Below are 58,830 nucleotides of genomic sequence, written 5' to 3'. Positions count from 1 at the left end.
TTTTTTTGGCGGGGGGTGGGGTGGGGTTGTGGGGGTTGTTTCCAACTAGAGAACCTAAATATATTGATCTCCAATAAAGAGACATGTTGTATCATGTCACTTATATTAACTAGGTCAACAAGATTTCTGGTCAACTAGTGAGTTTTGATGAGAATGGTATCTATTTTAGTTATAATTCCATTTCTAACTTAGAGGAGCCAAACTGCCTCTAGTGGGGTTGAAGGAAATCAAATCTGGCTCCCTTTATTTAGGTACCCCCTTGTTTAGTTCCTGTTCTGAAAGCTTGTTTAAAGGGTTAAAAGTCAATTGGCAAGCTGGAAATTCCCTTTTCTTCCTACTTAGGTAGATCTATTCTTGTAAGTCTGATCAACTCTATACCGACATATATGGTGTCTTGCTTTTTATTTCCTGTGAAACTTTGTTATGTGTTACTCAATTATTGCAAAATTTTAGAGAGGATAATCACAGGATCATAGGAAGATATTTCTTGGACGAGGTTCCGTCTCCGCAAGACTCAAGCGCAGGTAGGATTTTTTTTTTCCTTTTGATAGGGAAAAGAAAAAATTAGATTAATTAATAGCTTAATATCATCAATGTTCGATTGCGGAGATGTTGATGTTAAATAAATTGTTCGTAGCCTTAAGGTCTAGACAAAGAGCAGTGTGGATTTCGTTTGAGTTCTATCCATCTTCAGCCTGGCTCAAAAAGCTTGGTTGGAGTGTTCTTAATAACCCAACGGCTCTTTAAGAATTTGGGCTGTAGGATTGTTTGGGCTACACTCTGAACAACTCCGAACGGAGAAACAGAGTCCTAAAATGATGTAGAAAAAGAATGGAAAAAACAAAAACAAATAATGTGCACAGATATATGAGGTCCAATAAGATTGCCTACATTCTCGGCAAGATGCGATTTAACTTCATTATCAATGGAGAATAGGGTGACAATGCTTGTCCTCACATCTCTCTCAGATTTCTTAAAAAGAAAGGAAACCTATATAACGTATCCTCAACACGAACTTCTTCACTTTATGATTTGGTTCTCTATCCTTGATAAGTGCACAATTTGTGAACAGGAAATAAGGTTTCTCATTTCAATTTAACTTTATAACAATTTACTTTATTTGGAATGCTCGCAACCACTGTGTTTCTAATCGTTCCCCCCAAATCCTATGTTATTTTATGTAATATCAATTTATGGATTTATGTCTTGAATCTTTATACCTGAGATCCTCAACCTTCTTATTAAGTAAAAAAAAATCCTCAACCGTCTGATCCAATTTCCTTATGTCCTATACTATCCTGTGAGGACTACCTTGAGCTCACTCAATTTGCTAATCCCATCAAAATTTGTGATGTGAGCTTTGCCAAGGAATCCAATGAGGCTGGATGGGCTTCTATGGTATTAATTGATAAGAAATTTGTATTTGCATCCATGGATTCTGGCCATGGTGGATGTGCACAAGAAGCTAAAACATAGGGACTTTACCAAGGACTTCAAGGAACAAAGTCATTGAGAGGCACAACCGTAGATGTCTGAACTGACTTTTAAATAGAATAGAGAATGGGTTTTTATGGACCACATATTAGTCAAGCGAAAAGGTTGGGTACAACGCCAAGGTGCTTAGCATGTGTCATTCTCTATCTTCTCCCTTTGAAAAAGTCTCTTTTTGCCCTCCTATGTCCAATCATGCCACTAACTTACCAGAAGCTGGCGACATGCCCAACAACCATCTCCCATTAGCTAATAAGGTTAGAATTTGAATGATGTTCTTTTTATTTAAATATTATTTTTTTAGGTGAAAGATGGGCATACCACCGGCTTGTGAATACTCGTTGCGTGCTCCAATGGGGAATGCGGGACAAGAAGGTAGGGTCTTTTTCAAGGGGATGGGGAGACCACTGGTGTGCCTTGCCTTTTCCCTATCTTTTGTTTCAATAAAAAAAAAAAATCAACTATTGTAGCTGTGGATCAGGCTTCTCTCCAATGACAAGATCGCCCAATGAATGCTGCATTTACAACACCTGGCACACTCCCTTGTACTGGTACTGATTTCTATCAAATGGGAATCGGATAGGATTCCTCTCTCCATAGAGCTCATGGACCATGGAGTGATCTCACAGCTATGATGACCTTGAGACGTGTGCCCGGGTCTTCCCAGCACTAGGATCACTCTATGGTCCATGGGCTTTATGGAGAGGATTGGAACAACTGGAACCACAACCCCTTTTCCCCGACCACCATTAATATTACCTAAACTCAAACAAACGCACCTATCTGACCTTTGGCTCACATTTGTGTCACTTTTTCAACTATTGAATCCTTTCAAAGTGTGATGCAAAGCAGCAGAGATAAATATTTCTCGGTTGTGAAATATTCTTCCCCTTGTTTCGACAAAAATATAATCATTGTAAAGGCAAGATAGAGCTACCTTGTTCGCATAGGTACCCATAGGCCCAATGTGAGACAGCACAATCTTTTTGAAACTGCTGTGCCGAGGCGTAGACACATGCAAGCAAGTAGCATTCTTTTTTCCTTATTGTAACTTTAAATTTTGCGAAAAAGTATAATAATGTTCCCTTAGGTCTCTTTCTCTTCTCCCCAATGTAAAAAGACATTCCTGCCCAAGACAACCACAAAGAACCCTGGTGTAGGCCACATTCCCAGACCAAAAAGATTTCCTAGATAAATTATGAGGGGGGGTATTAGTGAAGGGCAGCGATGCCCCTATACCAGAATAAGGGTCAATGGAAACACGTGGAAACATCAATAGAGGTGGGATTCTGGCCTTTCATGAGGGAGAATCATTTCACTCCCCTTTGTCTTTTGGCATAGGAGCCACATAGCCTTTTCAGCTTCAATTCCATAAATTTTATTGTGTTTCTACGTTCATGTTCTTTCCTAATTGTACGTGAAAAAAAAACATATCTGCGCAAGTCTTCTCTTAAAAAAAATTATGAAAATATGAAAGAAAATTAGGTCATAAATGACCCATACATTATAAGATGTAGCTTTCAATCCAAACATTAATGGATTTTCTTGACAAAGTATTGATATGGGAAAGAGCTTCCTGTTCTAGAGCATAGCCCCTTCACCAGCGCAAAAGCCAATAGGAGTGCACATGGAACTATGGAAGCATCAATGGACATGATATTTCCAGCTTTCATGGGGGCAAGTCAGTCATTTCAGCCCATCCTGTGTCTAGCACAGGCGCCAGACTCCCCAACAGAATCTATAACGGGAAAAGGATGATACGATGGTTGTTTCAGATGGAAATGCTAATGAACTTAATATTTTGTTTCACACAGCCATTTATTTGCTTGAAACACAAAACCTTCACATGCTAAGCATGAGGCCTTGTTTGAAGTGTCCATTGTAGATTTGTAGGTGCAAGAATGGAAAACGGTTTTACTTGTTTTACCACTAAATGACGATATCCCTAGCACCTGTGTTGTATCCATCAAGTTTCTAATAGGATACAGATATATCATTCACCTGTATGGCTTTCCACTTCATTAGTTGCATTTAGGTCCAACACCCTAATCAAGCAAAAGCAACTTTGTAGAGCATGTGCAGCAGAGGAATGAACAGTTCTAGCATCTGCTAACATCCATATGGTGCAAAACAATAAGAAAATAGGAAATGGAGAAATATACATGCAAGTTTCACTGTATCTACTTGAATGGGTTAAATGTTCTGCAAGCTATTAGTTACACTACTGAAAACTAGAATGTGAAAAGGATCTGCACCATGATTTCTCTTCCTTCTATGAAACTGGTCCATGACCGATAAAAATTCATCCATCACTTGTGAAATAAACATTTAAATGCAAAAGAAAGCAAAGGATACAAGGTGGGATACAAAAGGCTGAAAATTTTCTACTAGAGGCAACCGATCACCTATGTGTGCCAACCCTCTCTACAGGCTCAAGCACAGTAAATATCTATGAAATAATTAAAACAAACCGGAGATGCTGGCTACCGGTAAAGAGTTAAAAAGTATCTAATGCCAAGGATTTCTCTTTCTCCTCCCACTTCGTTTCAAGCTAGTTGGTGTGCTTCCTTTTGAACTCTGCCACAATCCAATAAAAGAGAAGCATAATGAGTTTTTGAGTTTCCAGCTGGCACAGACTATTTTAGAGCGAATGAATGCAAATTCCAAAATTTCCCCCAAATTACCGATTTTGATTTCTTTGCCTTTCCTCTGATCCTATTCTTTGGAGGTTTTAATTTGTAGATCCTCACCATCCAATGATGTGTTGTGAATACCTGAAATGATCAGATGTAAGAATAAGCTAGATTAGTGTACACTTCATACACATTCGATACATTCATCCAACTACAGTTTAGAAAGACTTCAAATAACAGAATATGTCATAGATGACAGGTTTGTCCTAGTTGTAAGACAATTCTCAACATGCGCAGCCAGAAACTCATGTGTGCCTGAAGATTGTCTGCTTGAGACATCTGTTGTTAACAGACGCAGGCTGTTGCCTTATCATTGAGAGAACAAGGATGGGTTGGTAAGGAAGCTATGCTTAGAGGAAGGACGAATCAAGAAAAATGCCAAATTTGCTACATCAACAAAAACATTGCTCCGCATGGTATTCATATTTTAACCATTTATGGTAGTAGCTCCCTAATCAATTATGCATCTCCCAATGATTAAATTACATTACTCATTAAGCATTAAATGCCAAAAATATGATGCTCATATTGTTACCTCCTCAAAATGTGTAAGTTTGAAATGCTTCTTTCCAATTTCAGTCCTCCTTACCCTGTCAAACCCTTTGCCATCTGTCTCCACAAATCTAAATAACTGACAGAATGAGAACACATACATCATAAACAAGAAATAAGTTACAAAATAAAGTATAGGATGTGCACACCTATAATACGCGAGTTTGTACATGAGACAATTTAACATGGTTGGAGTGGCCTGAGAATCGATCCGGTACTGACCATCTCTCTATTACATAGCAGTCAAAAGGAAATAGTAATATTTCAATTATCAGTTTATCACACAAAAAAAGAAAAAGTTGAAGCTAGGCTACAAATATTTCTAAAGTTTCTTTGTGAAACTTGTGTGTTGGAACAAAGACATTAGCTAGCATGACAGCAAAATAATCCTCAAAATAAAAATCATACGCATGCACATACACCTGGAATCCAGGAGGGCATCCTTTGTTGGTCATGTGCACACACATAACATCCTACGTGATTTGACAAGTAGATACTTCATGTATTTTTACTTCAAAATTAAAAAAGAAGAGTGTGCTCACAGAAAGGAACATAATTATTTTTATTAGCATGAAAAGGAAACGTAAGTATAGCAATACCTGTAAACTGTAAACATAATCATACCAAGGAGAGACCAGCTTCTTTAAACTATTAAACCCACCCTCCCAAAAAAAAAAGGGGGCAGTTTTGGTATTACATAATTAATCAAGGGTTATTTTGGGAGTATATGTAGAAAGAGTCCACTGGCTCCTCAATGTTTTATTGTTCATTTTTATTTTATTTTATTTTTTTTTTGGAATCTCGATGTTCCATCGAATACACAAATAAGCAGTGTGAAGGTCCCAAATTGTTTCCTATTGCACCCTTTTTCAAAATAAAAAATCACTTTTACAATGTCCCAAGCTCCCAAAAAAAAATGTTATTGAGCTGCAATAAGAAATTAATACGCAATGACAAACAACTCTAAGACAATCTACCAGTATCAGTAATTAAGCTGCAGCTAGATTTAATTACATTCACCACAAATATCTGATTGTAAGAAGAAATAAACATTTGAAATCCAATGGCATCCAAAATGCCAACTTACCAGATAATCGGGTTCCTTTATGTGGGGGAAAACACCACCTCCAATACGAACCATCCACAAAAACTTATTGATATCATCACTGGGGTAGCCTACAAGACCTGAGCATCAGAATAAATGTTCATAACAATCAGTTTCTGTATGTTAACAGGTGTCTTCTAACAGTTAGGGAAGCCAATGCCGAAAGTAAACAAAGTATGACAGAACATAGAACAATAACTCTTTTAATGAATCCCACCTCCAAAGACAACAAGAACATATTTTACATCCAAAGAGTTAAAAATCTCCCAGGCAGCCTTCTCTGGAGAAGACATGGCAGTACCAACTGTTGCAATATGTGTGTTGTTCCAGGTATTGTTATCAACAATGACCGTACGATTAGCCATAGCAGTTGTTTGGTAACCATAGTCCCACCAAGATGCAACCTGCAAGATGTCCTTGTTAAGCATCCAGTTTATTCTATTTCATTCAGCTACCCAAACCATTTTAACTTGAAAGTAACTCTCAAAGCCATAATTTTACAAGTCTCAAACATCTTGGTCATGTGCTAAAACAAAGATATTACAAAGACCATTAAAATTCAACCTGTCTTTTAATATGAAGCAGAAGAATGAAAGAAGCACATAAGCCTGGATAGAAAAGAATCCTTTCAATCATTTTTTTAATAGTTAGAAGCTTTCAATCATTAATATAGCCTTTCCAATTATTCTGGAACCATCAATGATTTATAAACATTTACGAGAAGCCAAGCCTCAAATTTCTGCTGTAGATCTTGCACAAGAAATAATGCCAAGATAGCAATAAGCACAAATGTCATGGAACTAGCTATGGTTCACGGAAGAATGAAAATACTGGTAAGACCTATTTCTAAGAGGTAAATAGTTTTGGCAACTATTCTTTTACAATGTTGGGTTGCAACCATTTATACAGAGGTCTGAGTAAATTATTCAACCTCGCACATGCACACTAGCCTGCAGGCTCTTCATCAAAACCAATCTCAATTCATTCTTTCATCTACAATTCCAAGGGTATTTTCAAGTCTCACTAAGAAGTTAAAGACAAGGGCGGAGGGGGGTGGGGGAGCAAACTAGGTGATGGAGGGCTGGTAGGGGTAGGGAAGAACCTTTGAGATGAACTCAGAGTTGCAGAGGGAGAGAGGATTCGCACAAAGAAAGGGGGGGGGGTGAGAACAGAATCACACATGCACACTAGCCTACAGGCTCTTCACCAAAACCAATCTCAATTCATTCTTTCAATCTCTGATTTGTCCATTGGTTACAACTATTATATAGGGAAAATAAAGACATAAAAAGAAACTCAAACTGAAAGAGGAAACTACCCTAACAAAGCAAACCAACACTCTAATACTCTCTAAATCCTACGTGAACCTAACTTGCTAAAATAAAATGAATAAAAATAAAATCAAAGACAATCTTCCTAAATAAAATAAATTCCTAGAATCCTACAAGACCCAAAACCAATATGGATCTGGTTCATCTTTGTCTGGAAATCCAGATGGGTATGGATCAATCCACAAGTGCGTATCCGCATCACTAGGCTAAAGGTTTCATTATGGTTTTGTCATTATTGTCCTTATCTGAGTCTCACCCAGCAGCTCTCCATCATTCCATCTGATCCAGGGCCACATCCTCCAGCAAAATATGCATTGAACTAGGTGATGATGATGACAATCAATCCCGTGCTTTTAATTTCCACCGATTCTTTAATGGCAAACTACCATTAAATCTAAACGATAAGCAACATAATAGCATAATAACATGTTCAATCTCTAATAATATAATTACATTGACCCAAAACAATCTTCAATCTTAGTGGCATAAAATGAAAAATGTTTCAGTATGCAAGCTGACGTAATCTACCACATTTTACTGCAAAAGGGCAAAAGACAAAGTCACCTTATCATCCACTTCGGTATTGTGGCTTAACCATGCATAAGCCTCACGAAAATCATCAAAAACATGAAGACCATCATGCGAGTAAGATGTCAGAACAATTGAAGGAGCTGAATAAGCTTCCGCCGCTGCCCATACACAGTGAATCTACACAGAGAAATCTCTTTCGATAATTGAAGGCCTTTAGATGAAACATAACAGGCAAAAATCATCTAAATTAATGCAAACTATAATAACAAAGAAGCCATGGGAACCACCAAAAATTCATTGTACTGCGTACGTGTGCGCATGAAATGGATAATTGGCAGGGGGAAATCAACAACCCACAATTAATTCATGTCATACATTGACAAGAAGGTAAAAATTAGCTGTTAAACACAGCATCAATGTCACTTTGACATAATAGAAATAACAAGTTCAACCAGAATAAAAAGATGTGCAATGGGAAAATTAAAAATATCTTTGTTATGATATTCTTCTGCATTCTTGAATATGAATCTTTATTAATTTAAAATTCAAAAACAAAAAAGACAACAATCAAAATAAAACTTTTGGATGTTATCTAAACTTAATTTCCAGTGCATTTCATTCAATTCATTTTTCCATTTCAAGTAACTCTTTGTGATGTATGCTGGGCATTTTGGTTTCATTTCCCCCTCTGATGAATATGAAATTTTATGAAACCCAGAAAGCATATGTAGTGGTTTTAATGATTAAATCAATTATGGATGTTGAATTAGGGACTGGTGTTTAATGCGGCTATGTGGGGGTAAAGAAATCAGAATTCTAGCATGAAGTTGCAGATTGAAGTCCGTGGCTGACCACTTCATACAAAAATTGCCGTAGTTCAGAGCTGACTCTATTCCACCTGTGAGTGGGACTTGTACCAGGTTTTACAAGCCTCATTTATAGATGTTGATTCCACTGATGCAGGATAGCCAATTAAAGAAAACAGCAGAAGTTTTGAGGATGGGGAAAAAACTGTGAGAGGAAGAAATGAATTGCACCGGTGCAGTTTACAAATTCTAGATGTACCTCGCTTCTTTCCTTGTTTTCTTTTTCTTATATCTTTTCTCTTGGGGTGGAGGGGGAGAGGGGGAAACTGTGGGCCTATGTAGGCTGTAACTAGGCTTTGCAGGTCACAAAGCTTGGAAGTGCTCACGTTTAAGTGTTTAGGGCGACTGCTTTGAGTATTATTTAGGTTCTATATGGTTTCTTTTAAGCCATAGTATTTCAAAAGTTAAATAAGATTTTAAATCTTATTATTTAATTCCATCAATATTTGTTAAGCTAATGTCTCAGTAAATTGAAAAAAAAAAAAAAGGCGATGAAGCGAAAATTTAGCCTGAATGGAAAATTGAATGGAAAAGTGTGAATATATCTATAAAGATGATTAAAATATTCACCAGGATATCAATTAAGGGCCAGAATTGAAATTTATACCAACTTAGGAGGATCTGTTGATCATTTAAAAGAAATAGATTTTTTCATTCTAGTTTTTAAATTAATAGAGAGACATGAAACCTTATTCAAGGTTGTAATATTTAAAATTGTGTTCTTATCTGCAAAAGATCTTAGCAACTCCGTGTGGGTGGTAACTTTGTGAGAACCATAGTTGTCACGGTGCCAAGGCAGTGGAGCACTGTCTAAACGCTTAGGCGACCAAGGTGCCCAAGTGTTATTTTTTATCTCCCCTCTTTATTAACACTGTTTAGTATCCTACATATTCCTAATAATTCATATCATAAAAAATAAATAAAATTAAAATTAAAATTAAGCCACATCTGTCCTTTTCAAATGTTGGCTTGCCCAGAGAACCCCCCCAACCCCCTTCAGAGAGAGTGTGTTTGGATAGATATGACTTTTTCTGGTTCTTCCATATGCGACACTACTGGGAAACTAGCTTTTGGGGCTGCTATGACCACATTTGGATGGAGCGTAACCTTCGGAAATGGACCTCCAACTCTAGATCTTTTGATTCGATTTGGAAGGCCATCACCTACTTTGGCGTCTCCTCCAAACTTGGTTCCCTCCCCCTTAGACCGGTTATTGACTCCCCAAAGAACAGGCTTACTGTTGTTTCCTGGGGGCTTCCGTTGTCAATTTTGGCTCCCCATCCCCCAACCCTTTAGGGTTGTAATTCCCCCCGCCTTTGGGTTTGTATATCCCTCCCATCCCCCCCCCTTTTTTCCCTTGTATTTATTTTATTTACTCATCCAAAAAAAAACAAGTCATCAAAATCAACAATTATTAAGTCATCAAAAATCAACATTAAGCCACATCAAGTCATCAAAAATCAATATTAAGCCACATCAAGTCATCAAAAATCAACATCTAGAGAAACGTGCTCATTCTCTAATAAATTTGACTGGTCAAAAGATTTTAGTTCCACATGCGACCACCAGCTTTCCAACAAGTCTAAAATTACTTAAATCTGAATTGTAATGACAAAGTTATGTGACTTTTTGTATTAGGTAGATCAAAACATCAGCTTTCCAACAAATCTAAGATTACTTGAATCTGAACAGTAATGACAAAGTTATGTTCCGGTCAAACTTATTTTAAAGTATGCGAATACTGTTAAAATCGCCTGAATGAAAATAATTTTATGGATATCAAAATAAAAGATTATTTTATTGCACTTCTAGATTTAGCAATATTTCATCATGATAAGATTTATGAAATTTTCAGAATTGAGAAAAGCCGCAACATATGAAAGTTGAAAGTGCCCCTACAACCAAAAATCATGTTTTTGTTCTTGGACTAGGGGTTTGACTTTTTATCCTTTTGGAATTTGATATTGAAACTATTTTTATTGGATCAAATAGGGGGTATTTGCCTATTTATGAATAATATCTTAAGTAAATGAAATCACTTAAAATATATTTAGCATAAATAAGTGCCAAACCAGAAGGCAACATGCAGACCAGTAAGGCAACAGTCGCCTAGGCCCTAGGTAAACCACCTGGATGCCAAGATGCCAACTTAGGGGACGCCTTGACAACTATGGCGAGAACCAACTTAGCTACAACATAAATCGCCTACAGAACTCAACCAAGAATCATTCCAAGTCCTGAACACTTGAAATATAAATCTCTAACAAGGAAAATGAAGAATGAGAAATAACCACAAAACAGACACGTGCCCCTAGTTAATAGAGGGACCTAAAGAAAACCATTTTTTAACTAACATTAATCAGGTATAGTGAATATCAGTGCAAAGATATCAAATTGTACAGAGAAACAATGCAAGACGAGATTGGCATACCACATGAATGGTGCCCAATAAAACAAGAGGGCACCTTTTCAATAGAGGGTGCCTAAATCATTTTTAACTAACATATATAAGATATGGAAAATATCAGTGCAAATATATCAAATTGTACAGAGACAATGCAAGATGAGACATTGGCATACCACATAAACGGCGCCCAGTATAACAAGTAAGAGAATGCCAAAAAAAGATGACTCAAACGGTAAAACCAAAAGCCTCTTTTGGATTTGAGACTTCACAGAAGCTTTCTCCACATGTTCCTTTTCCTTCTTCTTCTTCCTTTTTGAGGTTCTTTCCTTTATAGTGTCGTCAGTGCTATCGGTGGGTGGTTGTTTTTCAGTCTTTGCCACATCACTTTGAGTAACATCAGTTCTAGAACTGGTATCCCCTGCCTTAAAGGTCAAGACCATAACTGAGATATTAATTCATAAACTAGATTACAAGTCGTTTGAATGGTTTGAAAATATGTACAAGTCAACAAGCAAAAAGAGTAAACCATAAAGAAGCCTTACACCAAATTGCGAGTTTCCAGATTCTCCAGGCAACTGAAACTTGATTGATCGTGTCAAAACATCAAAAGCTTCAGAAAGAGCAATTCCAGACATCATACATGCCGCTGGAGCCAGAACAAGCATGAGACGCACCTAGAACATATGATAGAGATATTACGGATGTTAGATATCATCAGTAAAGAATCATGAGAAAAAGCAGATGAGGTTAGCTGTTTCAAAGATCCACTTACCATGACTCCAGAAAAATATACTGAAGTAACAATATAAAGAACCATAAAGGAGCTCGCATCAGACAAGGGTAAGAAGCATGCCTGTAACAAATGAGGAACAAGCTAAACATACACAAAGTTTTACAAACACATAGAAGAACACCACATTCAGTGGCACAAGATGCAATGAACAGGGGTACGCTTACAATGATGCCAGCTGGAACCAAGAAAGCCAAAACATTGATGTCCATAAAATATGATGGCCAGGTTGGCGGTTGATGTTCGCTTACACTAGCAATAATGGGTATGTACTTGCTTGCATAAGTTCTGTTCCAATTCCACAGACAGTAGCATTAGAAATCCAAAAGAGAGGGCTCATTTACCTAGCTTTAGCTTTAACCCCCCCTTTTCCCCTTGTATATTCTTTCCCCCACTCTTAATGCATTATTTGTTCATCCAAAAAAAAAAAAGGTGTGGGGGGGGGGGGGGGGAGATACCTGAATAGCCGAAAAAAAGGGGGTTGGGGGAGGGGGGGATAAGAATACAAAAAAGACAATATCACTACATGCTGATTAAGGGACTCCGCATCTGAGACTGCATTCCACATCTACGACTCATCTTGTCATCAAACATTTAATTGCAGGAACATTCCATTCATTGTATTGCTTATACCTATGACAGTTACAACCCTGTGGCTGGGATTTCAATTCAATAATAAGTCAATCAAGTCTCTGTAAATACTAGGGCTTTTAACCATGATCAACTTCAAAACCCTTCAGCTTTAGCTGGGCATGATACTTGAGCAAGAAATTTGGTTACCCGTCTGTTAGAATAGCTAACAAACCATACAATAGTGATGACATGCAAGAATAGAAGCTTACGGATCAAGAAGACTCAAACTACGCCCACTCCATCCCATTGTTGGGCTGGATGCTACCAGTGCTACAAGAACTGCTACCACAGCACAACATACTACCCTGAAAAAGGGCAAACATTACTTCAGTGTTCTTGTTATAATGCAAAAGCACATAATTCTATTATCTTATAGTTTACAGTCCAATCCAGATAATTACAAAGGTAAAACATCATTTTATCCACCAAGAATGGTACTTGACAACTCTCCAACCAATCTCTAGACAGCATAAATCTGTAATCTAAAGAATAATGGCATCACAGAGATGCCAATGCACCCTGTATTTGTAAAGCTCATTTCTTCACACCTTTTTACCAGTGCCATTCAGCATCTTATATACTCAGAAGAATGCCAAGGAGCCTTACATGCCAACAGACAGGACAAGAGCAACAGCCACTTTAAACATTTTTTGGGAGAGAAGCCCTTTAATGTAATATACAAAAGCAACCACATGAATAATGATGAATACCTGCAATGATAAAACAATAAAAAAAAAAAGGTAAGAAACGTTTAATAAAGGGAGAATAATAGAGAATACTTAGAAATATCAAACAAAATAAATTTCATTTCTTGCAAAGAAAAAGAAAAATACAACTGAGAGGACATAGATCCTGACCGACTTCTTTCAACATCATCAATAGTTTTTTCTTTACTGATCAATATATAGTTGTCATGGCACCAACCAAGGCACCCAACCATAGATCCTGACTGAGTTCATTCAGCATCATCAATAATTCTTTCTTTACTAATCAATGTATAGTTGTCATGGCACCAACCAAGGCACCCAAGGCGAGCAATATGTTATAGATAAAGGTGCCATATTCCACAAGTAGCTTTTTTTTTCTTGTGTGTGTGTGTGCGTAGGCAGGGGATTCTCAAAATAGCTTTTCATCATTTGACATTGGAAAACTTATATTCCTTTGGTAAGACATAATATCAAAAGTGTTAATCCAGAAACCTAGATTGATTCAACAGCATCAATATACGAAGACAAAGGAAGTATGTAGAATATTTGAGTTGTACACTTGAACTACCATAACCCATGGGAAGATGAAAATCTCATCCTCCCTGCCCCTAAAGCAACACATGCCCCAGAGATTTTCTCAAACTTATTCTCTAATCTTAGTCATCCTTTTATACATGGGAGGTCATAGAATATTTTCTGCTTCCATTTTTACCCTCTGTCATTCATGTAAAGCTGCAGTCATTTGCTGGACCCCTGCGCCTCAAGTGGCTACAAAACTTCAATCAAGAACTACGTTTGCCTGATCCAGGCAGGAGGATCACTAGGAGAATTTTTAACACTATAGAGCTTATTAAAGCATAGTGAATTAGTGATCACTTGAGCCAATTATCTGTTTTTTTTCATCACTGGGAGCATTCTAAGCTTTCATCTACAGAGGGAAGAAGATGCTGAAATAATGCTTGCTTTAACTATCTGGAATGGTGTGCAAGATATCTTGATAGCATTAGTGCCTCTTCTGCAACTTTTGAGGATAATAGATGGTGATGAGAAGCCTGCTTTAGCTGAAGTATATATTGCAATGGAAGAGACAAAGAAAAATATTAAAAAAAAAAAATTGGGGGACAAAGAAAGTTATACGGATTATTGATTAGGCGTTGGGCGAATTAGATGGATCGACCGCTATTTTCTACTGCGTTTTTCCTCAATCCAACAAGCACTTCAAGGCTATTGAGATGGATCCAGATTACTCCATCAGTCATAAAATAAGTGATACCTTTAATGATATTATTGCAAGGTTGGTGCCCGATGCAACCTTGGAACACAAGATCAATGTTCAAGCTACATCTTATATTGGAGCTTCTGGAAGTTTTTCGAAGGAAATGGCAATTGTACAAAGAGACATATTGAATCCTAGTAAGTCTTTTATTAATTTTTTTTTTATCGTGTAGTTATTTGTATGTTGATTTTTATTTTATCTATATTTTTTCATATATATATATATATATATATAGTCATTTGGTGGCAGACATGGAAGTTCTACCCCCGATCTTACAAAGATTGCAATACGCTTACTTGGTCTTTGTTGTTCATGTTCTGGTTTTGAGCACAATTGGAGCACATTTGAGTTTTTGAGTACTTCAGTCTAAGTACATCAATTTTCTAGATGTAATATTCTTCTTTTTTTTTGTTGTTTGTATAATTTTATGGAAGAATGGATTAAAGAGTGATTACTTTATATTGTTAATTGCTCGTCATACTCAAACCAAGAAGAGGAACAGGTTAGAGCATCAACATTTAAATGATCTTGTCTAAATTTAGTATAATCGTCATCTTCAAGTAAGGTTCCAAGAAAGAAAGGAACAATGAAGAAATTATAATCCACTGGTGCTTGATGAGCTAGATTGGAGTAGTGAATGACGATTGACAAATCAGATAATGAATTAGTTCATCCTGAGGATGATCTCACATAGAGAACTGTTGATAGAGTAGCTAAGGCATCTTCATCACTTCAAGGCCACCAATAGACCAAGGAGGGTTAAAGCATCACGCAGTGGAGCCAATATCTGCTATACACAGCATGGTAGGGAGAGGGCTGAGGAAGACTTGGATGAAGAAGAACTGGAGGTGGATGATGAGAGTATATGTGTGATGATGAAAATGTTGAGGATGATTTTGTTTTGGTTCCATCTGATTCTGAAGGCCAGCCATAGGAGCAAGAAGAAGGAACAATTTGTATTTGGATGGGTTTTTTTTTTTCATACTTTTCTTCACCCTAAGTATTTGCCTGTTAAGCTTCAAAGATTACTTACACTTGGCATTTCAATTTATTTTTCATTGAATTTTTTTGGAATGATTCAGATCTCCACAAGTTACTTCTTTTCCATTAACTTTGGCATCTTGGTTCTTACTTTAGGTACTTTTTAATTCATAGTTCTTACTCCTTAAACTTTATTTATGTATTAATTGATAAGAGTAGAAATATAGTGGACAACCTTAGGCACTCATTTTGGCTTCTCCACAGGTTACTTCTTTTCCATTAACTTTGGTATCTTGGTTCTTACTTTAGATACTTTTTAATTCATAGTTCTTACTCCTTAAACTTTATTTATGTATTAATTGATAGCAGTAGAAATATAGTGGATAACCTTAGGCACTCATTTTGGCTTCTTAGAGGTAGGTATAATAAATACTTACATATTTTAACAGCCCTTTTTTCACTATAATTTTGTATCATAATTATATGTCATAATGAAATTAGTTTATTGACTTGTTTTTCTGATAAATATTGCAATATTTTACATAATTATATGCTATGATGAACTTAGTTTATTGATTTATCTTTCTAACAGATATCTTGCATTTTTATGATACATAACAAAAAGAACACTAGAACGTCTTGCGGCCGTCTTATCGCCTAAGCGCTTAGGAAGGCCCTCAAATGTTTGGGTCGCCTTAACAACTACGCCTCCAACAGTTCTCACACTAGTCACCACGTCCTCACACATAACTTTAATTAGATCCGCACACTTACTTGACAGCTCTCTATTCTCAAGTACATGTCAGATTAACTCTCTAGGGACGCTATCATAGAAGTTAGTCAGACTACAATTGATAATGAAATGGTGAAGACTAGAGAAAGAGAGGTAACACAAAGTGACCATTTTAGGCATCTAGAGTCAATTATAAATAAAGAAGATGATATAAATGGTGATGTTTCTCAGAGGATTAAGGTGGAATGGATGAAGTGGAGAGATACGTCCGAGTGTTGTGTGACCAACATATTCCTTTAAAGCACAAAGGAAAGTTCTATAGGACAATTGTTTGACCGGCTATGATGTACGGTGCGGAATGTTTAGCTATTAATAAGCGTCATATTGATAAGCTTCATGTAGCAGAGATGAGAGGTTGAGATGGAGTGGCAACCAAGGTTCTAATATCAGGTCGAAACCGAAAATTCAGTTGGAACCTGCGAAATTTCAAAAACCAGGAACTTTTTCCTAGCTTGATGGAAACCATAGTTTCTACCCCCAAATAGATTTTTTTTTTTTTTTTTTTTTTTTTTTTGTGTACATCCTATTTTCGACATTTCAAACCTAATCCATGAACTAATTCCATTGAAAAAAAAATGATACTTGTAGTGTTGACCCAAGTTTGCTAGTAGTGTACTTAGAGTACACTAGCCTAAGTCAAGATATAACTTGTATACTGGAAATGGAAATAAGCTATTAAAACAAGCAAATAATACTTTAAATTTGCAAAACAATCCACAAGTTGTGTACAAGGCGAAGTTTATGGGATTTAGATGCCATAGCCACTCCTCTGAATGCAACACATATGAAACCCATGACATATTTTGGGCACAATTGTTTTGGTAGTCCATCATTGCCCATCTATAAGACTCATCATCAACATCTTCCAAGTATCCCAACCTAGGGAATGGCTCACTCAGACTGAACGAATGTGGAGGTGGCACACATGGTTGGGCTGGAAACCCGAAGATGTTGTCGACAAAAGATGATCCACCAGTTGAAAACCCAAGAAAAGGGTTTACCTTTGTTGAGTTTCAGGGGTATTTTAGTGTAGCCGAGGGTGTTTAGTGTACTGCGCAGGGTACAAGGGCATTCCTGTCCTGTGCTGCTTTTCTTATTTTTTACTGATCAATATATAGAGAGAGGAAGAGACCTGCAGCAGGTTATTCTGACCTGAGCCACAGGTTGTCTGTTGTCTTCCCACACCTTTGGGGACTACTGTGGCTCTCGCCTTCTCTCCTCTTCTCTCTTCTTCTTGCCTTGGGTTGATTACAAGATTCTGGAATCGTAACAACCTTTAAGCTCCAAGTGCTCTTCTATAGGTAGATCTCCCTTGCCAATGCAAGATATGTGAGTAGAATGAAGGATTGTCACAAAAAACCGATTTTTTTTGGGCTTTAAAGAGGTGTTTCCTTGTCGAAACCCATGAAACAGTGGAGAGTATTGATGTAGATCGAGCTACCAAACAGGAGGTGCAAAGCTGGTCCAATACTGGGCCAATTCTGTCCCATCAAACCACCCTTTAGCAGCCCCGTTTCCCCCAATCAAGCAGCATCATTTGGTTTCCATTCTTGGTCCTTCAGTCCAGCACATTAGAGCATTATTCCCTCCATTGAGCAGCAGTGTTTTGGTCTCCAGTTTTGCCCTCCAGCTGTCCCTTAATATTGAACAAAGAAGCTCCAAGGAGTCCAGCCGCAGCCATCAATTTCAGCCATATATAGTCTAGATTTAGGTTCCTTCTTTATTGTCAAAGTTTCCTTTTTGATGTCTTAGGTTAGTTTCCTTTTTTTCATTAGTTATTAGTTTCTAATTTATTCTTTCTTGGTTAGCAAGTTAGAAGCCAAATTAGAAGGTTTGTTTCAGCTTTAGTTTCCTAATTTAGAAATTAGTTATGTAAGCCCATAAGAGGCACCCATCGATTTTAAGGTCAAGTTTTGATTAATGAAATTTGAGGACAGAATTATTCTTTAACCCGATAGTAAGAGGACAAGTCAATGCAACCGCTGCCAACATAATCCAAATTGATAATAAGAATGACACAGGAACTCTACGCAATTAGCAATATGGTATTGGCTACCATTTCAAGAAAAAATTGTGACCCAATGTATCAAACTACCTAAGGGACAAAAAATATATTATGCAAAAAAGGGACAAGAACCAAATAAGATCCCCAATCATTGATCAATTGCAACTCACCAGAAAGGATGCAAAATGTTCAGATGTCATGACCGCATTAAAACCAACAACAGGAACCAATGCGGCTAACAATGTACCTAGGACAACCTGACAAAACGAAGAGAATTTGTCATTCACGATCTTAAAAGAAAAAGGCTTGTAAAACTTTTAACCAGATTCCAAGAATGGATTGCATACAGCTCTTTCGATGACCAAGATTACTCTGTTAGATCAATATCGTTTCTTGTATATTATTTAAACTATAGTTTATACTGAATCAAACCATGGAAAATACATGGTGCTGGCCCCCCCCCTCCCCCCCAAAAAAAATAATAATACATGCACCATTCATTTTGCCATCATGATTCCAGTTTCCTGAATGCAGAAGACACTTACAAGAGGTGCATAGGCAATGTACAGCCTAGGAGAGTAGCGGCCAGTCACAATGCACAGAAGCACGTGCATGGGAATAAGATTGATGATGAAGGTATAACCACCCCATGAGCATACCTAAGCCATCCACCAGGAAACATAAATACAATATAAAAAGGAAAAGAAGAACATGGGTAACGTCATAATGCAACACTTACCATGTAAAAGTATGATAAAGCATTTAAAGTGGCATAGAAGAGAGATCCCGTGTTCAAAGTCTGCACATAATTTAGCAGGCCACAGTTACCATATAGAACAATATAAGTTTCATGTCAATCGAAACTTAAGACTAAAAAAATGCTGGGTGAGTATAAACAGATCAAATCATTTCCACATTTTAAAGGAAAAACTGCAACATTTTCATGAGGCAACCTTCTTTTAGCACTAAAAGTCTAAAACTAACAACATGAAGGGGAAACGGCATGAAACTTCTAGTAAAGTCCAACCTTCACATAAAGATAGAAAGTGAAGATCAAAGCAAATATAGCAACAGCTTCATTATCGTAGCTGCCAGCCACAGATCGAGATATATAGGATGGAACCTACAAAGAAAACATATTGGAGAAGAGTTAGTTATTTTTAAGTCATATCAAAGTTGGCACAAGGGATAAAGATTGAACCATATATGAAGAAAAAAAAAATGCACAAAGAAAGACGGAACTATATATTCCCTAAAAAATGAGAAAAGGAAAATATAGAAAAAGGAAATAAGAGACTAAAAAAGGGGAAAACCCAGTGCACAAGGTTCCCGCCACTGTAGGGTCCGGGGAGGGTCAAGAGGTTGTTTCCTGACTTGAACCCATGACCACTAAGTCACAATGGAGCAATCTTACCGTTGCGCCAAGGTCCGCAACAGAAAATATTTTATTTACTTCCTAATTTGAGCAACAAGAGTTTTGAAAAAACCACTTGCTGTCACCAAAGGATAATACTGTACTTAAACATATCCAACTTATCTTATGATGGATCCTACAACTCTCCTACTAGTCCTCAAACAAAGCTAGCCCAAAACAAATCTATTTCACACTTTTCCCATGAGAGAACACGACATGGTCATGGAATAAGGGTGAAACAATCCTGGCAAGAAAAGATGTCAGAGATGCAATGGATGACTGAGCAGGATGTGCACCACATTCAAAACCTTCAATGTACATGAGGAAGCCCTAACGAAGGAACCAGAAGACAACCTAAACAAGAATCCTCAAATTTTCCAACAGGAGGAAGTCGGATTTTGAGCCTCAAGTATGCAGGATCTGAAGAAGCCCTAATTACCCATGCAATCCAATTATCCAAAGCAGTGTTCTTAATAGAAGGCACATGTAAGCCTAAGAAAACAAAAACAGTGTCTTAACAACAATGGAGAATTACTAAACTCATGGCTCCATTTCAGCCCAAAAGAATTTTTCTTTGTAGAGAAAAAAAAATTGTTATAAAAAAGTAGTTGAAAAGTCAAATATAATACAATATGGTCTCACAGCCTAGAATAAAAATAGGGGCAAGAGGAAACGAGGGAGGGAAGAACAATGATTGTATTATTTCAGGCTTTTCAGCGATACACTGTTCTTCCCATACAGTCTAAAACCTTTGCTAAGAACCCCATTTGAATTTTAAAATGTTGCTTTAGAAGTTACCATAGCCAAAAGAGCTGCAGCTGTTAATCCTGCACCAGTACCCTTAACTTCCTGTTAAAATGACAATAAAGAGATCAATAATTAACGTGGCCAAGTCCTACAGTCCAACAATGAATGAATGCCACAAAAAAGCAAACCTTTGTCAAAAGGTAGGTTGCCCAAGCGGCATTGGCTGAAAATATGGGAGCAGTAAACACACAGACAGTTTCTACTGACAGAGGAATGTTCAACGAATTCAACAACCTGCAATGACAAAAGTAAACACTTAAAATTAAAAGAAAAGAGAAATTTATAGTTGCATCCCTGAAGACTGAAAATTTCCAATTCAAAAATTTAGAAACAAAGGGAACTGAGCAACACAAGAGAATATTTGCCGAGACAAAATAAGCACATCAATCAAAGGAAACCTACCGCCAGATGGAACCTGCTGTCAAAGTCAATCCAGGATAAACAGTTCCACCAATCACACGACCCAGAGGATACCTTATCATAAATAAAATGAGAGATGTTTTTAGAACCATTGTGTATTTTACAAAGCAACATTAGGTGAAAAAAAAAAATAGATGTCCTCAAGCACAATAATTATAAAAATTACCAGGTCCGATCATCAAACCAATTCCAGAATTCATATATTCCCATCTTTGTAAGATACTGAAACAAATATATAGGAGTCAGCAGCCATAAAATCAAGAAATAAAATAAAAGCAATGGACCAATTGAATTATGCAGAATACTTCACAAATAAGTGCATAACCAGATGATCCATCACAAGAAATTGAAGAGGAAAAGGTTCAAATTTCTGAATTTTACAGAGTTCAGACCACCCAAAACAATTATGAGCAGTTTAACTTCAAAAACACATCCCCACTGCCAGACTACGGCCGAAATCCTGATCCAATTTTTATCATTGAAGCCAATTAAAAACAACCACTATACTCAAGAACTCAACCAGGAAAGAAAACTAATAATGCAGGCCTAGATTAAATTTGGGCCAGAATTTAATATAGGTTTGGGTTGGGCCTTAATTTTGGGGTTTATTGATGTAATTGGTCACTTTTATAAGCCCATATTTAAGGTTTTAATTCTGAACACGGAATTAGTATTTTAATTACTAGTTAGTATTAGCAGTGGAGTCCATTAGCTATTAGTTAGGAAGTTATCTTGCTTTACAATTATATTAGATATTAGATAAAGGTCTATCAGTTGTGGGGCTCACCCTAGTCGGGGGATCTCTTTAGAAAATATTTTAAGTTGTTTAAGTTATTTGGGGAACTTTATTACAAGTTTAGGAAATTTAGACTGAATAGAATTCCAGTTGCCATTTTATTTAAAGCTTGTAAACCTCCCCCCCCCCCCAAAAAAATCGATTGATTTATGAATAGAATAATGTTTGGAAAAGGTGGTGTGTGAGCACTCCCCAACCCCCTCCTCTCCATCTCTTATCTGTCCCTCTTCCCCCCACTGTTCTTTTTTCTTTTCTACTTTTCTCTCAACTGAGATCTCTCTCTTCTCACACCTATAGCACTATCGCTGGCAGGCTTCTCCTTCTCTTCTTCCTTTTATTTTTCCTTCTATCCCCCCACCCTCGATCTCTCCTTATCTCTCTTCTAATCTCCCCTGCGATATTCTGGTTTTTAACTTTCGGACTGCTGTAAGTACTAGAGCAAAGGTTCTGTTGCCAAGAACCTTTGGTACTATTGCAACTGTTTCTGGTTTGTTTCTGAACAGAGTAATCTACTATGCTTAAAAAAAAAATAAAAACCCCAGTGCACGAGGCTCCCGCTACTGCGAGGTCTAGGAGGGTCAAGTTGTATGCAGCCTTACCCCTGCTTCGCAAAAGAGGTTGTTTCCAGGTTTTGAACCTATGACCAACATGTTGCAATAGTGCAACGTAACCATTGTGCCACAGGCTCGCCCACTTCCTGATTTTTTTTATTTACTTTTGGTAAGGATACTTCCTGATTTCAGATCTGAAATTTTAGTTCATCCTACATTCTGTTATCAAAATCAGATGTCTTCTCTGTTATGACTCATAATTCTTCTTATTCTAGTTGCTTGCTGTTCTGATTCCCTTCAATTGTTGCAAATCGGGATCCTGGTTTTATCTTCCAGTGTACTCTATCAAATCCCTGCTATTCATTGTTGACATCTATTTTCTGTTATTAAGCTCTGAGATTATATATCAGTCCCAAGTTTCTCAAGTAATTGCTCTTAGTCCTGGGCCTGTCAGCAGGCTAATTGACCTTAAGTCCTAACTTGGGAATTAAGATTTGACTGCATCAAATAAAATTTAGAATGAGTCAAGAGAAGAAAATTTACTTCTGTTTTTGAGATTGACAGCTATAAACCAAAGTCCAGCTTCCTCCCTTTTTTTTTTTTTTCCTTTTTTATTCATTGTTGCAGCACATGAAGCTTTATTGCTACTGTTCATATATGATTACATTCCTGCAAATTCTGGGTTGTTCTTTCCTCCTTCCCATCCATTTCCAGGCTCTCTTTTCAAGTTAGTTTAAAAAATGAATAATCCATCTTGTTTTCATCATCATGATATAGGAATCAAGAGCCAACTGTTTGTTTGAGATTACTTAGTTCAGTTCTTGATTGATTCTCTAATTTCAACAACCAGTGACCATCATTTAATAGTTCGGATCAGTCTCTCATGAGATTCAGACATGACTTCTTGTTCTAGTTGTGTTCTTGATTACAGAACCTGTCAGATTCTTGAAATTGTAAAAGAGAAATGTTTGTTGCTAAAACCTTTTGATCTTTTCATCCAATGTCAATCAACAATTTGCTAATTTCAAACTAAGAGGGGTTACATCCCAACTGACAGTTGTTTCCTAAGGAATTGGGCATTTTTTAGGGGAAAAAACAAAGAACGATAGCAATTCTTCTTTAAATTGATAAGGAAAAGTTGGATTCTCTCAAGCATTTCACTTGTTTAGCACTTCTATTACAACCCACAAAGTTCCATCTGATTTGTGGATTTGTTTCTACGTAGTTTAATCCCCAACTCTGCCTTTTATATTTGATTTTATTTCCATCCCTCCAAATCTTTGAATTACACCATATAGTAATCTAGTGACCATAATTTTAGTAGATTTTTGTATATCTGAACCCTGTAATATGCAAGAATGGGTTTTTGCTAACCTTTATGTATCACAAACCTCTTGTAAGGTGGACAGATATCCATAGACCACCCCTAGCGTTTTAATAGTTGTGGAAGAACATCCCAATCTTCAATAATGGTGTTCCTTCTTCCAAGAGCATATTCAACTCAAGGGAGGTTATGCTGTGTGGATTTGCAAATTAACAATTCTTCCATATTTTAAGTGATGAGTTATCATATAGAGAATTCTGTCAATTTCCTCAAGTCTATTTTCAAGAGGACAAAAGCTGATTAATGATCATTGGGAAACTTTCAAGATATATTGAGATAGTTATGATTAATTTATTGAGAGGTTGTTATATCTGCTGATGCTTCTATTTGAGGAAGTTTACAACAACAACTCAGCCTTATCCCAATTAAATGGGGTTGGCTAGATAGATCCTTACCCTCCAATCGGCTCTATTCAACGTAGTACTTGATACAAAGTGTAAGCTATGCATGTCTTTCCTCACCACTTGTCCTGGGGTCATTTTAACTCTGGCCCTAGTTCTTTTAGATCCTTCAATCTGAACTGACCCGAGTAGCATGGGGCATGTGGAATCCCGTGTGAATCAACAAGGACCACCTTGCAAGGCTAAATACTCTTAGGTGACTAATAACGAAGTAGTACCGTGAGGGAAGAGTTAAAAGAACCCCTATCAGGGAGTGAAACAGAAGATGAAACCGTAAGCTCCCAAGCAGTGGGAGGAGACTAGGGCTCTAACCATATCTATCGGAATAGAATAGCCCATTTTATACATAATGGTAAAGGGAGTCTTGAGGACGTAGTTGGGCCATCTTGGACTTGGACCACAACCTCTCTTATGAATAAATCATTGCACCTATGATCTAACCAATTGGGAGAGAATCAAATTAATCAATCAATTCTTTTTTAGAGCGATCATCCTTCCCGAGCGTGGCATACAACTCTCCATTTTTCAAGCTTCTAATCCTTACCTTTTCTTAGTCTAAATATCTAAATAACAAGAAATTCACTCTTGACAGTAATATATGTAGTACACCTAACTTTATGAAAATTCTAGATGTGAAAATATGCGGAATTCACCTATGAAAGGTATAAGATATAAGAACCCCCGAGTACTTGACCTCATAGTCAAGGAACTTCTTGCTCAAACAATAAATTGTCTGCTCAAACTTTCCATTTAAACAATGTTGAGCTAGCATAGATCCCATGGAAGTCTATTTTATTGACAAATATAGAAGTAGAGGTTTTCCTAGAATTGGAGGTGCTAGCACAAGCGGATCGGCTAAGCATTCTCTAATTTTGTAAAAAAACCATTGGCATTGTCCATGCCACACCTTGGGTTTCACTCCTCTGTACTGGAGTCTAGAGCATCCAAAGGCCTCCATTAAACATGGCCATGCCACCTCATACGACTTTCTCATAGCTTATCATGTATTGAAGCTCCTCCCAAACCAGCTCTAATATGATCACTCCTTACTTTATCCTTCCTGATTTTACTACTCATCCATCCTAACATTCTCATCTCCGCTACATTGAGTTTATCTACACGATACTTCTTAACTACCCAACCTTCTACATCATACATCATAGCTGGTCATATGACTGTCTTATAAAATTTTCCTTAAAGTTTTAAAAGAATACATCGATCACACAACAATCCAGACGCACCTCTCCACCTCATCCATCCTATTCCTCTATATCACCTTCTTTATTTGTGAAACATTTCTATTTTGGGAAGTTTATCTAATAAAAATTTTGATTTGGAGTATCTTGTAAAGTTGTAATAGTCATTCACATGAAAATGGATTAAAACACTCATGAGAGTCTCCAAAAATGTTATTGTTGGAGGCTTGGACTTGTTTTTCTTATCCTTATGGAAGTACAAATTAAAGTGTCCATATATACACCTCCGGAAGATGATTATAAGTTTATAACTGAACTTTATGGCTGTTGAATATAGAAAAAGTGTGGTTCCGGAGGCATCTCTTTTGTTAATTGCTCATCTGATGGTTGTTTCTGCTACTTTGATGGGGTGGCACGCTGCCTTCTCCATAGGCACGGATGTAGTAAAGTGCACGAAAACATGCCTTTTGATTGCTCTGCTTGCTGGTCAATTCAAAGGTGATTAATTATGGTTTTGGCAAACAAAAAGATTCTAATATTATGACTTATTTTAATTTTCTGATATTCACATCCAAGGTGTGAAAACATGTTTTCAAGATCCATGTGTTTAGCCTGGCCATAGGGCTAAGTACCAAACAATTTTTTATTCTTTTGGGCTGTAATTTGATGGTGTCTCCCTAATTCTGCCTTTATGCCTAAAGTTTTGCAAGTTAACTTATGGCCCCCCTGAAACAGGATTATCAGAAATAATTTGTTGGAACTTACTAGCCTACTTAACATGCTCCATTTTTTACTGAATAATGACTTATTTCACTTTATGGTGACCTAATTTCACCGTAAAATCTTTCGAAAATTTTGGAGGGCCTTAGATAATTTTAGAAGTAGCTTGAGTGGTTTCTGGTCAGTTCTAACCAACCAGGTTGTATTTGTGCTATATAGGAACATTTTGACATGACTCTTAAAATATGTTCTATGGCTTTACAGAACTCTCCCAATGACTTATGAAATGAGTTTTAAATTTCCAACAACTTTAAGGTTTCTCATTCCAAATAAATCAAGAGACAAAATCTTAGATCCTACAAATATATTTTAACATTCTGTCGCTCTTAATTGTGTAATCAATGGTACCCATTAAATTTGAGTGAAAATTCTGATACCATGCCTTGAAGGTGACCCAGAGGATACCTAGAAGGCGGCAATTGAAACTCCATAAGTAGGCGTATCAGGGTATGGAAAAGTACTGTTACTACCACCAAGTAACATTTCCTGGCAGTTATTGCTTCCACAATATACAACTAAATCTATGAAATTACAAGGTAAAAAATGTATGATTCCAAGACATGTATTTCATGTCACTACCTCCATAAGGCAACAGAATTCATCATGCAGCAACTAACGTGTCAGATTTTGAAAATGAATCCAAGCAAAGTTTTAAACCAAGATTATCATACTGATAAAATGTTTGGATAAATTTATACTGTAATAAGCAAAATCTAAACACGAAAGTCAACATCCATTACAGATTCATGCAGATTTCATTTTATTTCAAAACCGAAATGCATACCTGAGTAACTCTGTAATTGAAGTAAGGATCGAACTCGTGTATAACACTCTCGTACTTGATGACCTGTAAATCAATCAGGAAAGTAATGAGTCCGCAAAGTGCAACAAGATACATACCAATACAAGAGATCCGAACCAAACGCGTTGCAGATCTAAGAAATTAGTGATGCATAGTAGACTTCAAAGAAAGACATCTTACAGAGAAAAGGCGGATCGAGAAGGCGAGAATTCCAATTAGGAGTAGGATGAAGAAGCAGAAAACGTTTCCGAAGGCATGTCTGAGACTCCCATTTTTCCCATTCTCCGGTACCTCCATTGATGGTAAAAATGGAGCAAAGTGGTGCGAAAAGAGACTGACCCAGAGAAGGGTTTTTCTTAGGTCCTGAAACGACGAGAGACGACTGACTTTGTAGTTTGTATTCGAAATAAGATCGGTATCGGTCGGACCGGACCGGGCCGATAGACCTGGAGAAAAGTCCCACTCTTTGGTTTCGAACGAGTTATCGGCCGCAAAATCGGCCTAAAATTTAGAAAATTACAACAACAAAAAAAAAATTGTAAGAATAAAAATGAGAGGACAAAAATTGAATTTTTTTTTTTTGGGTGAAATATTGTATATAATATGATCAAAATTACAATAAATGTGTAAACATATAAATTTTTTGTAAGAATCTAGAAAAATATATTTATCAAAAAATAGAAAAAATCATATAATGCGATTTTTATAATAATATATCATAGTAAATGGAACTATATTACAAAAATTGTGAAATTATTGCATACGATACAATTAAAATTACAATAAATATGTTAAAAAATACAAAATGTGTAAGAATCTAGAAAAATATATTGATTAAAAGAACATTAAAAAAATATAAAATATGATTTTTATAATATAATACTATAGTTAATGAAATCATAAAGGTAAATAAGTGTGTACAAAGATTTAAAAAAAAAATGGATAGAATTTATGTGGGATGTAAATTTGACACTGTTACCTACTCACATTCAATGAGTAATTTAGTAAGTGTGTTCAATACATTTAACTAATATTTTTATCAATTCATATACATTCCATCACTTGCATCTCACTTGCACCTCATTGGAAAGATCCTTCAAAAGTATATTTATGCGATAGAGAGTGCATGGGATCACCACCACCACCACCACCACTATCACCACTGCCACCGTCACCACTACATATGCTCATGCCTCCTTGTGTCTCTCCCATCCCTCCTATTGAATGACATAGTTGCCCCCTATTGTAGGAAAAGAGAGAGAGAGAGCGAGAGAGACATAGGAAGGTGCTAGTTCATGTTAGGTTGTTGGGTGGGGTCCTCAATCCCATATTTTTTTATCTTTTGACTTTTGTCTTCAAAACAAAATGTTTATTTTTCGTTACCACTTAGAATGAGATGAGAATATCCTACAGCCCCGTAATGTGCATGACATGATGATAATTTGTTATACATTTTTTTCTTTTAAATCAAGTAGAACAAAAAATTGGTAGAATCTTTTTTTTTTTTTTTGGTACGAAAATTGGTAGAATCAAGTCAAACTAGTTGGTTGATTATTATGTGAAATGATATCATCTTAGATTCATAAAGAATAAACAATTTATAATGTAGCCTATAGAACAAAGTCTATTTTTGAGTGAGTTTTCCTTCACAAAAGATGAATGGAGAATATTTTAATCAATGCATGTGTTCTTGTGGTTCGATGATATTCTTGCAATAGTATCAAGTGCATTTCAAATTAATACAATAACAGGGCAGATACTCCTTTTTGGCTTAGGCCTGCCATTGAAGTGGTACTCCTTTTGACATGTTTCGCACATAAGTCTATGAACAATCTCTCTAGCCTTATATTTTTATCCAAAACATTGTCTTACAATTCCTAGGCTAATATATTATGGTTACATCCTTGATCAATAAATAAATAAAGACATGGGTACAATGATGACACCTTAGTGATTAGATTTTCTTCACCCATGATAAAAATAAAATAAAAATTTCATCATGAAGATATAAACTAAGTTTTTTATTCTTATATTAGTGATGGATGACTACAAAAATCAATTTATTAAACTTGTGTTTTGGGTGATTAGTTTTGTAAAAAAGAAACCTGAAAGTGAGTATTCACACAATTTTCCCAATAAATAATGAAACAAAATTGATCAACCCAATAGCTATCAATTGTGATTTGACTTTTGTTGACAGAATATTTATCAATCCATATATATATATATATATATATATATTTAGGTAGAACAGTTTTTATATGCTCTGATAGATATGAAAAAATAAAACAAAAAATAACCAAAATCACATCTAACTGACTGTTTGACACCCCTTACCATAGTATTCCGTCAAAAGATTTTATATGGAAGTTGTGAAGAAACTTGTATTAAGTGGTAATCTCGTAAGTTATAATTTATAAGTTTTTATAATAATAATCTTGTGGGAAAAAGATTGCTACGCTGCTATTGTGCAATTCTTTTATCACATATATAACACCCATTGATGTGACGTGTAGATTACTCTCTGCATAGACAACGTGGAAAACACTCTCTCCTTGTGTACGTTACACGCAATAAATGGAAAGAACATCTGGATTTAGACGATACATGCATATATGTATGTACGTTACATGGCCTTTGCGGACAATATTTTTATATTTGGTAAATCTTATCTTTTTCAATCAAGATAAATGCATTTGGCCTAGAAGAGTTTTGCAAAAATTCCAGTCAAGTTACCGATGTTTCCAAATCAAAAGTATATAATAGCTCGAATGTAACTTTTAGTTTTTTGCACCATGTTTTGAGTCGACGTGATCTTTGATCTTCCGCGTCTCTTGATTTCTACTTGAGTATTCCCCTCATCAATGGTAGACTTTCGAGAGATCATTGTCAATATATTCTTTCAAGGGTAAAGGCTAAGCTTTGTGGTTGGAAGTCTAAGTTACCTAATCTGGTACAAAAGCACATTTTAATACAATCCACTTTGACATCTATGCCTCAATATTACATGTCTTGTTATCTTCTTCCCCAAGCACTCCTGAATCCTCCCTTTGGGGTAGATTAATGAAACAAAATTATTTCCCTATGTGATCCACTTCTTAAAGGTCTCTATAAGGTTTGATCGGTCACTCTATCCGTGACTGATCCACAGATACCTAGAGGTACCCCTTTTGTACCCTCTCTTCCTTTTGTGGTGGATGCTACTAGGTTTGTGCCAGATTTAATTGATCCTATTTTCAGATGTTGAAATATTGAATTGATTTATTTTTGGGAGCCTCATGAGACAAGATTAAAGGTATGTTTTATTCAATTATTTATTCATCACTTTGAGAATCACTTTGTTTAGGTTCCTACTGCTTTGGGTACCTTTTTAGGCACCAGTATCTCTTCAAAGCGCATCGATAGCTGGTTAGACTTGAGAATGTGTGACTAAGTCCTCTCAGCCATTCGGTACACACCAGAGTGTTGACTTGTTGGATAGGATCCAGACTACATTTTTAGTTTCATCACCAAATCATCTTGCCATTTCAAGTAGTTTTGAATATATCATCTTGCTATTTTTAGTTTCATCACCATATCATCTTGAGATTTACATATTGCTAAAGAAATTAGGCTTTTTATATAGAAGATTATGCTTGATTGTGTTCCCGGTTCTTTTCTTCTTCAAAGTAGGGGTTTAAGATCTTTGTCCTCCATGCAATGAAGGAGGGCAAAGGGTTACTTCAAATCATATCTTCCTTGTCTATGCTTTTGCTCATGATTTATGGTATTATGTGTGGATTTCTTTTAATTCTTCTTTTATTGTGCCGTTCAGTATTGGATTTATTCATATAATTGATTTATCTATTTCATATTAAAAAAAAAAAAAAAGAAACCTTCATTCTTAGACACAAATGACCTATTTCCACGGGGCATAGGCATCTTTTTCTAACCCTAATGTCTAGGTGTAGAGAACGCAACAGGATGTTTAACGTGCATTCAATGCCCAGAAACTTCTTGGACTGTTTGCGAACACTTTGGATTCCATACTGAGTGTTTATGCCCGTTGAATGCACATCAAACGCCCTGTTGCGCCACATAGGAATTCAATTAGGACTTCAACTAGCCGATGCTGCTACCAACATGCGAAGCATTGGAACCATAGGTAGACAGGTAGTGTTCTTTTTTGTTTTTTTTTTTCCTGAGACAGGAGGGGTATCCGACTTTAGGCCGACTAAATCTCCCTCGGGGCTCATACATGACCCCCGTGCCACGTACAAATTGTGAGTTTCTAGGCCCTAGTGAACCTCAGGCGGGTGACCCCAAGGAATTATGTAGCGATGAAGTAGTTTTCATTTTCCATTGCAATAAAAACCCAGAAGAGATCATCATCAAGGGGTATTTTGACAAATGTCCATACAATATCTACACGTGTCATAGGCACATGAAAGATTGACTTTTCAACCCTCCATTTGGTGATGAACATCTTTATTGCCTACTCCATAATCTACAAGATTAGTTCCCATAACAACACCATCACCCCTGGCATGTGGAACTGTGGATAATTCGAGAAAAAGGATAGGACCCACCAGTGGTCTGGTTGTGGAAACCCAACGGTCACCTAAACGGAAAACAGGCGATAAGCACGTGCAGCACCTGCATCAGACATAAAGGAGAAAATAAAACCCGCGCATCATCCCCGTTCGTACAGAACCTCCCCAACGGTTATATTTGACTGGGATATGCCAACGGTCATGTTGACCGCCATTGTCTCTCGTCCGATCTACATCCGACGGCCATGGAACAAAAATCTAAAGACTTTCCCGCCGACCCTTTTACTCTCTCACACCATTCTTTTCCTTCTTTCAAGCCGTGGGAGGATCAAATCAATCAAAGAAACCAGGAAAATCTGACCAGCAATGGTCCTGGAGGAAGAAGAGAGAAAGAACAACAATGGTTCACTATAATAAACTAGTTAATGATCGTCTTATCTTCTTTTGGGTGAATTATAGTATCTACTAGGCAATCAGTTGGAGTTGGCTTGAATGTGTGAAGATAAAGAGCGTTTGTAGCTGCGGAATTTTGGGATTTGCTTTAGAAACAGATCCAGCTATCATGGAAATTTTACAAGTTTCATGTGCTGATATGGGTCTGAAAGCTGTCCAAAATTTCAGTTACAAATTCAAGCAAGTATCTCGTTGGATTTCCATGCATGGTGTCAGTCCTCTTGGGGATAAGAACGATAGCTTTCTTCAATGATTTTCTGGGCGAAATTTGGAATCCGATGATGTTTTTCTGGTAGGTTAATAGGAAGCCTTATATATTCTTTCATTCTTTTGGGGGTTTTGCAGCCTCTTATTTCATCATCTTTCCCTTTACATAGAAATCCAACACCAGATTTGTGAAAGGTTTAGAAGTTTCTTATTCAGATTTCTTACAGTTCAGTTTCCATCGGATTCCATTTTTTGTGGGTTTTTTTTAATTTTTAATTTGATTTGAATAGTTCATATACACATAGATTTACAGGGGAAAAAAAAAGAGAGAGGTTTACAGAGTCTGGGGAGAAAACCCAGAAACAGGGGAGGGATAAGAAAAACAGAAAAGACTAGTTGAATTGATTTTGAAAAGAAGAAAAAATAGAGGGGGGAGGGGGAGTGAGGCAAAAGAAAGAAATTTGGAAGACTATAGAGGATGTTGGCTGGGTTTTCTACGTTGCTGTCACCAAGGCATAGATTGAGGAGTGAAGCATCTGCGCCGTTTCAAGCTTGCCATTTTCAGTGTCCTTCAATGAGTACACAGAGATTGGATTTGCCATGTAGTTTCCCCCGGAATGATGCCCAACGTTCCCAGCCCATTCGACCTGTTGGCCTCTCCGTGGAGAAGCAGACCGATGCTAAAGGGAGTTGTTCTCTTAAGCAGAAAATCCGGCTCCCGCCTTCCATCACCACCTCTCAGACTGCACTTTGGGAAGGAGGGAGAGAGATTGAAGAAGGGTTTTGGAAGAAAGAGAGGAGCTTGAAGAGGTTTTCCGAGCAGACTTCATCTGATGAATCGTGCGCAAACAGGGTCAAGAGGAAGAGAAGTAGCGGAACAACAAAGCCTGATGCTTCTTCAGAAGGAGAAAGAATGACTCTAACCCAAGTGGGTAGAGATAACCTTTGGTTTCAGCAGATGCCACAGTCACTGCTTGGAATCACAGGCCTAGATCCCCCTCCACAAGTTCATTTTCCTGTGTCTTCGGGAGAGGAAGAGAAAATCTTTTTTGTTCCTGGTGATGGGGTCGTACCACCTCTGGCATTGCCCAACAATCCTTTGATGGAGTCTGTAGTCACTGAGATTACAGATAAAGGTGAGAAGGACGTTGATACCACCAGCCAAGAGCCTAGAAGGGAAATTTCAGGATCCACCTCATCTGAAGGCGATAGTTTGATTCCAAGACGAATTGAGATTTCCTCAGGGAATGGAACGGGTAATGGGTCTCAGCGCCCTTACCCATCTGAGGGAACCAAAGTAGCAGCTGGCAGTGAGGATGTCCATACAGAGCATCAGGGATTTGAGCTTGTAAGCTTACTGGTGGCCTGTGTGGAATCAATCAGCTCGAATAACATCCCGGCTATCAACCATTTTATAGCTACTCTTGGAGAGCTTGCTTCACCAGAAGGAACTTCCATTAGTCGTGTCATTGCTTACTTTACAGAAGCTTTGGCAGTAAGAGTTGCAAGGCTCTGGCCTCGCGTATTTCATATTGCGACCCCTCGGGAGCTTGATCGGATCGATGAGGACATGGGTTCTGCAGTTCGGCTTCTAAACCATGTCAGCCCAATTCCAAAGTTCCTTCATTTCACATCCAATGAGATTCTGCTGAGAGCATTTGAAGGAAAAGATACGGTACACATAATAGATTTCGATATTAAACAGGGGCTTCAATGGCCTGGTCTATTTCAGAGTCTAGCCACTAGGCCCAATCCCCCAAGCCATGTAAGAATCACAGGAATAGGAGAGTCCAAACAAGAACTTCAAGAAACGGGCAATAGATTGGCGAGATTTGCAGAAACCTTGAATCTGCCGTTTGAATTCCATGCAGTTGTGGACAGGTTGGAGGACGTGAGGTTGTGGATGCTTCATGTTAAGGAAAAGGAAAGTGTGGCGATTAATTGTGTTCTTCAACTACACAAGATGCTTTATGATGAGACTGGTGTAGCACTAAGGAATCTGTTGGGTTTGATAAGTAGTACTAACCCAATAGTGGTTCTCATGGCAGAGCAAGAAGCTATGCACAATGATTCCAATTTGGAGGGAAGGGTTTCTAATTCATTCAAATACTACTCTGCAATATTTGACTCCATTCATTCTACCCTGCCATTAGATAGCTTGGTTAGAATCAAAATAGAGGAGATGTTTGCTCGGGAAATCAGAAATATAATTGCCTGTGAAGGAAGTGACCGATTGGAAAGGCATGTGAGTTTTTCAAAGTGGAGGAAGATGATGGAGCATGGAGGATTTAGAAGCATTGAAATCGGAGAGAGGGAGATTCTTCAGAGCCGAATGCTGTTGAAGATGTACTCTTGTGAGAACTACAGTATCGAGAAGCAAGGCGAAGAAGGAGCAGCAGGGCTTACTGTCAGTTGGCTAGAGCAACCTTTGTACACAGTTTCAGCATGGGCGCCTGTTGATGTTGCTGCCAGTTCCTCCTCTTTATCTCAGCCAAGTTGATGGTGATGGTTTTCGTCATCGCTACCGTGCAGAAAGGGTAACAAAAATTCTTTGTAGAGGTAGAGAATTCTTTCATTCTTTGATTGCATTATCTGATAACTCAAAAACCATATCCAAGAATAGAGGGAGCTATTCATTTGAGTTCTAAGATCAGATTATCTAGATTTTATTTGGAATGTGAAGTCTTTTTTTATAGTTATTCTTTGATGTATTCTTTAAAGCAGTGTCATAGTCAGGTATTCTTTCTTTCGCATTGTGAGTCTGGGACTCTTTGAGTATGTTTGAATCCTTTCTTACCATTGTAAAAGTCAGGTATTCTTTATTAGAATTGTTTCTTAGCAGTGTCATTTTCTCTTTTTTATATGAAACAGTTGATAGTTGTTCAAACGATGTGTGTAATTGGAACTTGGATCATTATATGAAGTGAAATACTTTCTTTTCCATGCTGTGTAATTTTCTGTCTTATATGATTGATATCCCACATATTTTTCTTGGCCAGTTTAGAGTTACTCGTCACCGATGCTAATTTTTTGAAGTGTCTTAACGAGGAATTGTGCTGTACTACATTGTGGTTGTGCTTCTATGGGAATCACCAGTGGTTGCTTCCTCATCTGCAGTGTGATGTACAAGCCTTTCATCCAATTCAGCTTCTTAGTTTTGCAATCCAAGTTGCATAACAGAGACTTGTTTAAAGAAAGAATTGCGTATCAAGAAGTGAAAAGTAGCTGACAACTTGAGTAGCAAGGGAGACAGTATAGCTGTAACAGCTCTTTCCATTAGTAGAAGGCAAAACCAAACAAGATTATTTCAGTGATCTGCTTAATTTTGATAGTCAACCATCTCCCAAATGGGTTTTTTGATCCTGTTGGATCAAATCTTTCTACAATGTGAAGAATGTAGCACCTAGCCATTCAATGAAGTAAGTTTTTTTTTATTGGGGACCTGTTCATATATATGCCCCTTTGCAAAATATAACACAAGCCCCTTTTGTCTAAACTATTGGATCAAATATGCAAACACATCCTAAAGGCAAGGATGAATGGAAGCCTTACTAGTATCATTTTCTGTTAGGGTTAAGGAATAAAGATTTTTTTTTACTTTTTGGATTGGTGGGTTGCAGCAGATATGTGAGAGAATTTTATTGATCAAGTGCCTTGTATTATGGATAGACCTAGCCAAATTACCTTTCCTGCAAAAGCTATGAATTCAAATGTGTGCATTTGAAACACATCTGAGTTCAGGAACTATTCTGGTCTGAAGATTAATTAGCCATGCCAAGCCATGGGACTCTCCTTCCATTGTCCACACATAAAAATAGAGGCGCGGTTTTGTTGGATGCACCCAGTTCATTCATGTGCAGTTCAGATGGGGCTTAAATTTGTTGGATCGATAAAATCTTAGTTTTATTGGAATTCTACAAGTGGCAAAACAAAGCATTCGATTTTTTTTTTTGGTAACAAGCATTTAAAAGTTCAGGACTACTAAAAGGATGTAAGGGATGAGGAGGGGGTGGAGTGCATGGACATTCATTGAAGAGTTTGACATTGGATGGGAGCATGAACAATTGAATTTGAGGATGAAAATTGCCAAAGATTTTCTTGTTGGGTTCCCACTTCCCCAAATCTTTTACTATTACAATATTTAAAAAAAGGGTCAAGTTTTGTTTTACTATGGTTGGTTACATTCAACTTATTTGAATATAGGGAGGCATAAATAGTAGTGCAAAAGTTTTTTGAACAGGGCATTTTGGATATGAACGTTAGGAGGCTAACATGTCACTTAGGTTGGAACTTGGGGATATATAAAGATCTCAAGGTCATACGCGGCAAGGAGAATTTGGAAGCTCGAAATGTCGGGTTGTAATAATTACTATCCAGCAGGGTGAGCACCCATGATTGCTTGTGTGATAATTGGAAATTCAAATGACATTATTGTGCGATATACAATTTTCTCAAAAAGGTAAGATTCAAATTTCTAAGACTAAAAGGTATGCCTCTGTGCCCAGCCAGAGAGGGGGCGCCCCCCCTCATGAAGGTGGAAATCCCTTTCGATGCCTCTGCGTGCACTCGTATTGGCCTCCAGTGGCTAGAGGGCCACTCAGCCTTTCAGGGAACCCCATGGAACTTGCACATAACAGAAACTTGAGACAAGATCTGTAAGTGCTTATAGTAAAAGGCTAGAGTGTCAGAATAAATATACAAGACAACAACAATGGTTTTAGTCATAATTAATAAGTACCAATTCTCATCAAACAAATAAATTAATAACTAAGTACCAACTCTGATACATCAATATAGCAAAAGCAAATTCGACTGTGGTGTCTTGCAGTCCAAACCTGAGATTTCAACTTCCAGAACCCAGATAATAATTAAGAAAGATAAGATTATAAAATCATAAAACAATGAAGGTTTGTGGTATTATTTTGGACAAGGAAGGAGGGTTATGGATGAACACAAGCCATTGACACAAGTGTGATGGCAAGATTCAAAACAATGGGAATCAATGTAACAGTAAAGATAGAGACTGCAGAGGATTGATTTGGTGGTGGTGAAGGAGACTCTGCCATGTAAGTTAATGGTGGATTAGCAATAGATGGAGGAGGGGACTGTGGAGTTGGAGGATGTAAAGCCAGCACATTGATAACCATTCTTTGGCCATTGTTGCAGTGATTTGGAGCCCCACTAATGAAGTAGAAAGGCCCAGGAGTATCTAACTTGATCACAGTCTTCCCATCATTGAAAGCAGAGATGGGTTTGCTTGTATTGCAGTGATAGTAACCCCATTTATCCACCATAAGAACAGAGTCCTCCTTGTATTCAAAATCTGCAGAAAAAACAGTAATGTAATAAATTCTCACAGGTGCAGAACAGAGGAAAATTTTGACTTTGGAGAGAACTTACTGAGGGAATCTCCAACTTGAAATCTGTTATGGGCAGCCCAGAGATTGTAAATCTGGGTATCATTGGCACCAGGCTCTCGCCAACCCTGATTATCACCAACTTTGAATTCACTTGAAGCATCAGCAACTTGTGGGTTTATAGACAATGTGGCTGCAATTAGGACTGTGAAGAAGAAACCCAAGAGAGAGGCCATGCTTTTGTTGTTGAGGAACTACTTCTCTCGTGAGTGGTGATTGATGAAGGCTATTCTTCTAAGAGATGGATTTGGATTTGGAAGGAAATGAATAGAAGCAGTTTTAAAAGAGGAGAGATTAAGCGGTTACGATGGAGTAGTTAACAGTTACATGAAGAGGTGGATGGACGTGGGTTTGTGAACGTTGGAAATTTGAATAGTTGTTAGTGGGAATTCAAAATGAGAAGTTGAGAATAACATGGTAAGTTGGTAACTTGCATGTAGGAGTAGGACTATAGAGACCTGAACATTTGGTTTACACACGCGGAAGGCTACAGGGATTCATGTTCATACACCATAGAATGGTACGAACTATAGGGTAGGCCTGATCGAATTGGAATTGGTCTGGCCCAACTTTGCACCCGTAGGAGATAGGAAAATGGTATTTGTTTTGTAAAATTAGTTTTTTTACCCTTATACACCAAGTTCAGAAATCAAGGAATAACATATAGGCCTGTCGTTGTAGACGAGACCAATCAGGGTAGGGAAGGGAACGGACAAAGCCAATAACCCTAAAAAAAAACTGAAAGCGTAGCTAACAGAGCACACCATTGTGGGCATGGAATTGACCGGCTTGACGGAAAAGAGTAGTGCATCAGCTTTATATAGATGATAAAGTCCATTTTCTATGATGTATGTATATCAAACTTCCTTGATAACTCAATACTCATACCTATACTGGACAAATAGCTAGCACAATGATAGAAAGCCAGAGAGTGTCATAGTTTGCATGGCAAACATGTAAGAGCCATTTTAAAAGAAGCTACACAATATAGTACGCCACGTCCCATGAGCGAGCACAGGTTACAAGGCAATGGATTATATGAAACATTTCTTGGGGAGAATAACAAAGAGAAAAAGGGAGCACAAAAATAAGTCTTGTGGAGAATAAAGAAGAGAAAAAGGGGGCATGGCATTCAAAATCCCAAGTAGAGTGATGGGAGACATATCACATAGGGGTTAAGTTTGGCCTGGTGAGCTCAAGTCTGGCAACGTGGCCTAAGCCTGATAGGGCATTGGCTAGGCTATGGTTGAGATTTTCTAGGCTTGTTAGGCTGAGCGCAGCCTAGTGTTGAGCATTTTTTATATACAAATTAATCCAATTATTTATATTATTTAATTCCCACAACAGGGCTACTTTAAGTATTTTCTCTTGTTTTCAGAATTCAGGCCAAAAGTGGACCAAGTGGAATACAAGTGTCAAATACGGCCTAAGGAGCCAAACTCTAGCCATTCTAGAAGATTCTCTCTAGGCAAAATCTGCAGAATAAAATCCAAGGATTTCCTATGAAGTAGACAATTTCTACAATGAAGATTTAGCAATTTTCATTTTTTGTAATCCCCATACAAATTACTGGAAGTAAGGCAAATTTGAAAATTATTTTACAAGTTGGAATTTTTTTTCTTCTCAAGCCTCTGCGTGTCTCCATTCAAGAAAGTTCTTTATTTCTTTTATTTAATTTCAATTGCTATGTCTTTTATTTTTTAAATTAGTATAGTCAATTTTCTTGATATTTGCACTTTGCCTAATTTGGAAGTGTGTTAATTAAGGACTCAACCTCTCTGAGTTCGACCCATAGCTACAACTTACATTGTGCGCTTGCGATTAGTATAATTAGTTTAGCTTACATTTGAGCATAACAAGTTTTTGGCACGGTCGCCAGGGAAGCGAAGTGCTTATTTTACATTTTCAATTGATTCAGAGTGCTTTGTTTTAATTTTAAATATTCTTTTTGTTTTACTGAGAAGATTTGTGGGATCCGTGCTGGGATGCCAGTTACTAGACCCATAATCTAATCAGATTTTTATTAACAAAAGAGTGAAACTCCGGATCCCTGCCGGTAATCACTGACCACCCATCAAGCAGAAGACTACCTGCAAATTGGTAGATCGCATCTGGACAACCAAATTCAGAAGGGAGTAGTGATTAGCCCTTGCAAGGCAAGATCGGTCTCTCCTGCTAGTACCCACACACACTTTAGCTTAAGTAATTTCTCTCTTGACTTCTTGTGGATATTGTGTATTTCTCTCTTTGCGCCTCCAATCCGTTTTTTTGGGAAAGTACAATCAAGGTTTTTCATTGATCCTGATTCAAAATAAATCCAACAATTCGAGTCGAATTAGAAGAAAATGAGAGGAATTCTTTCTTCTTTGAATACTTGTTGATATTCTATTTTGTGCTTCTGTGATATTGTGTGGGCTTTGTTTAGGAAAAAAAAAAAAATCGTGAGCAAGGGGAGACTTTTGGGATGTTGGATTTTGTATGCTCAGGTGGACTCAAAATTCTAAAAATCGTCTTGAAAGAGTGAATCCGACCACCATGGGAGAGGAACACCTAGCTTAACATATATAAACATGCATAATATATAACTGAGCAATAGAATGCTATCATGTAGGCACAGGTGCATGCCACTACACTAGCCAATCGAAGGGCATGCAGGAGCATCTTCAGAATGGGGCAGTGTGGTCTTTCAATACCCACTGTGTCAAGATATAGACACACACTAGTGGGTAGCGTTCTTTCTTCCCACATAATTATGAAAAATAACGTTGTCTGGTCACGTAAGCCCTGCACCCAAACACATGAGCATACAAAATTATCACCCTAATCCTTGGGAACTAAAAAAATCTCATCAATGTATATGCCCCTATGCGCACTCTCATTGGCCCCCATGCTGATGTAGAGGCTAAGTGACCAGGCATCGATCTCTTTCCCCATACATACATAATAATATGATACATACAATAAAAAAAAAAATGCTAGCCCAACGTTGCCTAACCTTGATGTGACAAAAATAGAATTATCAAGGCCAGATTGGCTGTTTGAGCCTAATAGGGTTAGGCTTTGGCTATGATATCCCAGCCCGATCTCAATCTATAGGTTTGGGCTGAACTAAGGGGATTTAGGTTGCACCCTTAATCCTAAACTTATTCTTTCAATGAAGGTAAATTATTTTTCACATGTGCACTGTTAAACGTGCAAGACAATACCAATGATATAATGATATATTATTTTTACCTTTAATTTAAAGAACTTTTTATCATTAAGGTTTACAACTGCTCAATTCACCACTTTTATTACTACAATACACCCTTCCCCTTACTTTGATAATGTGTGCATCTTGTTGTCACCAAGGTGGTGAAGTAAGTTGTAGTCTTCTTTTAATTGCCATTTGTCTTATTCTCAAAAATTATTTTTAAAATAATTTGAATAGTAATTTATTATTATATCATATTCAAGAGCTGTCAATATCCTTGTGAAATGATGGAATTGACCCTCATCTAAAAAAGAAGTGTGTTTTATCCTATACAATAGGGGGTATTTTGGGTAATGAAAAAGTTACATTCATCAATAGGAATGACAACTTACATAGAGATTTACTCTATACTAAAAAGGCAAAAAAGTAAGATTATAACTTTTTTTTCATTAGTAAATGTGTTAAATGTTTCAGTCCGGTGCAAGATTGTTTAAGTAAAATCAAAACAGAATCATTTAATAAACGATTTCAAATATTAAAACCAAAACCATTTATAAACCACGGCCCATTGACACCGTACAATAAGAGGGAGATATATGGGGAGAGAGGGGTCACATCAAGACCCTACCTTCACCATAAAGTTATCCTTGAATTTTTTATTGAAATTGATGCACATCTTAACATTGAATTAAATTATTTACTGTTATATGTTTTCTTGGTAGTTCTTTTATGTAAAGTTTTTTTTTTTTGTTGAAATGTATTTAAATTCAACATTGAATTAATTGATTTAACGATTTAATTTAAACTATTTAACTAATAAACGGTCATAATTTTTAAACCAAAATCGATTTTGATGTAAATGACATGATTCGATTTCAATAAATGGTTTCGAAACCCTTAGATTACAATCTACAACAAAAATTTCTCCCCTAGATAATTTCCATGTATAAATTAATAAAACGAACCCACCATAAAACCAATTGGAGGTTGCATGGTTGGTCGCAGACGCAAACGCCCTAAGTACACATCACTAGACTTTCAAGGACCTCTCCTCGAATATACACACTGACACAAAGGTATAATTGTCCTTTTGTAATCCACAAAATTTCCCAACTTAAAAAAAATATAATATAATATAATAATAATAATAAGCGTGGTGGGCTGGTTGCACATACGAAGCCTGTTTAAAGTTTAGGAGCTCACATTGTAATATGATATTGTAAGAAAAACTAAAAGCATCAGGTTGTTTCCAATTGGTTGGTGTGTGTTGACAGATCTAGTTGAGAACATTGCTAATGAACCCAGGACTCCATGATGTACCAAATCAAAATAAAGACCATTTCATTATTTGCAGCCTGCCTAGTTGTAGTAGCCAGAGTTCTAAATTTCATGTTTTAGTGAATATCTGTCTCTAACCTTGACACAACCTAACTGTTCCTCATGTTGGATAGGGTTAGAGCCTTCTATTGGATGTTTCATGTCAGCTGCTTATTAATCCTAGTTGAACCCCAGCAGGCCCTCTCCCTGACCCAACAAGTCTAGTTGCATTGTTCTTATAACTTAGCCTTTTCCAAACTAGATGGGGCCGGCTACATGGAACCATGATAAAAAATAAAAATAAAAAAATAAAAAAGAGTAGTACCACAGGAACATCTCACCTACAATCATGGTTTTAAGTATCGACGCGTATCGTCCGATACGTATCCATATCGGTAGGCATCGGCACGATACATACCGATACGATACATGAAAATTTTAAAACCCTTATATCGATATGTATCCTACGATACGCACCGATACACCACCGATACGAACCGATACTCTATGAAAAATTCAAAATTGAGGTGAAATGTACGTTTCGGTATGTATCGATACGTATCGGTGCGTATCGATATGTATCGACCGATACACACCGATACGTACCGATACGATCATAAAATGGCCAAAATGGGTAATTTTTTAGAAAAACACAATTTTTTGAGGTGTTTTTGTTCCAAAATTGCTACCAACCATTTTTCTCTCTAACTAAAGTGGAAATCAAGGTTGGGAGGATTTTACATTTATGGGACAATTACAAACCTTGGATTCTTAGTGCGATACTCTCAATTTACTGTTTATGCATAATACATGTTATATATAACTTTTTTTAACTATTTTTTTATGCAAAAGTGTATAAAAAAGTGTTTTTTATCTTAATTTTGGTAGACCGATACGACGATCGATACCGATACTTTAATCCTTGCCCGTATCGTTTCAAGGGTAGAATAGTAAGAAAATGTATTTTTTTAGAAAAAACAAAGATAAAAGTAATCAATATGCATCGATTTGAATCGGTAACAATATCTATACCTAAATCCATGGTCCTACTCAAATTTATTCTTCAGGGTTAGATGATGCTGAAGTTTTGTGAAAATTAAAGCATGTTAAGTTTCAACTTAAATAAAGTCTATCCAGTGACAAATCTAAGCATTAAAAAATAAGTAGAGATTTATTACTTTTTTGGAGTAGTAGTGGGTGTTTATGGAGTGTCCATGGAATGGTTTGGTGTGCATGTCAATAAACAAGGGGTGTATGATTGACCATTTTGCCAAAACTTTCCATGTGCTCAATCATATCATTTTGTAAATATTCGATGGTCAAATTTTCTATATCCAAAGTCGTGGAACATAGGAGGATTACGTAGGCCCTTGTATCGTTACTTGTTATGGATAAATAATTTAAGATAATTACTCCGAAATCACAGAACAGAGAAGGATTAAGTAGCCTCATATACCATTACTTGTTATTGATAAATAATTTAAGGTAATTACTCTGAAATCGCATAATAGAGCATAACTTAGGTTCATGTATCATACTTGTTATTGATAAATAATTTAAGCAAATTATTTAGAAACACAAAACACGAGAAGATTAAGTAGGCTTATGTATCAAACTTGTATGGGCATGCTTCCAACCTTCCACAACAGGCGTGCAAGAACCTAATCATTTACCTAAAACTTCTTTTTCTTTTTTTTTTTACAATAAAAAAGATGGGAAAAGTTTCCGCACATTGTCTGTGTGTGAACAAATTGCACTCGAAGACACATGTGTGGTCTCCTTCAATCTCTTTCTCTCTCCTAAACTCTTTTGTTGTATCATTCGTAATGGAGCTTCCTCTTTTGCCCAAAGTACAAATTAGTACTTAGAGGCATCGGAGAAAACCCTTGCCCAAAAATTGATATACTATATTTTGGAAGAAAGCTCTCTACTTGGAGGTCCCCCACAAGAATCTCGAACTTTTTTTTTTTTTTTTTTTTCTTATATAGAGTTGATATAGAAAATCGGATGGTTTGGCATCAAATTAAATAAATAGTGAAAGTCTAATCATCAAATCAGGAGTTGGGATCATTTGGCCTACATTGGACTTAATCAATTCATCCTTCGACCCCATCTAGGAGAGCATGGCAATTATGTTTCAATTTAATTATTGAAATATGGCAAGATAGGATTAGACTATTAATTGACAAATGACTTAGATGATGAAATAGATAAAATATACATTCAATTTTGAGTTTTAATATTTTTATTCATTGGTAGAATATTTAACTTGTGATAGACAGTAACAACTAACAAACATGGGGGAAGTGACAAAAAGTGACAAAACTAATTCAAAAGTTAATTAAGTATACTATTTATCAGATAAAATAAACTGTAACCATATAGCCTCTAGGGTATTAATGGATAATTGAGGATCGATTTCGTCAATGTCTCTATTTATATCTAAGAATATCTTCTCTTTTTCTATCAAAAAAAAAAAATCTTCTCTTTATACCTAACATTTCGCTCAATAATTGTATGTGAATCCATTTATATTATAATATATTTACTCCATTAATGCATGTTATCATTAAAATTATATAGAATTAATGTTAACTATACTTGCTCTATATTTAGATGGGAAAAGTCTCCCTGAAAATAAGGTGTAGGAAATGCTTCTTAACATAGGATTTTTTTTCCTCTAAAAAAATAAATAAATAAGTTTTTGTGTAGACATTTTCTATATTTCATGTTCACAGAATCCTTCCCAATTTATACATTTAATAAAAAAGACATCAATAATATTTAAGTAGACTCCGAGTCCCTCTACCCACATGTTAAATTTCTGTTTAAATATAATTTGTCATATGGAAAAAGATAGCATTGAAGAGTTAGGATTTAAGAGAAGAGACAATCAGAGGAGGCTATTTGGTTAAATTAGACTTTAAAATTCGATACGTAACTAATCTAGACCATTTCATAGATATCCAATGGTCAAAGTTATTGTATCATCTTTTCATAAATTACAAAAAGTTGTATTGATAACATAAAAAATGTAAGTGTCTACGGATTTTTTTTCTTTCATAATTTAACTTTTTTATCACCAAAAAAAAAAAAAAAAAACAATATTTTGGACACCACTTTTAGGCTTAATTTGGATGTTGAGAGACCAAACAATTGGGAATTTCCTTGACATTTCATGGGATTTACATTCATCCTTCAGAACATCTATCATAGGATTGTTTGATTTTTATCACATACACGGTTTAGTTTTCTACGGTCAAAACCAGACCGATAACTATTTTCTATCTAAATTTCAAATCGGAACCAATTACTATCAGGTCAATTTCGGTGCTTCGTTGATTTCTCTAATTAGTAGTTATTTATTAGATTTTTTTGGTCCTGGTCCATTTGATTGGTGTTATCAATCCAATTGAATCAGATCGAAATCAAATTGAACAGCAAGTTTTTCTAATAAAAATTGAAATCAAGACCAAACCGATAAGCAGTTTGATCCAGTCGATTTTGGTTTTTTCATTTTGATCCGACTGGTCTTTTCAATTCGGCCTCAATTTTAACACCCCTATAATCATTAGGGTTGGGAGGAGAGGATATTTATCAAATGGGGTGAAATTGGAAATGATTTACAAACCTAAAAATCTGGGACTGAAGGTTGATGTGTGTATCTTGTGCAAGATATTAAGCAGTTAGTCCTATCTTTTGGATCCGCTCTTTCCTTCATATTCGTGAGGAGATTAACAGCGTGGCTTACTTTCTAGCTAGAAAGACCAATGTCTTGTGCATGTTAAATACCGTGATCGCTCTCCACTCCTTGATTATATGAGTCTTATAATTTGAATGTCTTGCGTTAGACACGTATCAATAATAAGACATGTATGAATAAATGAGTCTATTCTTACCCAAGAAAAAAAAGTTGGGAATCAGAAGGGTGTGTCCTCTAAAATGATCCATGATTAAAGAAGTGGTTGCGGAGGTTTGAAAAACAGAGACCAGTACTTTGTGGAGATTTTTATTGGTGGAGAGCTTTGGGTGGGATATGAGAAGAAAGTTCATTTATCTCAACGTGACTGGGGTCACCCCAGTGGGGTGTGGAAAGGAATTATAGGTTAAGGAAGAATTCTTAAAAGGGTGAGAAGTGGGTGGTTTGCTGGAGGGAAACAAATATATGAGAGAGAGAGAGAGAGAGAGAGAGAGAGAGAGAGAGAGAGAGAGAGAGAGAGCTCTCAAGTCTTAGGTGTTTTGGTCAACCACAACTCAGCTGAAGGATTTTCCTGTGATAGCTCCTTATGTTTGACTCTATAACATGATCTCAGATTGAGGTTCTTCAGTTTTAAAATGCTGGCCGGTTGGCCCAAGGTTTTAAAGAATGGATTTGGGTCGGCCTTGGCTGATTTTGATTCGATTTCAATTTGAATCTATTCGAATTGGTCAAGTATTGGCCAAATTCTGTTGTAACCCTAGAATTGCAATATGGATCAACTGATTCCACTAATCTGATTCCAAGTTTTAAAACCTTGTAGTTGGCCCCAAGATTGAAAGAGTTCAATTCATGAATATTGTCTTGGACTAGCATTCAGTTTCTGTGAAATTAGGATGTAGTCAGATCATTATCTTTTTCTTTTCTTTTATTTTTTATTTTTGAATTTTTTATGTACAAGTTGTGTACAGATTATAAGTACAACACAAAGTAGGTAAGGTCTCCAAAATAAGGTTTTGTCTTTTTTTAACGTAATTGCGGATTTATTTTTTTTTAGAATGTTGTGTGATAGTTTGAGAGAGATTGGAGAGTTTAATGGTACTAATGTTTTCACAAAACCTTCCTTATAAATAGGATTGTAAATTAATACCATGGTAACTATAAATAGGATAATGTGTATCTTTTTAAGTGTAGGGTGGGGATTGTATTTTTTTTTTTTTATAGAAGGTGGCGTGCGAATCTTAGAGAAAGTAGAGAGTGTTAGAATTAAATAAAGAAAAGAAATATTTTTTGAAGAAAAAAATTGTTATTATTATAAACTAATATTAGAGAGAGAGAGAGAGACCGTGGAGATTTTTAGTTTAATAAAAAAACTAAAATTTTCCCCTCTCAAAATAGTACTTATTTTTTCTCTTAAGCTTCCTTAGAAATAGGGAAGTCAGTTAATTTCATGGTATTATTAGAGAGAGAGAGAGAGAGAGAGAGAGAGAGAGAGAGTGGTGGGATTTGTAGTTTAATAAAGAAACTAAATTTTGCCCTCTGAAAATAGTACCTATTTTTTCTCTTAAGCTTCCTTAGAAATAGGGAAGTCAATTAATTTCATGGTATTCCCTATAAATAGGTAAATTAATTAATATGATGGTTTTTAAAAATACGATAATTTGTATCTTTTTAAGCGTGTGATTGTTTTTTAAAAGAAGTGGTTAAATAATTTAATCCGACCCATTTCATTTCATCCTATGGACAACCTTTTAAAATGGAATGTACATCCAATGGAAGCCAGCCTAGTTTACTCACCTTTGCTTCAAAGATTCTTGTTCACATTACATAATATTAGTTTTTATTATTTTTTGAGATGATTGTTTTGTAAGGACATCTTCATTTATTTATTTATTATTATTATTATTTTTAAGTTCTATATTTGTATCTAGTTGAAGCCACATTGAGCAATTGTAATGTGATATTCTAGTTTTTATTAGACTCGATCTTGAGTTGTATATATATATATATATATATATTGCTCGTGATATTGAATATTAGTTGGAATGAACCGTAGAGAGCTTCACTCAATGACCATTTTGCTGCTACTTCTAAAAATATAATGTGAAAAGAAGGAACGGATGACAAGCAACGGAGCAGAGATGAAAACGGGAGATTGATTTCTGATATTGTGAAAGAAGTAGAAAAGTTCAGTCTCTTGGAATCCATTTATTATTTTATGATATATAATGAGTTCCCAGGATGCTTCACAAGCTAAAGCCAGAATCCTACACACCTCAATCAATCTCAATTGTCCCTTTACAGTATAAGGATGAACAGTTACGGAGCATGCACACACATAAGTTGCGCTACTTAAATCGTCTTCTAAATCGACCCTGGGCGAAAACCTTAGTTGTTTATATCAAAGCTGTGAGTAATTTGGAAGGAAAATCTGGCAAATGTTATTCAGAGACCATTTTGGAGTTGGGAAAATATGAATTTGTGAAGATGATGGTAATAGATGGCTACTTTAAGTCCCTCCAGATCATTATATTAGACGAGAAGGATCATTTTAGATCAAATGAGCTATAGAATGGCGAAATCAAGATTGACTTGATTAAGGTCCAAGAGTAACAACATATTTTCCTCCATAAGACTCAGCTACAATGTGCAGAGGACTCTTTTGGAGGCTCTCATTCCTATTGAAAAGCTCCTTCAGCAAGGTAGATAAATCAGTTGCTGCCTCTTCATCAGTCTTGACCAACTATGCTTCGCCTTCGACAAACTCTATCCTGTCCCAACTGGGTTATCCTAAGAAACAGAGAAAAAAGAACAAATAAATATCCCACATTTCCCCCCCAAGTTGATTAAAAAAGTACTTTAGTTAGATCGTTAGGCTTCAAATCTGTGTCTCTGTTGCTGATGAATCTGAGGATCCAAACACACCCTCTCCTTCATTCATATATATTTCGAAGGCATTCCATGAATCTGGGGTGCTTTGATGCCACTCAGCTCCAGGTTTCATGGTGAAATGTACATTGCTAGAGTCCTTGTGAATACTGGAGAATTGACACATGGTTTCTTCTGCTATGATTCTAAACTCCACCCCATGGAAAGAGAATAAAAATGATATTGAGAGAGAAACACCTTCGGAGAGCCATCCCCAGTTTCCACTTTTTAAAGAAAGCATTAAGATGAACAATGCTGAAGCAGTAACATTGTGCAATGACATCAAAGATTGTGAACAACCTAACTCCATTGGCAGCCTGTAAAGAACCATAGTAACAATATTTTTTAGCCTCATAATCACGAACAATAAATTTGACATGAAGTATTTCACAACTCAAACAAAATACAGGAAGGGGAGGGAGCACGAAATAAGCATCAATAAAATAAATATATCCTTACAAGGATTGAGTTCATTAGGGAATAACCAAGGGAAGATAGGTGGGGGAAGTCCAGCCAATATGATAAAATTGAAAGTAGATTAATACTACAGGAAAAGAAAATGGCCAGAGAATATTAAATGAGTATTCATGAAGCACATACACGTTAAAGGTAATAGAGAGCATTTAATGAACAAAATGGAGAAATGAAAAACTCAAAAATAGAAAGCTTCAAAACAAAATAAAACTTCTTAATTCAGTAAAACTGTATCTACTTACGTTGATTATTAGATATTGCACCCAATACAATCAAGAAAATTTCAAAAAATAACTGAAGAGCTCCACTACTTGAAACTCATAGATCGAAACAGATCTGCAGATCAAATTGGATCAGAAAACTTGCCTGCAACAAACCTCGGTCTTTGCAATGATGCACCATAAATCGACGGACTGAAGTTTGAAGAATTATAATAATAGTGAGCAATTAAAGTTTTAAGGAACTTATAATAAAGTGAAACCTCCAAATCATCTTCCACAAAAAAAGCAAACTCATCATCTGAACTGGGCCAGCAAGCCTCCAACCACTGCACATATAAACCAACATTCCCCGTCCAATAATGCACAAACTTTAGGACTTGGGTTTTTAGGCCATTCTTGTAGTTCGATCGCAGAATTCTTTTGTTTTTGTATTACCAGAATATGAGTGTGTGACTTGTTATAATTGATTCTATTGATAATATAGAGAGTGGGTCTGTCATCTTGAGAGAGATGGTTCTACCTTGTCGGATATTATATGTCGAGTTATCTGGAACGCAAAAATATATGGAAATAGATCAAGAAATATTTGAACTATGATTCACACCTACCATTCAGACCTCGCGACTAGACTCCAAAAAAGTTTTCAATTTTCCAAGAGTTAAGCTTCTAGCTTCTTGAATTAACTTATAGAGAACTTCTATTTAGTAGGCATTCTTTACTAAACTGCTAGGTTGCACAAATATGAGCTTCAGTATGCCCTTTAATTTGCATATTTAGGTTGAAGCTATCAATTGAAGATGTCCAGTAAACTCACAACTCTGATCACAGGGATCTCCTACTCCTATACTGTATGTTGCTCATATTTTCTAAATTTCTATATATCCACTAAGCTGTAGCTTATCTTATAACCCAAAGCAAATTTAAAACAATGATTGACTTTCCTGAAATAGATTTTAAATACAGTGTATTATAGAACTTCGGATTCCTAATTTGAACATCCTATATATTTCACTGGGCTGCTTCCTGATGAAATGACTTTTAAATATAAATGAAATTATACTGGATAGGTTAGTTGAACCAGAATTGGAATGTCAGAAGTCTGATTCTAGCAATAAACATCTATTAGGACCAATCAACTTAGTTGAAGCTAGAGAAAACAGTTGTTAGTCATGAAACTTAACAAAATCCAGGGAAGCTAAACAATTTCTTAATTCTTCTTACCTAATAAAAATTAAATTGAATCATTAGAATTGGCCTCTTCGTAATTTGTTATCTGTTCAAACATTCTAGAGCTATGAATTTTATTTAATGGTTGCATACTGTGGCCAACCATCACAAAGCCCTTTTCTCTTGCCCATTATTTACTTTGATTTGTAATGGAATGTAGATCTTTGATATACATGTATAGCCAACCATCACAAAGCCCTTTTCTCTTGCCAATTATTTACTTTGATTTGTATTGGAATGTAGATCTTTGATATACAAGTATATTAATTTATAAGTACTACTAATTGGACATAGTAAAAAGGTAGAAAAACAACCTTGTTATTGGCATATAGTTTGAAGCTGGGATGGTTTGATGCTACTCAGCTCCAGGTTGAGGGTTAAATGAAGGTAAATTTCTAGAGTCCTTGTGAATACTGGAGAATTGATACCCATGCTTTATCCTGCTATGATTCTGATCAGAGAATATTAAAGGAATATTCATGAAGCACATACACATTAAAGGTAACTGAGAGCATGTAATGAACAAAATGGAGAAATGAAAAACTCAAAAATAGAGAGCTTCAAAACAAAGTAAAGAACAAATAATATAAGCATTTCCTCATATATGTTGCATCATCTATACCACCTGCATCAATGGTTGCATCAATCAGGATACTATAAGAATCACATTTAGGCAACAATTATCCTTCAATAAGTGATCCAAGACTCTGAGAGCTAATCCAAGCTTTTCTCTAATATAATATATGTGACTACATCAGGTAAACAACCTCGGGTTCTCATATGGTCCAAGACTTTAATAGCAGAATTGATGAGGTTCAGCTTACAAAACTCACTGATCACTGCATTATAAGCAAACACATCAGGCTCTCCATTTGATTGCAAGGTCTCTATGACCCTTAATGCTACATAATAATAATAATAAATCAAATCTCAAAAGCTACATAAGCAAGTTTGTGCATCAAAATTCATCACTAACAACATGTCTCACCAGTACTATTAGATTTGTGCATCTACATCCATCACTAACACCATGACTCTGAATTTCAAAAATTGCCACATGAAAGTGTGATAGGTCGAAATATGGTATTGAATTGAAGACCTTCAAGTGAAGGGAATATGAATAAAGAGAAACTGGTAGGAACTTTAGTAATACAGGAAAAAGGGCCTTACCATTTTTAAGAAACCTACTAAATTTAAAAAATCTAATGGCGGAAGTTCACACGCAAAAGAAAATGACACTCAATAATACTACAGGAATTAAGATCTACTTTTAGATAAAACCAAGTAATTACACACTAACCTTTAGATCAAGTGTATAAAAAAGTCTTAGCTGACCATTACGAAATACACGTAGTTGCTTAAATACAGTTTCCTTTATTGCTTTGGCATATTCTAGGACTATTTGCCCTGCTGCATTCTGCTATTCACATTGCATATCAACATTGAGTTCTTCCACAGTACCACTATCATACTTGAATTTGCAAAGCCTGTGTAAAACTTCATTCGTCACTTCTGAAACCATAGAGGGTAAGTATTAAATAGAATCTATAAAAGTGAAGAACAATCTTGTCAGAAAAAATCTAAAATGCCAACAACTGAAAAGCGTGATTACGTGAAACAATGAGTGATCTGAATGTTGTGATTCCTGGTTGACAGCCTCAAAATTTCTCAAAGTCTCGATTTGTTGAGGTTCCACTACATTACTCTTCATCAATATTTGTGGTCAAATCAGTGATCCTAGAAAGAAAAATAAATATTAATGATACTGCCTACTAACAATATATTTATTTTAATTTATATTTTTTTGCTTATATAAGTTTGTAAATTATACCTTCTTGGTAATAGAACTTCTTTGTAGACCACGTTTCTTGTATACGATCCGGTTTTTTTCCTTCCTTGTTGTCTTTGACTAAAACCTTTGTTGTTGACATTGATATACCTCTTGATAATGCTACGTACAATTGTCCATGTGAAAAAACCGATTCGGGTAGATATACTCCAACATGTGGTATTGTTTGTCTTATTGTCATTGCAAAGCTAAGCCGAATTGGGAATTGTTCTCTTTTTGAATGGAAAGGATATCCTTCATTTTCTGCTGGAGAAAGTGGGATTCTAGGAAGAGGAACAAAGTTACCAGTAAATTGTCCTATTGTAATCTCTGCTAGGATAACATTTTTTTGAAATTGACGACAAACCATATGGGTTCCATTACATTCTCCATGTGAAGGATTCAAATTCCTTAAAAGCATTATTGGACAATTCTTCTTCAAAACTAATTTATGAGGTGGAAGTCCCTTCGGAGCCAATGAATTGAGGAATTCTTCTGGATATTGAGTTTCTGCATCATCAGTTGCTGAATCAAAGCTATAATACGTAACACTATCTCCTGGAAATAGATCAATAAGTTTGTCATTTAATTTGTCTACTGTTTCGTTCTTTGTAGCTAAGATTGCTCGTTGTGTAATGTATTCTGCCGAATATGCATGCTGTTGTAATGCAAGAAATATTGCATATATCAACTCATCTTCAAATTTTTTTTCATCGTCATATTTTATGACCATTTCATTTGGTATGTGAATCAAATATTCATATTCAATTGGCTCTTCCCCATTACCAACATGTAATAGGAATTCACTGAAAGAAGAATCACTGATTGCCCTCATATTGGTTGTCAATTGCAATTTCTTCATTTTTGGCCATAAATATGACATTACTAAACTTGCATCCACAGTTTCTGTTCTCGTACCACGAGGAACCATTGGAAGTACTTGCCTAAAATCTCCTCCGAATATGACAACCTTTCCTCCAAATGGTTCTGAGTTGTTTGTTATATCCTGCAATGTCCTATCAAACGCTTCAATTGCTTGACGTTTTGCCATTGGCGCTTCATCCCATATGATAAGTTTTGCTTTTCTTATTAACTTAGTTGTGGCACTTTGCTTTGAAAAATTGCAAACACTTGAATCATCGATACTTATTGGAATTTTAAACCTTGAATGAGCTGTCCTACCTCCTGGCATTATTGCAGCTGCTACCCCTGAGGTTGCTGTTGGAAGAGCAATTTGATTCTTTGATCTTATCGTTGCAAGTAGTGCACGATATAAAAATGTCTTTCCTGTACCTCCTAGCCCATCAATTAAAAAAATGCCACTTTGGCTATCATTCACTTGGTTTAGAATTTCATTGTATGCATTGTATTGCTCGGGATTCAACTTATTTGCCGCATCATAATCTTCTGGAGGAACTTTTATAGAAAATTCATCTACAATTTCTCTTGGTTGCTTTCCATTTAACTGATTGCAATTTTCTTTAAGTTGGGACAAATCATAATCTTTGTCACTTTTTCCCATGCTTTGTAAGAAAGAATTCACACTTCTTATTGTTTCTAATGTATAATATTCAGAATCTGCACTTGTTTTCTTAATGTCTTCAGACAATGCTTCATAATGATTACTCCATAGCTTTCTAACATCACCAAGCTCACAATAAACAAGTATCTGAATGAAGGAAAATTTTCAAATCTTGTTTCTCCCAGTACCATATCATTTGCCTATTGGGTAGATGCAGTTGTGAATTGATAACATATGGGAACATTTCATTCAAATTGAATTAAAAAATTCTCCATATGGCTTCTGGTGCTGACACCCATCTTGCATCTCTATATTGCTTGATTTCATCAAGTAAATATTCTCCATTACCATGTGATATAGAAACAGCCACACGATCATGTCCTTTATAAACATATTTGTATAGGTACTTTACTGCCTTCAATCCAGAACATATCTCAACATTAATATGGCAATCATATCTTGTCAAAATGTATGAATTATAAGGAACAACCCATCTGTTATCCAAATAATGTCGTCATACCTTAACTTGTATTCCAGTATTTCTTCGTCTATAAATAGGGTAAGAATCTTTACCTTGCATGGTATTTTCAATAAATGAACGAGGATATCGACTCTTACACACTCCATTCCTCATACAAGCATTTAGTTTATTCAAATCTCCACAGGGTCCGTGCATCATATGTTTCATAACTTTCTCATATAAAACTGGATCTTCATTAAAATCTGGAATTTCTGCACATACAAATTTATCAAAAACATCAGCATTTGTTATCTTGAAGTCCTTGTGCATAATTATCAGTATGTGTGCATGTGGAAGCCCCCTTTTTTGAAATTCAACAACATGTACGTGTGCAGCCACTTTACCAAGGATCCCTTTCTTGAATAATTGATCTTTTAGATCATGTAACTTTGCTCGAAATATCTTGGCTGTAAGATCTCGTCTATCTTGTGGAACTTGTCCTTGTTTTAATTCTTCTTGTATCTCAACCCAGTCTGGATTGCATGTCATAGTGATAAAAAAATCAGGTTTTCCATATTTTTGTACTAAAGATATAGCATCAAGATACCTTCGACGCATATCTCTTGGTCCTCCAATAAATGATGCTGGTAAAACAAACTTTGTCCCAACTTGATCACCTCTTGTTTCTCTAGCTAAAACACTATCAACTATTCCTTGATATAATTCTGCTCGGATATTTGACTGTTTTGCTCGAAAAAAATCTAATCGTGTTGCTTCAATTTTGATATACATATCTACAACATATTGATGTAGCAATCGACCAGCATATAGAAGAATAGAATGATGACCATCTCGAATCTGAAGCTTATGACAATAATATGCTCTGGGAGATACCCTGTTCTTGTTACTCTCATCAAATCCTATAATTTGACATATATAAATTATTTTAATATTTAAACCTTAAACATTAAAAAATATAAATCTAATAGTTAAACATACCTTCAAAGTCGCCTTCTCTATTAAATATAGACTCCTCGCTTGTTAAATCATGCAAAACTCTACCTGTTAAATTCTTTTGTTTAATGCTCATGTGCCAGCCAGCTTCCCCATTTGGATATAAAAGAGGATATTGTAAGGCATCATAACAACCATAATAATGTACCACTCGATGTTTCTTTCCTGAATGTCCTTCTATTACCATATCACAATTTTCAGTTCTATGGGGATTATTTCCTTCTACCCAAATAGCTGCAACTTGGTCGACTGATGGTAAATTGTAAACTCTCTGATCAAGATGTACGTCACTTGTGATTATAATCTCATTATTCTCCAACAAATGAACGTCTTTCAAACTTTTAAAGAACCTTGCGTATGAATTAATTGATAGGATATCCATTAGTTTTGACACGATAGGCTCTTTGAGTTTTGAATCTTGTAACACTTTCATCCTATTCTGAAGTTCATTATCAGTATCATAAAAGTATAATTGTAAATAGCATAGATTGTATTTTTTCGAAAAAATTGGAGTCAAATCATGACATAATTGTCCTTGAGCTCTAAAGGTATATATACCATCTTTACCATTTGCAAGATCTTTGTCGACATGAACTCCAAGAGATGTGAAGGAAAATATACTATTGTAAGCACGTATATATCTATGGAATTCAATGGCTTCAGATTTTTGAGAAGTAAATAAAGTATATAATTCATCTGGAACTGTTGTAGATGCCAAAACAACATTTCCATTACAACAACAGAATGAAGGTGGTTCATATTCAAATTTCTTCGCTCCACAATACAGGTACAGGTACTTTTTTAAGTACATGTACTGTAGAATTTTGTGGTTCAAATACTCCTGTGTCCAAAAAAAAAATAATAAATAAATAAAAATCAAATTAATCTTAATAATTTTTAAAATATAATTATTCTAATACTAACCTTTCAAACTAGATGGTTGATTTTCAAAATTTTCAAAATTTGAAGTTGTAGAACTTGATTCGGCAAGTTGGGCTTTCAGTAGCCATGCCTGATTTTTGTTTCTTTTATTTGTATGATGGGTTTCTCTAATGGTCCTTTTATTTCCATTGTATCTTTGACGTTGAGTGTCAGTTGCTATATATTTTATTGGCATAGTGATCTAATAAAGGAAAGGCAATTGAGTTACAATTTGAACAAGCCTGGATTTTAAAAAGTAAATCTATTGGAAGTAAACACTATGCAGAATGGGGGACATGTTTAAGGTTATAGACCCTATATATGGAATTCAAATAAAAAGATAATTGAGAAATCCATACCACACCAACTTCACAAAAACAACAAGAAATATATCAACAACCTGGACAAAAAGATTAAACAAATTAGAAAATGTGAGAATGTTATACCAAAATAAAAAAAAAAATTTGTGCAACAGGACATTTAACTTAAACCCAAGGAATTTATCATTCTTAATAATAGTTTAAGACTCTCAAAAGTGAAAGAAATACAACTTGAGAGATGCTTACAGTAGATTTAGGTAGCAAGATTGCTAATTAAAGCAGGATATAAATAAGTTATAATAATTGTAAGAAATTGAAGATGAAATAAAACCCCAATCATAGGTCAACATTAGAGAGAGAGAGAGAGAGAGAGAGAGAGAGAGAGAGAGACCAAAAATATCACACCTCACAATGTCTATGACGACCAAAAACATTGTCTTTGCCAAAATGGAGGAGAGGAAAAGGAAGAAAGCATGACCACCTATAAAAAAAAACCTAAACCTCCCACAGTTCTAACTTCCAATCATTTCTTATTTTATTTTTTCATAGGAGGGGGGGGGGAAGAAAATACCAAAACACAAAATTAACGTATACAAAATTCCTAGGAGTTGAAAAAATTAATAGAAAATTTCAAAACAATGGGGAAAAAGGTAAATTCAATATGGGAGGGGAAATTTTTGGAATTAGAGAGGCAGCTTTTGAAAATTTGAAATGGGAATACTTGACAAATGGTGCCTATAAGTAATTTATTTTAACATGATTCAAAGCATTAGACATGGAAATCAATGCAAGCCTGCTTCACTGGATGGGGAGAGGTTTGATTGGTATAGCCACGCAAAACTTGGGTAGGCTACCAATGAGACAGTAAGGTACTTAGGTGGTCTAGGAAACATTACAATGCTTTCAGCAATCCACAAAACAACTCAAGTCAGTCTTACCCAAAAAGTTCAAATAGAGTAAAAGAAAACAACTTGAGAATTGACATCGAGAGCATCTGAGACCACAATAATCTTATTATGAAACAAAAATTTATTAGAACTTTATTACACCATCAAATGCAATAAACGTAAAATCCCTAAGAGGACAACAAAATATCTGCACAACGATCTTGAAACCGGCTTCGGAACAAGAAATATATCAACAACCTGGACAAAAAGATTAAACAAATTAGAAAATGTGAGAATGTTACACCAAAATAAAAAAAAATATTTGTGCAACAGGACATTTAACTTAAACCCAAGGAATTTATCATTCTTAATAACAGTTTAAGACTCTCAAAAGAGAAAGAAATACAACTTGAGAGATGCTTACAGTAGATTTAGGTAGCAAGATTGCACATTAAAGCATGATATAAATAAGTTATAATAATTGTAAGAAATTGAAGATGATATAAAACCCCAATCATAGGTCAACATTAGAGAGAGAGAGAAAGAGAGAGAATTGACTTTTTACAACAAAGAAATAATAATCCTAAGCTCAATTTCTTAGCATAGAAATGGAAAAAACCTGGTAAAAAGAAGAACACACTTTTAGTTAGGATTCATTCAATGGTAGCCATGGATATCTTCAAATTTCAGTCTTAAACAAGCTTACGATAAAGGGCTTCAACACAGAGACGGTTCAAATGAAAGAAAAAAAAAATACAACTTCTCATTAAGCATTACAAGAGAAGAATCTCACTGAAAAACAAGCTCTCGAGGATTAAAACAGAGCCATCCAAAGATCTTCCACCAAAAGATTCAAAACCCAGAAACAGTATAGCAACAATCAGAATTCCCAAAACAAGGAACCAACATATCGTACTGAAATTTCAAAACCAATAGAATACTTCAACAAAAAAACAAATGAAAATCGAAGAGCTTCAATTAAAGACGCATCAAAACCAGAAATTCAATTACAGGGAAGAGGACACATTCAGATTTGATTTTACCTTTGTATATCCAGGGTTTTGTATGTTGAATTTGGCAATGATGAAGGAATGGCCACCAGGATCGATTGGAGGCGGCAACCCACTGGAGACAACAATGCTAAGTAAAAAAAAAATCAGGATCGATTGCGAAAAAACTTTCTTCTCACCGGAGTTCTAAAAAGACCCAATTGCCAACATTTGAAATCTCTCTCTCTCTCTCTCTCTCTCTCTCTCTCTCTCTCTCTCTCTCTCTCTCTCTCTCTCTCTCTCTCTCTCTCTCTCTTATTAAGAGAGTACCTTGAATCGATCACGCGAATCGAAACAATCGAAGTATGAAGATGGAGAAAATTGAAGGAGCAACTCATGTGCCGAAGTGAGTGATCTCTGATTGCGTGAAGATGCACTCGATGATGGCGAGGCAGGGGATACCAGGTTTGGTCGGTTAAACGTTTATTTATCATTATATTTAGTTATAGTA

General features: G+C 36.0%; 3 protein-coding genes and 2 long non-coding RNA genes across 5 annotated transcripts; 2 read left to right on the top strand and 3 right to left on the bottom strand.

The window, feature by feature from the left end:
• Nucleotides 1-3,650: 3,650 nt before the first annotated feature.
• Nucleotides 3,651-27,088, bottom strand: LOC122063062 (dolichyl-diphosphooligosaccharide--protein glycosyltransferase subunit STT3A). Its single transcript, XM_042626721.1, has 23 exons — nt 26,893-27,088; nt 26,695-26,757; nt 20,969-21,024; nt 20,785-20,856; nt 20,511-20,616; nt 20,374-20,424; nt 19,189-19,284; nt 18,901-18,960; nt 18,707-18,820; nt 18,332-18,418; nt 13,006-13,109; nt 12,609-12,704; nt 11,934-12,054; nt 11,749-11,829; nt 11,519-11,650; nt 11,150-11,398; nt 7,737-7,880; nt 6,059-6,245; nt 5,824-5,921; nt 4,886-4,965; nt 4,720-4,807; nt 4,176-4,265; nt 3,651-4,068 (listed from the first exon to the last, which is right to left on the bottom strand). The coding sequence occupies exons 1-23, from the start codon at nt 27,007-27,009 to the stop codon at nt 4,000-4,002; spliced, it is 2,361 nt and encodes a 786-aa protein (XP_042482655.1). The 5' UTR covers nt 27,010-27,088; the 3' UTR covers nt 3,651-3,999.
• A 2,524-nt stretch (nt 27,089-29,612) lies between these two features.
• Nucleotides 29,613-35,510, top strand: LOC122071999. Its single transcript, XR_006138313.1, has 2 exons — nt 29,613-30,007; nt 35,022-35,510. It is a non-coding gene; the product is annotated as an uncharacterized LOC122071999 (long non-coding RNA).
• On the top strand, nt 31,402-34,845 carry LOC122071998 (scarecrow-like protein 28). The gene has a single exon (XM_042636496.1). The coding sequence runs from the start codon at nt 32,383-32,385 to the stop codon at nt 34,402-34,404; it is 2,022 nt and encodes a 673-aa protein (XP_042492430.1). The 5' UTR covers nt 31,402-32,382; the 3' UTR covers nt 34,405-34,845.
• A 1,090-nt stretch (nt 35,511-36,600) lies between the features above and the next one.
• On the bottom strand, nt 36,601-37,920 carry LOC122072195 (stellacyanin-like). Its single transcript, XM_042636764.1, has 2 exons — nt 37,305-37,920; nt 36,601-37,227 (listed from the first exon to the last, which is right to left on the bottom strand). Exons 1-2 carry the CDS (start codon nt 37,495-37,497, stop codon nt 36,845-36,847), a joined length of 576 nt encoding a protein of 191 aa, XP_042492698.1. The 5' UTR covers nt 37,498-37,920; the 3' UTR covers nt 36,601-36,844.
• Nucleotides 37,921-51,684: 13,764 nt separating this feature from the next.
• On the bottom strand, nt 51,685-52,344 carry LOC122061028. The gene is made up of 3 exons (XR_006134532.1): nt 52,210-52,344; nt 51,991-52,115; nt 51,685-51,890 (listed from the first exon to the last, which is right to left on the bottom strand). It is a non-coding gene; the product is annotated as an uncharacterized LOC122061028 (long non-coding RNA).
• Between the last annotated feature and the right edge of the window lie 6,486 nt (nt 52,345-58,830).

Source organism: Macadamia integrifolia, chromosome 2 (assembly GCF_013358625.1).
Source record: "Macadamia integrifolia cultivar HAES 741 chromosome 2, SCU_Mint_v3, whole genome shotgun sequence".
Lineage (NCBI taxonomy): Eukaryota > Viridiplantae > Streptophyta > Magnoliopsida > Proteales > Proteaceae > Macadamia > Macadamia integrifolia.
Note: the sequence above shows the minus strand (reverse complement) of the source record. Positions and strands in the feature narration are given on the sequence as shown.

Coding starts and splice junctions, on each gene's coding strand:
- LOC122072195 (XM_042636764.1), bottom strand. CDS start 37,497: ATGGCCTCTCTCTTGGGTTTCTTCTTCACAGTCCTAATTGCAGCCACA. Junction 37,228..37,304: donor TCAAGTTGGAGATTCCCTCA/GTAAGTTCTCTC, acceptor TTTTTTCTGCAG/ATTTTGAATACAAGGAGGAC.
- LOC122063062 (XM_042626721.1), bottom strand. CDS start 27,009: ATGGAGGTACCGGAGAATGGGAAAAATGGGAGTCTCAGACATGCCTTC. Junction 20,857..20,968: donor TGGTTTGATGATCGGACCTG/GTAATTTTTATA, acceptor ATTTATGATAAG/GTATCCTCTGGGTCGTGTGA. Junction 4,808..4,885: donor TACAAACTCGCGTATTATAG/GTGTGCACATCC, acceptor TCAGTTATTTAG/ATTTGTGGAGACAGATGGCA.
- LOC122071998 (XM_042636496.1), top strand. CDS start 32,383: ATGTTGGCTGGGTTTTCTACGTTGCTGTCACCAAGGCATAGATTGAGG.